General features: G+C 31.8%; 4 protein-coding genes and 1 long non-coding RNA gene across 7 annotated transcripts; 3 read left to right on the top strand and 2 right to left on the bottom strand.

Moving 5' to 3' along the window:
* Positions 1-12,285: 12,285 nt before the first annotated feature.
* LOC122595212 (probable LRR receptor-like serine/threonine-protein kinase At1g07650) lies at positions 12,286-28,859 on the top strand. 2 transcript variants are annotated; one of them, XM_043767549.1, is made up of 26 exons: positions 12,286-12,507; positions 12,767-12,871; positions 14,755-14,805; positions 14,936-15,080; positions 15,298-15,369; positions 15,488-15,556; positions 15,651-15,722; positions 15,833-15,904; positions 16,033-16,104; positions 16,504-16,572; positions 16,717-16,788; positions 16,880-16,951; positions 17,044-17,115; positions 17,275-17,343; positions 18,627-18,695; positions 18,833-18,901; positions 18,980-19,012; positions 19,107-19,141; positions 19,536-19,909; positions 21,475-21,667; positions 26,058-26,204; positions 26,338-26,456; positions 27,443-27,653; positions 27,750-27,990; positions 28,069-28,219; positions 28,318-28,859. In XM_043767549.1, the coding sequence occupies exons 1-26, from the start codon at positions 12,390-12,392 to the stop codon at positions 28,681-28,683; spliced, it is 3,138 nt and encodes a 1,045-aa protein (XP_043623484.1). In that variant the 5' UTR covers positions 12,286-12,389; the 3' UTR covers positions 28,684-28,859. The 2 variants fall into 2 exon arrangements, with proteins under 2 accessions (XP_043623484.1, XP_043623483.1); XM_043767548.1 differs by having other exon boundaries at positions 12,767-12,922.
* A 6,571-nt stretch (positions 28,860-35,430) lies between these two features.
* On the top strand, positions 35,431-36,040 carry LOC122594889. The gene is made up of 2 exons (XR_006323136.1): positions 35,431-35,673; positions 35,768-36,040. It is a non-coding gene; the product is annotated as an uncharacterized LOC122594889 (long non-coding RNA).
* Positions 36,041-38,076: 2,036 nt separating this feature from the next.
* Positions 38,077-41,858, top strand: LOC122594912 (seipin-2-like). The gene is made up of 2 exons (XM_043767199.1): positions 38,077-39,070; positions 41,165-41,858. Exons 1-2 carry the CDS (start codon positions 38,207-38,209, stop codon positions 41,648-41,650), a joined length of 1,350 nt encoding a protein of 449 aa, XP_043623134.1. The 5' UTR covers positions 38,077-38,206; the 3' UTR covers positions 41,651-41,858.
* Positions 41,859-45,709: 3,851 nt separating this feature from the next.
* On the bottom strand, positions 45,710-46,879 carry LOC122598381 (carboxy-terminal domain RNA polymerase II polypeptide A small phosphatase 1). Its single transcript, XM_043770974.1, has one exon. The coding sequence runs from the start codon at positions 46,834-46,836 to the stop codon at positions 45,904-45,906; it is 933 nt and encodes a 310-aa protein (XP_043626909.1). The 5' UTR covers positions 46,837-46,879; the 3' UTR covers positions 45,710-45,903.
* A 3,939-nt stretch (positions 46,880-50,818) lies between these two features.
* On the bottom strand, positions 50,819-53,637 carry LOC122595720 (BES1/BZR1 homolog protein 4-like). Of its 2 annotated transcripts, XM_043768148.1 has the most exons (3): positions 53,287-53,636; positions 51,076-51,821; positions 50,819-51,001 (listed from the first exon to the last, which is right to left on the bottom strand). In XM_043768148.1, exons 1-3 carry the CDS (start codon positions 53,500-53,502, stop codon positions 50,998-51,000), a joined length of 966 nt encoding a protein of 321 aa, XP_043624083.1. In that variant the 5' UTR covers positions 53,503-53,636; the 3' UTR covers positions 50,819-50,997. The 2 variants fall into 2 exon arrangements, with proteins under 2 accessions (XP_043624083.1, XP_043624084.1); XM_043768149.1 differs by having other exon boundaries at positions 50,908-51,821; positions 53,287-53,637.
* Between the last annotated feature and the right edge of the window lie 18,452 nt (positions 53,638-72,089).

Raw genomic sequence — 72,089 nt, 5'->3', positions numbered from 1 at the left:
TTTGAATGCTTTGGAAACTTAGGGTATGTGAACTATGTCTTGCTATTTGAACTATGTAATCGACTAATTTTGTTTAATCTATGCACCCATTTAGCTATTCCTATGTAACAACCATGTGCGCGTGTGCTTTATCTTGCATTTCCGAGTTTTCCGCCTTAGTCGGGGTGTGACAATGTACTTACGTACGAATATGATACAGATAAATATCACTTTAAAAGCGAATGAAATGAGCTAGCAACTTACCATAACCCATTCACTAAAAAATTTAGCTATTACTCTTATTAATTACTATCTTAGTTAGTTTTATTTCCGCCAGTTCAACACCTTTTGAAAATATATTCACCATGACGAAACGGAATAGAAGCGAAGACAGATTGGCGAGGTGGGGAGACGGAAGTTTTTGAAGAATCAGGGAGATATCGGATTATAATTTATGAAATTATATGTAACAGAATATCAATAAAATATACTATAGCTTGAAATATAAGGACTTAAAATGTAATTATAAGAAAGATCTTATAACAATAAGGGTTATTGGGTTATTACTAAAACTTAAGGGGTAAATATGATCATTCTAAAATGTATATAATGAATAAAAAGAAAACCCTAAACTTTTTTTTTTTCACTTTCCTTTTCTTCTTTCCTTGCATTTGAAAAACAAAAAAGTGTTCATCACAACCGCCGACCACCGCAAATCACTGCCGCTAACCACGACTATTCCTCCACTGCAGCCATCTCTGGCCAAAAGATCCGAATTTTAGACATGTTTTGAGCCGATCAGGTCAATTTTGACCGTTGACCTCCGACGCCTGATTTCTACTTCGATCCGGCAGTTTCGTCTCCTCACGCAACCGATCCCTATATAGATCTCGAGATATCGGTCGATCCCGCCGAGATTTACAACCATGCAAGGGAGTAGTGGTGGATTCCACAATAGGCATAATGTAATGAACTTTCTATTATCTGGCCATAGATTATAGTATGATCCCCTTCAATGAGTCAATAAAACCGCATCCTGGCTCCGCCACTCAAACATCATAAAGTTCTATGAAGAACTAGCTTGTTTCAAGCGTTGGTCATATATTAGTTAGCAATCATGAAGACGATTATAATAATAGAAACTAGGGATAATGGAATCGGAGTCGAACAAAATATGACCAAAAGGTTATGTAATGTAACTAACTACTCGACTTGCTATGTAGTGTAACACCTTTGTTTTTTGGGTTATGTAATGTAAGAAACCGGATGGGAAACAAGCTGCCGGTTACCACTTTCATTTTTATTCCTTTTTTATTTAAAAAAAGCCATATTTCACACACACACACACATATATATATACCCGTCGTATTATGTTGGTTACCTCTTCTCTCTATCTCATTCTTCTTTCTCTTTCACCTCCGGCCACAACCACCACCCTTTAGCCACCATTACCACCGTCACCTATAACCTAATCACCTATATATATATATATGTAGGTAATATATATATATATATTACCTATATATATATATATAGGTAAAATAAAACAACTATTATAGTAAAACAAATAAAACAATAGGTTTTTCTTCACTGACAATCACCGTGCATCAAGAAAATCATAGTGTATCAATTGTTTCGTGAATCTACGTGCCAATTTAACCATGATCTAAGGGTCAAGATCTTGTCCTATTTGTTTTACTTTAATACTTGTTTTACAATGTGGTATGTATATATAGATACCATACAAACTCCATCTCTTTTCTGACTCTCTATCTCCCTCCTTCTTTCTCGTTATTTCTCTCTCTCAAATGTTGCAATAGTTCTGAACATTATTGGGATTCGTGAAGGGGTTTTGAGGGTTGAAAGATCTGGATGGTGGCAGCGGTTTTGATTTTGAAGATTGCGGCAAAAAGAGACCTCTCTTTTCAATCAGTTTGAGTTTGAAGATTTCTGGGTTTTATTAAGAAATCAAATTTGTATGTAGATGGCTAGATTAATAGATGGTGAATGGAAACAGTGAAGAACAACAACAGATTTCGTCAATAGTGGAGAACAACATCAGATTCCGGCAACATAGCTAGTCCGTGTTGCATACGATGAGTATATAGTGATAGATAGAAGAAGATATATTGATTGATGATGATATGATGAATCGGGTGGGTTAATATATTTGGGTTTAGATTCTCATTTTGGGTTGTGTTGCATAGTCCATGCGATGAAATGAAGAAGATAAAAGAAGCAAAAGAAATGAATAATTTTATAACTTTATTTTTGTTAGTGGAATTACAAAGGTAGTTACACTACATAGCTAGTCGAGTAGTTCACTACAATACATAACCTTTTGGTCATAGTTGCTTACACTCCAGTGTCATTATCCCTAACTTTATTTTTGGCTAACCGGATGGAAACTTGAAGTAGCCGGTTGCTTACATTGCATAACCCGAAAAACAAAGGTGGTTACACTATATAGCTAGTCGAGTAGTTGGTTACATTATATAACCTTTTGGTCATAGTTGGTTACACTCCGATTCCATTATCATTAGAAGCTAATATAAGCACAAAACTTTCATTAAAACACAAAAAATGCTAAAAGAAGGTCAAAGGCCTCTAAGGCTCTAATTAAACTCAATCAGAAATGTCTCAACGAGCAAGTTCCTACTTAGATCAGGTTGTAGTTGGTGGTGACTATCAAACTGAATAATTACTTTTTTGTAAGCCCAAGGTCTGAGACCATACGAAACTTTGTGATATTCATATTGATCATGGAAATAATTACTATTTTGTAAGCCCAAGGCTTGAGACCATACTATTTGTAGTTTTGTTATTATTTAGTTTTGAAAGAAACCACAATCTTCACAAAATTAATCTAATCAAAGATTAGATTCAGAACAAAAGCAATAGCCAAAAGATTATTATTATTATAAGAGTTCAAGGTTTATTATTACAAGATCAAATAGTCATCCAAAGATGATTATGTCAACATAACTATATATATATATATATATATACATATTTTGATATATGGGAGAATATAGAAAAAGAGTGAGCAGCAGCAACAATAATCGATCGAATGGATTCTGCCCCTAAAACTGGAGAATAAGGTGTATATATATACACCCCATAATTTGCATCTTTTGTCCTCCAATCTTCACTTCTTCTTAACAGCATCTTCTAACTTTCTTTCTTTATACTTTATATCCTTAAGCCTTTTACTTCAACACCTTTAGTCCTTTCCTACACTTAAAACATAAACACAATAAGAAACAATGATTATAAACAAGATGATCTTGTACAAATAACATCCCCCCTCAAGATCATCTTTTAAACAGATTCAACATCCCAAGTTTATCACATAAGAACTCATGTTGGCCAATACTTAAGCTTTTTGTAAACAAATCTGCAATGTTCAGCTCAGATTTAATCTTAACAGTTTTCAGAATTCCTGTAGAAATTTTCTCTCTAATAAAATGCAAATCAATCTCAAAGTGCTTAGTTCGTTCATGAAATACAGGATTTGCAGCAATTTGAATGGCTGCATTGCTATCACAATGCAATTCTACAGGAATCTTAACATCGACCTTTAAGTCATGCAAAAGATTAATTAGCCATATAATTTCACAAGTTACAGCTGCCATTGCCCTATCTTCTGCCTCGGCAGAGGACTTGGCAACTGTAGATAGTTTTTTACTCTTCCATGAAACCAAAGAATCACCTAAATAAACTGTATATCCAGTAACAGATTTTCTGGATACAACACATCTTCCCCAGTCAGAATCAACAAAGCCCTTGAGAATAAGATCCTTACCTTTCTTGATATGGAGACCATTACCTGGTGCTTTCTTAAGGTACCTTAACACTCTCAAGCCAAGATCAAGATGCTCTTGAGTAGGAGCATGCATAAACTGTGAAAGACTTTAAACAATATAGCTTATATCTGGCCTTGTCAAGGTCAAATATATCAACTTTCCAATGAGTTTTTGGTAAACAGAAATATTCTCAAGAGGTTTGTATTTATCAGAAACAGGTTTCAAAGTCTTATTCATCTCCATAGGAGTTAAAGCAGGTTTGCAGCCTAACATGCCAAAGTCATTAAGAAGTTCTAAGCAATATTTTCTTTGAGACAAATATAAACTATCTTTAGTTTCTAATACTTCAATGCCAAGAAAATATTTTAGTTTACCCAAGTCTTTGATTCTGAATTTAGAACTCAACAAATTCTTAACTTTATTAATCTCTTCAATGCAATTACCAGTCATCACAATATCATCAACATAAACAAGTAAAGCAACAAATTTATCTTCTATCTCTCTAGTAAACAAGGATAATCAGACTTACTTTGTACAAAACCACATTCATTTAAGGCAGTGGTTAACTTAAAGTTCCACTGCCTAGGTGCTTGCTTTAAGTCATACAAAGACTTATTTAATTTGCACACCAAATAAGAATCAATTTTATTATATCCATCAGGGATATGCATATAAACATCCTCATCTAAGTCACCATAAAGAAATGCATTGTTTACATCTAATTGGAACAAAGTCCAATTATAATGAACAACCACAGAAATCAAACACCTAACAGTGATCATCTTAACAAATGGAGAAAAAGTTTAATCAAAGTCAATTCTAGCCGTTTGATTAAAGCCTTTAGCTACTAGCCTAGCTTTATACCATTCTATCCCACCATTTGCTTTGTACTTGATCTTATAAATCCATTTACAACCAATGGGTTGTCTATTTTCAGGTAAAGAAACAATTTCCCAAGTATTATTTCTACTTAAGGCTTCCATTTCATCATTCATTGCATTAACCCAATTAATGAAACAATTTCTCAAAATATGATCTTGGTTCAACACTTTTATTAAGATTAGTAGTAAAGCAGTACAACTCAGAGCTCAAAATTGCATAATTGACCACTTTATTAAGACCATATTTCACTTTACTATCTAATTCATAATCAGTGAGATATTTGGGCAAATTTGAGTGTCTATCAGATTTTCTTAAGTTAATTCTATCATCATCATGAAGAATGCCCTCAGAACTAGTATTTTCATTCACATTTGATGTTGCTGTAGTATTATCATGAGCAGTAGTCACATTTGAACTGCCAAGAGATGGTTCAACATCTCTGGTAATCATTGTTGGATTGCCAGCAGTTGACATACTACTATCATCATCAAAAAAATGTCTCCTTAAACCTTCTCCTTCATCATAGGGACTTGCATTAATGGCATTATCCTCATTATTTAAAATATCAAAGAAGTTTAACTGATTAATATTTAAAAAGGTTTCTTCATTTGTTTTGTTCATAATGAAAGGAAAAATATTTTCATAAAATCTCACATCTCTTGAATTTGTAAAAGTTTTACTTTCAAGACTAAAGAGTTTCTAACCTTTTTGAGCATTCAAATAACCAATTAAGACACATTTTTCAGCTCTAGAGCTAAACTTATCAGAATTATTTAGCACAGTAGCAAAACACAAACATCCAAAAACTTTTAAGTGTTTCATATTTACACTCATATATCATTTCATAAGGAGTTTTGCCATTAAGAATAGAAGAAGGAGTTCTATTAATTAGATAAGTAGCAGTCAAGACACATTCACTCCACAAGTATAAAGGAATTCCCCCCTGAAACATAAGAGACCTAGCAACATTTAATAGGTGTCTATGTTTCCTTTCAGCAATACCATTTTGTTGAGGGGCATAAGGAATAGAAGTCTGATGAATAATTCCCTCATGAGTGAACAAAGTGTGCAGTTTGTTATTGACAAATTCAGATCCATTATCAGTTCTTATAATTTTTATATTAGTATCAAACTGATTTTTAACAAGTTTAATGAAACTATATATATGATCAAACACTTCTATTTAAGAAATCATCATGAAAGTCCAAACTGCCCTTGTGTAATCATCCACAAGAGTAAAAAAAAAATACTTAAATCCTTGTTTACTTGAAACCTTATAAGGTCCCCACACATCAATATGAACTAAGTCACCCAATTTCTTAGACTTATGTTCACTCAAAGGGAATGGAGCTCTGGTCTGTTTGGCCTTGTGATATATGTCACAGGGACCAACAGAACCACCAATAATGTTATACTGTTTAAGAAAAACATCCAAAGCTTGGTCTGCAGGATGACCAAGCCTTAAGTGCCAAAGTAACTTAGATTCACAAGGAGTACTAGCAGAATTACATACCACATTAGAACACATAGGCATATCATCATAATGATACAAACCACCCTGTTCACTACCAGTCCCTAACAGATTCTTTTGAGCTAAATCCTGTATATAACACTTAGAATCATCAAACCCTATGTAAAGTTTGTTATCTCTAGCCAATTTATGCACAGACATTAGATTAACATTGTATTCTGGAACAACCAGTACATCAAACATAATAACACCATTTGGTAAATGCAAGTTACCTAATTTTTTTACAGTAGCAAAAGTACCATTAGGGTGTCCAATTTTCAAATTCAAATCACTTATATCAGCTACATTAGTTAAATTTTTTTCAGAACAAGTCATATGTTGATTAGCTCCTGAATCTATAATCCATTTCAAAATTTTCTTAACCATGACAGTATTGAAATTCCACCAATTATTATTCCATAAACTAGTACCTACCATATTGGCATGCAATCCAGAGGAAGAACCAGAACCAGACTGAGAATCTATCAAACTAAGCAGCTTAGAAATTTGATCAGAAGTTAAAGTTGCAGCAGGTTTAGTATAATCAGAAGAAGCATGCAGACTAGCAGATTTAGAGTAGGAAGCATTTTTATCAACATTAACATGATTATTAGACATCTTGTTATACTGATTAAAAGGTCTCTTATTAGCAAGTTGAAAGCACCTCTCTATAGTATGACCCACTTTGTTACAATGAGTGCAATGTAAATTAGGATTAGGTGGTCTGAAAACCCTTTGAGAAGGTTCAAAATTTCTTCTTGATTCAAAATTATTATCAAAGGTTTTCTTGGAATCAAAAGGATTTGAGTTTCTATTGAAATTGGATTTAGCAACAAAGGCAAAGACATTAGAGTGTTTATCACCCATCCCCCCTCTATGAGATTCCTCTCTGGATACAATATTAAAAGCAGTCTTAACAGAAGGAAGAGGGTCTTTCATAAGAATATTAGATCTTACAGTCATATACACATCATCTAATCCCATAAGAAACTGCATTAGTTTCATTAAATCAGTATGTACTTGAATTTCCTTAGCAGCTTTACAAGTACAAGCAGGTAGTTTCACAATAGCATCCAATTGTTTCCATAAAGAAGTCAACTTATGATAATATTCAGCAAGACTAGAGCCATTTTGAGTTAGAGAATTTATTTTTTGATGCAGATTAAAAATCACAGAACCATCTACTTTATCATAAGTATCTTTTAACTCTTGCCAAACAATAGTAGCATTCTTAGAGTAAATTTGTCCTAGCTATAACTTTTGAGATACACAACCAAGTATCCAGTTTAATACAACCGCATTACACCTATCCCACTGTTTAGCAAGAATTGGATCATCTTCAGATTTCAAACAAGAATCATCAATAAAGCCAATTTTATTTTTTGTTTCCAGATCCAATTCAATAGCACAAGACCACACTTTATAGTTTTCAGTTCCAACTTGTAACACCCCGAGCTAGGCTCAAAATATTACCGAAAAGATATAGCATATGCATGGGATTATCGTAGAACATGAACTATATGAGATAAAAGGATTCAGTGAACCCACACTAAATGTTTAAGGTATAAAGAACATACAAAACATGAAACCATCAAGTTGTTACATAACCGTACAACAAAAAGATAATGGTTCTAAACATAAACCATAAAGGAGGGCAATGAATCACGGATCCATGTAAGTCCAGGCTAGGCTCTAGCAAAAGCAACAAATTAGCCATCACATCTCTGATTTCACCCGAATACCTGAAAAGTGTACTAAACAAGGTCACCACTAGGTTGGTGAGTTCGTAGGAGCGAATGACTAGGATCTAACGTCGAAGCCATTCACAATATGAACAAGGATAATGAGCAAAGAACACACTTACAGTAAGTCCTTAAAGGCACAAATATTCAATTTCACATCATGCACCACATTGTACCCAAGTATATATAGTACTCATTATATTGCACTTGCACCAATTGTACTAAATTGCACATCTTGCACCTCTTTGTACCCAATTGCACATCATGCACCACATTGTACCCAAGTACGTATAGTACCCGTTTATTGCACTTGCACCCATTGTACTAAATTGCACATCTTGCACCTCATTGTACCCAATTGAACATCATGCACCACATTGTACCCAAATAACTATTAACACCATGTGTATATACTTCGTACGATACTACTTTTGAAAGGCCTTTGATGCTTATATATAGGGTCACCCGCAACCTTCCCACCACATCTCCAACCTTTCAAAGGCATTACCGTCCTCCATATATACACAACTAACCTATAACAACCCAACATACATATAAAATAACCATACAATAAATCACATACTTGCACATTCACCAAAACCGTCACACAACATGTAATTCCATAATTCAATCAGTACTTCCATAACAACCATGTCCATCAGAGACCCGTACACGTGTATTCACATATTGAACGACATCAAGGTATATAGAATACGCATAGTAAGCAAGAACAAGTAATAATGATATCAATCAAGAGGATCAAGCGTATGCACAATTGAATTATGTCTAAAATCAAAGCAACATATAAAGGCACACTCAAACAAGTCAAGACACAAAGTTGTACACTTTTCAGCCCGAAACTCAATTGAGTAGGGAGCTACGAAACTCACCTTGATTTGGCAAAAGAAGTTTAGATACGTTAACATGAGATTATAAGTGATCAATGTGCTCCACGCGTCCACAACCTAATAATTTACACAACATGTTTACAATCTAAAGACTTATATGTGGTTTTTAACTAGTTCATCTTGGTTATGAATAATAAGTAACGAGCGTTAAAAAAATACTAACGGATCTTAGTTCTAAACTGTTGTCATGACCAGTCCTAAAAATTAACGATCGTTAAAATCTGCGTAATTTTTTACCCAAAATGCACCCAAGCTTCATATTGACCTCAAAATCAATTAGGAGACACTTCCAAACTCATTTCCAAGCATAAATGAACATAACCCACAACACAAACTTGGTCTATAACATCAAATAAACACCAATTCATACCCCAAAATCACTCAAAACCCTAACTTTCTCTAATTAATTCGGTTTGTGATGGTTCTAATCCAATTGTTCATAGGGCTATTCATAATTAGACATAATTAAACATAACCCTTTCCCCAATTTCGTTTTGTAAGGCCAATTTGCCCAATTCATCTTTGACCTGTTTTGACTTTTGACAAAAACCCTAATTGACTCAAAAATCAGATTTTGGAGTTTGGATTTGTTTTGGGAAGCTTGTATGGATATATTTAGACACAACCTACTTCAAAACTCAACTCATGACAATAATTTCATGCTTAATTTCCGATTTGACCTAATTTACCCATTTTGTAACCCTAATTTTGACCCATTTCAGTTTTGACCTACAAATTGGACTCAAGAACACTTGGGTTTGACTAGAAACATGATAATAAACATAAAATGATGAAATTGAGTAAAAAATAACTTACCAAAACCCCTTCCAAGTTGTTGACCCAAAATTTATGCTAGATGGGAAGAAATCTTGCACTTTGACTTTCAAAATTTTGATATGATATAGAAATGATGAGGCTAGCAATGATTCCTATACAATCTTACTTGAAACAACCATTTAGTAGAAGAATTTTAGAGAGAGAGAGAGAGTGAGATTGTGTGTGTTTCTTGCAAAGTTAGATAGATATATAAGATGGAGAATGGATGGATGAATGAAGGGATAAGGTGGATAGGGTTGGGTAGATGAGGCATGGGTAAAAATGGTAAATGCTACACTATTACCTTAAGTACATAATCTCTTTTTGTCTTCACTAGTCTATTTTTGATTTCCAGCACTTTTAGACTAATACTCCACGAATTAGTCTTATTCTGTCTATTTTTCATTTTCGCCACTTTTAGACTAATACTCCACGAATTAGTCTTATTCTGTCTATTTCCCATTTTCACCACTTTTACACTATTACCCAGGGAAGTAGTCTTATTATGTCTATTTTAAGTGTCATAAAAATTGTAAGAACCGACTAGTACTAACTAATGACCTCGACTAGCACATAAGTCCCAAATTGAACGATGAATTGATCTATATGAACACATTGCACTTAATTGAGCTCCAAATTGTTCTCAATATATAATTAACTAAATAGTTAGTCAAAATGTACATGAAGTCCAAGAGTCAAGAATCACGATGGTTACACAACTAATTTAAAACCAATCAAAGGTGCGCTTAAAGTATCACTAGAATACAAGTAAAGTGGATCTCCAAAATCAAGTTTACTTATTCTGGTTACATCATCAAATTCAGTTTCATTAGAATTAGTCCTAGTCTGTCTAGGTGTAGCAAGTGGAGTATTACCAGTATGAACAGAGCCAGGTGGAGTATTAACCATGTTTTTCTTTTTTATTTTTTTTTAACAATTTTGATCACAAAGACAAATAGACAATAATCAATTAATCAATATAAGATACAGAAGCAGAATAAACACACAAAAAGAAACAGAATATCAGATAAAAAATCAATTAATAAGAAAGAACAGAATAACACGAGGAACAAGTAATCAGCAAATATTTCCCTCTCAAACAAAAAAAAAAATGTGAAGTAAAAATAGATCTTAATCTCACAAAAGTGTCAGTGACAGGATTCCCAACCTCTCGGGTGAAGGCGGGTCAAGTATTAACACAATTGTTTTTATGAGATTGAAGATGAAAAAAAATGATATATATATATATATATAGAAACTTTTAATTTCAGAAGAAAATATAAGTAGATATTAAACAGATAGTAAGAGAAAAAAAGGAGAATCGAATACAATACAATGCTTTTTTGCAGAAGGTAGAGGAACCATAATTATCTTTCGATTCACTTAGTCAAGAGAATAATCAGGATCTGAATCAACCTTCTCTTGATTCACTTAGTCAAGAGAAGAAACTAGAGATAAGAACCCTAAAAATTAGGGCAAATATGAACAGAAGCAGCGGAAGATCTTTAATTAGGATTAAGAAGAAGAACCCCCAAATCAATCGGACAAAAAAACCAGAAAATAGAATCTAGGGTTCCAAGTGGAATAAGCCCTAAATCTGAACCGTATGATAAAATCACCCACAAGATACGAATAACCGACGATGCTCTGATACCATGAAAGAAATCACAATCTTCACAAAATTAATCTAATCAAAGATTAGATTCAGAACAAAAGCAATAGCCAAAAGATTATTATTATTATAAGAGTTCAAGGTTTATTATTACAAGATCAAATAGTCATCCAAAGATGATTATGTCAACAGAACTATATATATATATATATATATATATATATATATTGATATATGGGAGAATATAGAAAAAGAGTGAGCAACAACAATAATCGATCGAATGGGTTCTGCCCCTAAAACTGGAGAATAAGGTGTATATATATACACCCCATGATTTTCATCTTTAGTCCTCCAATCTTCACTTCTTCTGAACAACATCTTCTAACTTTCTTTCTTTATACTTTATATCCTTAAGCCTTTTACTTCAACACCTTTAGTGCTTTCCTACACTTAAAAGTTAAAACATAAACACAATAAGAAACAATGATTATAAACAAGATGATCTTGTACAAATAACAAGTTTCACAATTACATCTTTATAAATATGATCGTTAAGAAAATCTTTCAAAAGTTTAAAGTTAACAACATTGATCGGTATCCAGTATTAATTAGTTTGGCATGTACCACCAATATAGAATACATCATGTTTCAAAAGAAATTACACTACATCGATTGAACGGATTGTAGCTCGGGCTACCCTTAATCATAATGTAGTGTCGGCCCCTAATGATATAATCTATGATACATGGAAGTCTGTGTTGAGCTGAGTCTCCAAACAACCCCACCCCACCACTCTAAGCCAAAAATATACCTGCCATACTCCACCAATCAGACACTTTTTGCTCCAAGGGCATTATATAATAATTCCCTAGCAATAATGCACTTATATATGTAGACATAGAGTACTAAATGCATGGGTAATACATACCACATGTTTATTTTTGATGTATCAAAATTTGTGCATTCTTTGTTTGTACGGTCTATATAACTCGTACACTATGATACATTAAAATTGATGATAGGAATATCAATTCCCTTGACGTGATGTCATTCACACAAGTCAACAAGTGTAGTATTTGAAGTCATAACAAGAATTCATCTTATCAAGATATCCTAATTAAGTTAAGAAGTGTAATGATGTGTTATCCAGTTTTGAGACTTCTTTTCGTTCTCACGCTCATCATTTCTATATTTGTTTTCTTTCAAGTAAATGGTATTCAAGAACAAGTCGGAACTCTTCTTCAGGACCAAGGAAAGTTTTAATTTTTTTTTGTCTGATCTTTCTTTTTCAAAATATATTTATACTTGTTTGATGGCCAATGAAAAACCTGTCATCACTTTATTTGTTACATATTATATCACAACAAAACACCTGAACATGCAACGCATAACTGTGGTATACATATCTATGATTTATCAAGTTTGTTGTAGATTTATAACCTCTATATATGTGACAGCTAGTTCGATTATATTATTTGTTTACTCAACAAGTGGACGTCGTTATTTTGCAGTGAGTGGTGTCAGTGAAAACGCCAATGAACTAAAAAATGAGGACTTGAGTTTTAGCACGAAAACGGGTCACACACCTTCAGCAGGCAAACCTCGTCGGATTAACAGTAGTGTCATTCGTAATTACTCCTCTAATGAGTGGGTGTTTGGTTACAAACGTAAGTAGTGAATAACTAGTACTTCAATTCTCTTTTATTAATTTTAAGTGTTGTTATTTCTAATTTAAAATACTTGTTACTTTTGTTAGAATATGAGCACATAAACATATATAACAATTCACGATTACGCAGCGGAAAGAAACGTATATGTAATACTATTAATTAACAAAGAGAGAATCGAAATGTGTACATTTGCGCAAAGCTTACAATAATATAAATAATAAGATTATTATTATTATTTAGGGTTTAAAGTAAAACCCCTCTACGTTCGCACACTAGACACCCCTATACCGTATACTAATACCCCGATCACTAACCAAACAACCATTGTTTAACCCCTTTATTTGAAAACCCATGGAACAAAACTATTGATGTCGACTAATGAAAGTGAACACCATGTTGGGGAAATTCGAGATAACAAACAGGTAACCGGATACAAATCAATCTTTGAAGGCACGTGATCGCTTTCAGATTGAATCAATTTGGCGGTTCACCCAAACTATTCAATCGGATACAATCAAAGATTAAGAATTTTCTGTGTGGATGTGTTTGAGAGAGAAGAACCAGAGAAAAAGAAAATAATGATCAGAACCTTTTACATACGGGACATATATTGATATATATATCTGTTGGCCCATAAAACTGCATAAACGGCAGTTAACAATATGGGTTTTTCGAGTTGCCACATTTGCTCGACCCCAGCCAGGGGCTCTGCCCCTAGGACCCCGCCAGGGGCTGCCGCCCCTTGGACCCCGCTCCCAGGGGCGCTGCCCCCGGACCCCCGTACCTTAGGGGCTTCGCCCCTAAGGTCATAACAAATTCAAATAGGCGTGCACTCCACACCACCAATCCTATATGATGTATTATTATGACGTTATTGATCAAACAAGTTAACCCAATTACACTAAAATATCCAACACACCATAATTAATGCCTAGCATTAATATGTATATATGTAACATATGGTTTTTTCGAAGTCTCAAAACCAAAACCCTTTAAAAAGGTTCGGCCGAAACAAAGAAGGAGAGGAGGATTTTGCTTATGTGATTGAATGTCATAACCCTTTGAATTAAGCCTTCTGTCTTGGTGTTAATCAAGACCCTAAAAGCCTTGCAAGCCCCCCCCCCCCCCCCCCTCATTTAGGAATTAGGGTCCAACTCTAATTTTCTAATTTCACATTTAATCCTCCTCTTTAATTAATTAAATATAATTAAACCTTTAAATTTGTTTAATTAATCATTTCGTGATCAAATTAATTATTATATTACATTAATATAATAACTAATAATATAGAGTTACCGTGTCATTTTGTGTGACCTCGTAGGCTTAAATTATTTTCGGACATACGTTTATATTTAACATGATCACGCTCCAACAACTTTTGGTTGGAATAATTTTTTTAAGAAAAAAGAATTGCAAAACTAGTTGAGTCAACACTAGCAAGTAGGATTGTAAATGGGTTCGGCTTCGTGTTGACGGGTTTGAGTTGGAGGGTTGACGGGTCAAAAATCTCTAACCTGAACAATCAAAAGTTTCACGTCAGAAATATCAACCTAATTGCAAGGACACTTTCACATTTTACCCATGCATGTACATACTGTCATTCCTTTTCAATTTAGTCCGGTCGACTATGGGTTAGCATTAGCGCCCAGTGGTTGCATAGCGTTGCCAACAGTCATAGGCTAATTAAGGATGGCAGTTAATTGGTAGTCATAGTGTAACACAGGGCCGGGGAGGAAGAGAGTCATATGTCACTTTTAGTCTTCTATATCTGGTGTGCACAATAGGGAGATAACGTGCTTACTGACTATCGTATTTACATTTGTGATAAGTTAAAGTACATGACATCCAAACACAAGTTGGACAAATTCCTCCGAATGAAGGCAAGTTGTTTTGTTTGATATTCTTAATATTTCCGCATTTTATGCATCTACGCCATTGTTTAACAAGTATATAAAATCAAGAGCAATGAGAAGTGAAGAATGTCAACAAGTTTCTGTTGTTATCTTGTAGTGAGCGCTCTTAAAGAAATAGCTAAGCAATTGGGGAAAGTGGATTGGGAATTTAACCTGAACCCATGTGATGACCGATCTCCTCAGTTTAAAAACAGTGTTGTTTGTGATTGCTCTGCTGATGGTGTTTGTCACGTCATTAAAATGTACGTTGTATTATTTTATTTTCGTATCAACACCGCCATTTTGTTTACTTTCCACTAATTATGATTACCATATTGTTCTATGTCGTGGCATTATGATCTTGTCCCAAAAAGGAACAGTTGTAGTGTTTATGCCATTTTGGTATTGCCATCATTTGGATATGAAAGTTAGATCTTTTTGGACTAAAAGTAATACTCTAACTGATTGCCTTATGACCAGATCTCTCAAGGGACAGGATCTCAAAGGTGTTCTTCCAATTTCTCTGGCAAACTTACCTTCACTTAAGCATATGTAAGACAAATTCATTCTTTGTTTGTACCACAATCGGCGCGTGGTTGGAATGTTCTTCATATACCATTACTCTTTAAACTGATAATTATGATGACATTGGTTGCTTCCTGTACTGTAGTGATCTATCTTACAATTATCTAAATGGTACCCTACCCACAGAATGGGCATCGACTAGGCTGGAATTTTTGTGAGCAACCACTGAATCTCTTATGTTTCTCTATAGTCAGGTTACTTATAATTAAGTCTCAGATTCTTAGTTATTTATAGTACCTCTACTCTAGATCTGTTACTGGAAATCGGTTGTCAGGAAGCATTCCTTCATCTTTTGGCAAAATAACCACTCTTCGCTATCTGTAAGCTACCCCCCACCCCCACCAAAAAAAAAAAAAAATGATAAGTTATTACTTGTACAGTTTTTTTTTTTTTACACCGGGTTGTTTTCTTTTGGATAAATGAATCACAGTCAATTGGAAAACAACATGTTCTCTGGAAAAGTTCCTGCTGAGCTTGGAAATCTTACAAATGTAACTAATCTGTAAGGTTTCTTAAACTTTTACTATTACGAATACCACAAGTTTTCTGATTTTAGACACTAGCCATATATGGTGAGTGATACTGATACATGTTTTTATCACAATGAGCTTATTCTCAAATCAAATGTAGGGTCTTGAGTGCTAATAATCTCAGTGGTGAATTGCCGATGGAGCTTAACAGTCTAACCAATTTGATCGAACTGTATGTATGATCTATCATTCATTTTAAAGAATTTCATGTGTCACACGAGCTAGTAAGAGATTACAGAAAGTCATCAAAGAGGTCGACTACTCTTAAAAAAATTTAATTAGATCGAGTCACTTTACAGTATCTCTGTTTAATAAAATCACTTAATTTTGTTTGTCTAAGTCCTAAGCTATATATTAAACACAAATTTGATACAAAACAAGATAAAACACAGCTCAGCAAAACAGTAAAATAAATGGTATTTACAAATGAACTATAGACAGCTTAGTAAACAAATTAGTGTTAAGTGAGGTGACTTTTTTTTTTAAGATTTCCCTATGCTATATAGCATTGATGTCGTTTTGTGGGTCATTTTTTATATTAGTTGTCACTGCTGTTCATTTTTTTGTGCAGCCGGCTAAGTAGCAACAACTTTAGCGGGAAAATTCCAAACCTCGGAGACTGCACAAAAATCAGGATACTGTAAGTCCCTATAAAAACTCTGTACCCCAACAAACATATCTCTAACCCCTTCTCGATTGATTATCGGGTTTGTTTATGGGTCAAAAAAGTGGTGAGCTTAAACGGGTCAGTCGACCCAGTCTAACATTGTGCTTTTTTTAACAGAGAGATCCAAGGTAGTGGGGTGGAAGGACCAATACCAGCAAGTCTATCCCTCTTGAGAGACTTGTATGAACTGTAAGCTACACATTTATCATCTCAGAGTCTGCATAACTTTCTATTTATAAAGTAGGTACTAATGACATGTTTTCATATAACTCGTGTGCAGAAGAATCTCTGATTTAAGTGGAGAAGGTTCACAATTTCCAGATTTAAGTAGCATGAAAAACATTACAAAGTTGTAAGTCATTTTAGGATTTCGAAATTTCATCAACTAGTTTATAGTACCAATAATAATTGTTATATCTTCAAAAACTATTTTTGATTCTCCAGGATGTTGAGAAGCTGTAATATAAGTGGGTCGATTCCTGGTTATATATCACAAATGTCCAACTTGGAGCTCCTGTATAGTAGCTATTCCCTTTCATTTCTTTTTGAACTAAAACTAGATTAGACGACATTAAACTAGTTGAAGTATCTCTATAATTGTATTTATATGTTAAAACCTTTTTGATGACTAATTTTTTTTCAACCGTGCTGATGTCTATCCTTATACATGCACAGGGATCTCAGTTTCAACAATTTGGGTGGAGAGATACCAGATCTAAGTGGAGTAAATAATCTAAGGCTAATGTTAGAACGATAAGATTCATTTTTCTTCACACTATGATTTGTTTTGATAGACTAACCATGATGTAAATATATTTCATCATATTGCTTTTTTTTAATGAACCGAATGGTCGTATTGAGAAAAAAAACTAATAAAAGATAAATAAGATAGATAATCGATATTTGAGAGATCAATCGATATTTGAGAGATCAATCAACTCCCCTACAGTCGAGGTAAACCAACTCTCTTAATTGATAACCAAATCACCAATAATATTAAATAATAAATACAATTCTGAAGCCTTCTTTATATAAAAAACTTCCTAGAAACCCTGACTTTGCCAAGTAATAAACCTAATTAATACTCCTAGGAAACTAAATATATTAAGTATAAAAAAACACTTACGCCTCTAATTTTCTGATTCATTACCTTAGACCCCCAAAACACCTTGTCCTCAAGGTGTTGCTTTGAGCCGTTTTTTAAAATCTTGGATACATCCCATGTTTTGATTTAGTGCTGCCTCGTGTGGATCATAGCGATGCACCATGACCGTCCAAAGATAGCATTGCCTCTTGTGTCAAAGTTTAACCCATACATGGCTTCATTCTTTTGATGTGAAACAAGAGGCTCATCTACCAACTTCTTACTTGTACAAACAAGAGGCCCATTAGAATTATTATTGCCCAACCCATGTTGGACTTTTGGTAACAACTTTCTCAACTATCCAATCTCTAAAGCAGCCTCATCACCTCCTATGATTGGGACAACTAACATTCATTCTCATTCACGCTCAATCCATTGGTCCGACATCTCTCTGTTTTGCTTCCATCTCTACTTGAACTGGTTTAAAAACCTTTTCTAATGATTAGACACTTGATTTGAATTGAGAAAGTATTTCAAAATCTAAATCATTATAACGAGTTCTAGGTTGTGGTGCCTTCGATTGTTCCAGTGTATTTGACTTAACTTTAAGTGGCAAGGATAATTTTGTAGTTAAAGCAACCGGGTTACTCAATATAGCACTAAGAAGTTTCATTACCTCTGAATGTCTCTGATTCACTTCCAAACACAAAGCTCCAACCTCTGTCTCCAAATCTGTGAGTCGATCATCCCCAGTTTATGAAACCCATTAAAATCTGCTCCCAAATCTGCCACCATAATCGTTGCAAATCCACGAACCAAAATGCAACTATTTTGCGCCTGTGAACAATACCAAAGAAACGTTGCTGTGCTACCAATTGATACGAACCGAATGCTTATATCATTTTTACATACAAATTGTAACAATATTTGGTGAAATAAATAGGTTTTTGTCTGGTAACTCCCTCAATGGCAGTGTTCCTGGTTGGATCAAAGATAATGGAGATAAAAAACGGTTTGAAATCCTTAAAGCTTTATTTCAATAATATTTTTGAATCTCAACATAATTTGCATATACTTCATGTAAATTTGACGTGCAAATCTTTTGTTAGTTAGATATATCTTAGAAGATTGTGCTAATAATTTATGCAGTTATGTAGATCTTTCCTACAACAAATTAAATGAAGAAAGTATTCCTACACTTTGTGATCATGAATCGTTGTAAGTTATCTGTTTCCGGATGTTAATTTCTTACACAACTACAACTTGAAGTTAATTCTTATGGCTCTTCATTTATAGAAACTTATTCCGAAGCTACAATGGGATCAACTCGTAAGTCTCTCTATGGCCTAGTACTTCTGTTCTTTTAAATGAATGAAACTGTTATATTGCGAAATATCCACAAAGTTTTCCATGTTCAATGCAGAGACCTTGCAAAGTGCCTTAAAAGCTGCTCCAAGGGTGAGCATCATGCTTAATTAATTTCTTGACGTATTTCCTCCTTAAAATAGCAGAGCTAGTTATACACAGACCCACCAATTCGGCATAAATTTCCATTATATGCGAGTACGCTCTTATACGCGAAGTATACTCGCTTTGACAAAAAAAAGTCAAAGTACTATGCGGGAAGTAGCAATGTATATTTCCCGAACACCCACTATACGGTAAGTATAAATGTATGCTCCCCGTATGATGGTTGTTAAGCACCCATCATACGTAGAGTATACACCCATCATATGGGGAGTATATATACATTAATACTTACGTACTGTATGGTGGGTGTTTGGGTGTTTATGCCGAATTGGGGTCTTCCGATAGAAGGACCCCATATATATGTTAGCTTTTATTTTTCCAGAATATTATTCAGTTAATATCAATTGCGGAGGGAAGAGAGCTTTGATCGGGAAAAAGTATTATGAAGAAGATTTAGATTTAGCTGGACCTGCACATTTTGAACCTTTAATTCGTGAGCATTGGGGATTCAGCAACACAGGAAGTATTAAATGGGACAGCGATGATACAGAGAAATTTACTGTAACCACTACATCATCAATGAACGACTCTCAACTTTACGCCACAGCTCGCCACTCTCCACTATCACTCACTTACTATGGTCGTTGCTTAGCAAACGGAAACTATACGTTGACTCTGCATTTTGCAGAGATAGTTTTTACAGATAACCAATCTTACAAGGGTCTCGGAAGACGTATTTTCGACGTTTATGTCCAGGTTAGTAATACGCGCGATCTATGTAGTTTTATTACTGGATTTTTGACCCGTGTTTATACAACACAAAGTATCTTAATCTTATCTTATCTTAATCTTAATATATGTGAAATATTCATTTGAAAACTAAATTTTCAGTGAAAACTAGAAAACTGATCAAAACACATTGTGATCTGAATTTAACATTATGTGTTTTAACTGTGTTTTTTAAAAACACAATGTGATTGTGTTTTTATTGTATAATCCAAAAACACATTGTGTTAAGTTTTAAATCACAGTGTGCTTTTTATAACGAGTGAAAGTCAGAAAATTGTTCAAACACACTGTGATATGAACTTAACACAATGTGTTTTCTAAAAAAAATTAAAAACACATTGTGTTAAATTCAGATCACAGTGTATTTTGATCAGTTTTCTAGTTTTCACAAAAAATTTAGTTTTCAAATGATCAAAACCCCTTAATATATATATTAGAAGACATACGCGCGATTTATATAGTTTTATTACTGGATTTTTGACCCTTGTTTATACAACACAAAGTATCTTAATCTTATCTTAATCTTAATATATATTAGAAGACAGTTGAACTAATGACTTATTAACTAATCAAAATTGATTATCGCTTGTGTCATCATTTGGATTAACTATAAATTAAAAATCCTAATAATCATTATCTAAATATATTATTATATTAATATTTATATTAATTTATAGAAAAAGTATCATTAATTTACATTTTTTTTGTTTTCCATCAATAATTTACATTTTTTAACTCTAAACACTTAATTTATATTTATTTTTAGTCATCAACTTGAGATGATTTTTTTAAATTTTTTTTAAAAAAATTACAAAAAGTAGTTATATTTAATTTTTCAAAATACAATTATCACTCAAATCAAGAGTCATAATTTTTATAAGAGATATGAAAACAATCTTAACTGTTATCTATATAAGAGTCATAAATTAACATATAGTTATAATACTTTATTAAAAAAGATTATTGAAAATATGTTAGAAATTTTTTTAATTAATTAAAGATTGATATTCTCTAGTAAAGTTGTTTACTAATAAAATTGAAAATTTTGATCCTTGGATTAAATCAATAATCAAGATCAAAAAATCATCTTTGAATTTTAACTATTGATTTTAATTTAAAGTACAAGATCTTTCAAATTTTACTAGTAAGATTATTTTCAACTTTAAAAGATCCATATCTATTAATAAATTGGTGGGAAATTTAGATCCATATCTATTAACAAATTGGTGGGAAATTTACTTTCTTTTTCTCAAGTTGTAGACATGGTTTTATCAAAAATATAAAAGTTCCTCCGGCTTTGATACGCATAAGGATCTAATCCTTGACCTGTGTTTTTAAAAGCAAAGGCTTCAACCAGTTAGTTGCCTCTCAGCCTTGTCTTCTAATATTTTCCTTCGTCTTATTGCTTGATTGGCTGAATTTACTGTTGCTACATACTCGGCTTTCGCTCATCATTGTGCCACTTTATGTTGCTTCTAAATGCCAGTGAGAATAAATCAAACTTGATTGAAATTTACTTTTTATTATTGTAGGGTGAGCTTAAAGTGAAGAATTTTGATATCAAGTATGATGCAGGTGGATCCAATAAGAAAGTAACAAAAACACTAAATGTGACGGTAACTAATAAAACATTAGAGATTCGGCTCCAGTATGCTGGGAAAGGTACAACCGCGGTCCCAGTGAGAGGATTGTATGGCCCTTTAATATCTGCCATTTCTATGGATGGTACGCTTATCTCATTTCACTCTCTATTTAAAAAAAACACTTTATTTTTCAATTAATTAAATTGAAACAAATTAGCCCTTCCATCTCATATATATCTATATCTATCTATACAATCTAATAAAACAAACCATCTTTTTTTTTCCCTTATACTTTCTGCATTTAAAAAACCAAAAATACACTTCTCTTTTAATCACTATTTTATACATTTTCATCTAATATACATATAATACCTTTACTGAAATAATTTACAGTATAGATCCTTCAACATTTAAAATAACTACAATACCACTTTTAACATCAACTACTTTTACATTAACTAACATCGTCATCCTCATCACCTTCCCACTACCGTCCCCACCACCACCCGCACCACCGCCGCATTGTACGAACATAAATCTAGTCATATTATTATACTAATTGCATAAAAATCTTTAAAATTTGTAACTTATATCCCTTACCTTTTTAATATTTTAATACAATAACAAATAAAACTACATTCAAATTTTTTTTCTACATTTTAATAACTTCATTAATCCCATGATCAAAAGATAATAACTATACAAAAAGATAATAATGGAAAATTATGAAGATCTTTCATATAACATGAAAAAATCTCATTGATGTATCTTTATATATTTTGAAAATGCAATTTCTTTTTATTGAACATTTTTTTTGTTTTTTAAATGTGTTAAATATGTATCAACGAAGTTGAGACCTTAAATTTGTTTATGTTTTTTAATTTTATATTTGATACATAATAATGTTGATACATAAGAATATATATACTAATATATCGTCATTTTCAACGTTTATATCAAAATAAATAATTATTTAGCTACCGGGTAATACTAATTACTATTATTATCTACGAACCATTTATATCAAAACTAGATTATTGTCCCGCGTAATACGTAAGATAACATATTTAATTAGTGACAAGTTATCGTTTCACAATATCATACATTGACAACCATATATAAAAGATGTTGAAAATAGATTAATTAATATCATGGTACCAAAGTTGTAAATTAATTAGTATCTTGTTGTTAATGTATATCTTTATATAGAAAAAAAAAACATAAAACTTCATGATTTTATGTTTCTATAAACAATTAGTAACAATTCAAATTATTGTGTCAAGTGATAGTTTGAAATTCAATATAAACAGATTTTTTAGCGGAATATAAATAAGAGCTCTATATGGATTTGACTTCTCTTTAATTAGTGTAACTATATTAGTCATTTTTTATAATGTTCACGTAGTTTAATGTTTATATAAATATACATATAAAGAAAATTTAACAAAACAAAAGTAGTTAGCATTTGAACCACGCATGTCTGAGATGAAACTAAGTATTATTGAAAGCCCTCTTAATTATCCACTCATACAAACTTCGAAAGTGTGATTTATACCTTGATGGATTTCCTTAAGGTTTAAGACCTTGCCAGTAGCTCCCCTTTTGAAAGTTTACCTTTTGTGTTTATAGTTAACCTTTTGAAATTTTTAAAATTAATTTCACATCAATTTATTGAGGTTTCGGATTATGTACTTATAGTTAAATTTTTAGAAATTTTCAAATAATTTTTTTTTAAAATCATGGTTGAATTGTATTATTAATATTAATAATATTTGAAGAAAATATTGGATTTATGTAACAAATTTAAAAACTAAAATATTTAGGAAATTAAAATCTTAAACTTTTAATATTTACTTTAATTAACATAACTTATGTAAAAGCAAATTATAATACAATAATTAAGATTTGAAAGTTCATAATATAATCTTATAAGAGACCCTAAATTTCAACTTCTAGATTTATTAGGAAAAACTTATAATGAATAACTTATTAAAAAATGTCAAATAATAAGTTTTTCAATTTGATAGGATCAACAACATAAGCAAATGTTAATTAAATGAAATAAAATATTTCAATTGGTTAATAATTATTTAAGAAAATCGTATTTTTGTATATATAAAAGTAAAATTATATTTTCTGTATATTACGCGAGACAATATAAATACGCGAAATAAACACAATAAGTTTTAAGAATAACATAATTATTAATTATAGATAAAACATGTTAAAATATAGTTGTATTGTTATTTAAAGTTTTATTTGCATCAACAATGGCTAGTAAGATATATAGATTTGGTATAATGACAATGTAATGTTAATACATCTAATACTGGTGAATATAATAATATTCAAAATTGCTCTTTAGTGTAGCTATTTTCTATAATATGGTTGTTATATATTTGTATAATGATGATATAAAAGTAAATATAAACAAAACATTTTATCTACTATAATTAAATTTCAAACCAACTCATTTAGGTGGGTTGGCCACCATGACATCATTGAGAGTCTGTTGTCTTGAGGGACGCATGTTCACTTCTTGTTGTGGATAAGACTGATAATGATAGCTAATCATCGATGCAAAAAAACTCAACATTGAGATTTCGTAGGTACCAATTCAGTACACGGGATCAAAGAGTTCCCTTCGATCTACCCTGTGATTTAAATGAAATTTCAAAAAACATATTATCTTCTTATTTATATAAAATCAAAAAGGTTTGGTAGGTACTAATTCGGTACACGGGATCAAAGGGTTCCCTTCGATCTACCCTGTGATTTAAATGAAATTTCAAAAAACATATTATCTTTTTATTTATATAAAATCAAATACTCGATTATAAATCTTAAACTACATTATGTATCTATTTAATAAAATAACATATTTATTTTATGTGTTTTGTTCGAATAATCTAACTTCCAATAATAAATTAGACAATCTAACTTCCATATTTTTGTGTTTTGTTCTAGTATTTTTCCGTATTTTATAACTCTTTTTTTAATTTTTTTTCTTGTAATATTTTGTCAAAATATAAAAGGTAATTGTTCTTGCATTGAAATTTAAATATGCGTACGAAATGAAACTAAGTTAATAAAAAAATTTAAGGCTTGTAATGAAAAATTCAAACTTATTATGTTTTTATAATTATATATCAAGTATTCAATCTCTCTATGTAACTAAGAGATGATAGTTTCATAGGTGACATTTTTAGTTTTTTTTGTCACATTAGATTTTTAATGAGCTGTCATATTTTTCATTTTAATTTTTATATCTATGTTGCCATGTACAATCTTTATCATCAATTTTGATCATAATCATTAATCATAATCTTAATCATTAATATTTAATTTTCCATTTTATATATAAGTACAAAGATTATATACATTATACTACTTTTTTTTTAATTAATTCAATGATAGTTATCTTTTATCAAATAAGATTGTTTATTATATTATGTTTATTTTTTGAAAAGTATTTATTATATTATATTTAATAATTATATATCATGAGAAAGACTTTTATGATTTAAACATTTATGTTTCATTAGTCTTGCTTTTATACTTGGCGTATATAATATATTCATAAACTATAAAAAAAATTTATCGATCGTAATCTGATAGTACTTTATATTACCATAACTATGAATAATAATGTAACTATCAATTATTGTTTTTATATTTATGTTCTCAATTATCTCGCACAACATACGATTTTAATCTATTAAATATACAAAATTTAATTATTTCAAATACAAGGACTAATATTGTGTTTTCTTAATATTAGTGATTAAATATTAATGGTGAAAACTATAAATTAGTGATGGAAAACAAAAAAGTGTAAATTATCCAAAGTAGATGGACTAATGTTGTGTTTACTTAATATTAAATTTGGTAATGGTACTATTATTTAGATCTAAGAGTTGTAATCAAAAGTTTGAATTCATCTAACGGTCCTTGTTTCTGCATAAAAGAATTTAACACCTTGTTATATATATATATATATATATATTGGTAGATTTGATAATTATTAACTTTTTCAAAGACATAGTAAGTATCGTGTCGTTATAAATTTATCCATGTGTATTTATTTATTTTATTTAACTATTTGTCAAGTATAATAAAATCACAACATAATTTTACATTGTGGAGTCGTGTGATAACACGAGACTAAATCTAGTAGTTCATATGTTTTAACTACTTTTTTCACCACATACAGTCCCTATATGTATATAATATATATATATATTGAAGAGGCTCTGGAATCGTTCAGATTCCTACTATTTTAATAATTATATAGATATGTGTGTGTGTGTGTGTGCACGCGTGCATAGGCTTAGTGTTAAAAAGAATAGTGGTAAGTTCTGTAGATGAATTTTTCCTTTCAAGCTAATGATCCTACAATGCTGCTTCGGTAAGACCCCATAAATATTGGCTGGTTGAATATATTCAAACCTGAGTGGTGTTATCCAATTTAGTATCCAGTTGATCTATTGATAATCTCTTTAAATGTGTTACTAATACATTGATTTCTCTAGATTTCAATCCCCCGTCTCATGGTCATCACAAAACAATTACATTCATAGCTATCGGAGGAGTGGCTGTAGCATTGTGTCTCACTCTAACAATAATCGGTATTGCATGGAAATGGGGTTATATATGGAATCAGACATCAAAGGAAAGAGGTGTTTGCTTACTTCTGAAATTCGTTTTTCACATAGACATGGACAATTTCTTAGACAAGTACTTAAAAGTTGATTATTTTTTTGTACTTGTCAAATAAGTTTTCATTGTTAACATACAGTTTCCCTTTTGTAGATCTAAAAGGAATGGATTTACATATTGGTATATTTACATATAGTCAAATCAAAGCGGCAACCAATAACTTTGCTGATTCTAATAAACTTGGAGAGGGTGGTTTTGGATCCGTTTATCGGGTAATACATTAATTAAGTTTATGGATTTTTGCACTAAAGATCACAACGCAAAACTTAGGCCATCTCCAATATTAAGGACGACCTTAGGCGTCCTTGAGCTGCCACACACTACAAGGAAAAAGCCGATTAGTGACGACTTTGTTTAGTGACAACTAAAATTTGGTCACTAATAACCTTATTTAGTTACCATTAAGAAAATATGGTCACTAAACAAAATTAGTGGCCAAAAATTAACATTTTTTGGTCTCTAAACAAAATTAGTGACGGACCTTTAGTGACGAAACGTGACAAAAAGTGACCACTTCAACTTTGGTCACTAATTTATCATAATGACCAAATTTTCGTCACTAATTTTGTTTAGTGACCAAATTTTGGTCATTATGATAAATTAGTGACCAAATTTTAAATCGTCACTTTTCGCCACTAAAGATTCGTCACTAATTTTGTTTAGAGACCAAAAAGTATTATTTTTTGGCCACTAATTTTATTTAGTGGCCAAATTTAGTGACCACTTTTTCTTAATGGTAACTAAATAAGGTTATTAGTGACCAAATTGTAGTCGTCACTAAGCAAAATGGTCACTAATCAACGATTTTCTTGTAGTGACATCATATCCTTACAAACCCTTACACATCCTTATAAATCCTTAAAATATAATTTTATCTCCAACCATACAAACATCCTTACATATCCTTACATATCCTTTAACTCCACTGAAAACAAAAAAAATATAAGTAAGGGCACCTAAAGGCATGTATCAAAAAATCTTTAGTTTTGAACAAGCTTCAACCGCAAAGGATATCCAAGGGCACCTAAAGGCGTCCAAAAACATCCCCATTGGAGATAGTCTTAGTAACTTATTTACTTTAGGTGTAGATCATGAAATATATATAATAGAGGAAATAAAGGAATAAACAAGTTAGTTAAGGAATTGAATACTTGATACTATCCATAAAAAATCTTTAGATTCTTAGTGTTAATTTCAGGGTGCACTACTAGATGGAACTCTAATTGCTGTAAAGCAACTCTCATCTAAGTCAGCTCAAGGAAATCGTGAATTCGTAAATGAAATAGGGATGATAGCCGGTATTCAACACCCTAATATTGTAAGGCTACATGGGTGTTGCGTGGAAGGCAACCACCGACTACTTGTTTACGAGTACATGGAGAATAATTCTTTAGCGCAAGCTCTATTTGGTAATTCTCCTTAGCTTCAACTTCCTATGAACTTCTTATCTCTACATATTACGTGAATAATCTTCTTATGTTCTTGTTTATTTTATTAATTCTTAGAGCATGATAAGTCTAATAAGATGGAAATCAATTGGGCTTCAAGATATAGAATTTGTGTTGGTATTGCAAAAGGCTTGACATTCCTACACGAAGAGACGGCACTAAGAATGGTTCACAGGGATATCAAGGCCACAAACATACTTCTCGATACCTATCTTAATCCAAAGATCTCAGATTTTGGTTTGGCTAAGCTCAATGATGAAGAAAACAGTCACATTAGTACTAGAATTGCTGGAACAATGTGAGTTAGTGGTAATTAATTATATGCAGTTATTTATATGTAACATCCATTCATCTTTTTGTTTATATGATCCTTTAGGGGGTATATAGCACCGGAATATGCATTATGGGGATACTTAACCTACAAAGCAGATGTGTACAGTTTTGGGGTTCTTTTACTAGAAATCGTTGCTGGAAAACATAATATGAAATACCGCCCAAATGAAGAATTTTTTTGTCTTCTTGATTGGGTAAAACTAATATATATGCATTGTTTCATCCTTTCCATAAATCTAAAATCACTGAAAGATTTACTGAATTGAATCTCTATATTTGTTTCATGTCAAAGGCTATTGTTCTGCAAGAAAGGGGGAGTTTTATAGACTTTGTGGATCCAAGATTGGGCTCTCATTTCAACAAAAGAGAAGTGGACAGGATAATGAAAGTCGCTTTACAATGCACTAATCAGTCACCGACTTTAAGGCCTAATATGTCTGAAGTACTAAATATGATCGAGGGTCGTACCAAAATCAAAGGAACGGAAATGAACGTAGTTGCATCTGAAGATGAACTCAAGTTTCAAGCACTCAAAGGCAAAGTTGAAGAGATACAACTTTCAGTAGAAGATTCTTTTAATCATCAATCATCAACTAGCTCGCACGACCTCTACACCAACAGTAAAATTTCTGAAGAATCGTCCATGAGACCCGAATAAGTAGTATATATTGTTTGTATATCCTTTGATATTGGCATTTCTAAGTAAAAGTGAACTTAATGTCGAAGGGTAAGTAAATGAATTTTGTTGAGTCAATGTGTATCTTATGAACTTGGATGCAGATATCAAGTGGACCAATATTCCCCTCTTAAAATATTAGTGTCTTTTATTTTGAATTGATTGTAACCAATTTTTTTTTTTTTCCTTCCCTGCCCCATCAAACCAGATGACTGATATAAAAAAAAGAAACAAAAAAAAAAAATGAAAATGAACACGGAAAGATGTTAAACTTCCAAATTTGTGAAATGAAATTTTGATTATATTAAAAAAGAAGCTGAAATTTTGTAGGCAAAAGTGGAAAATGATAGCTAAAAGGGTAAGTTGAAAATATTTTGGCACTTGAACCGACCATAATTGCTTTTAATTTGAAAGAAAACAAAACAAGTAAATATGTTAATTTCAAAAATTAATAATCAAAATACGAAGCGTGTTAATTAACACTTAAATTTTATGAAATTTCCCTTTCCAAGATACACTTAAATCTTAAGGGTAGAAGGAGTGGTTAAACACTTGGTTAAGTTACCCAATTTTTTATCTAATCAAAACCTTCCAACTCACAACTAACCAATTCTATCCAATTTTTATCCAAATCCCTTGAAATACATACCTTATTAATTAAACTTACCCAAATTCATTTTCTTTTTTTATTATACCAATACTTCCATTAAAATATAAACATAAAACATAAACATAATTCCATTAAAATAAAAAAACCACAATACATAAATAATACTAAAAACACATAATAAAAACATTTCATAAACTACTAAAATAGATAACTAACACTCGGAATAGTCCGAGTCAACATTGTTGTCACCGTCGTTGCGGTGAATGTAGCGGTAGGGCTCAGGAGAGCTGACGGCGAATTGAGGAGAAACGTACTGACCACCACCCACACTGGCTTGCGAGAATACCCCCGGGTCAGAATAGTAAGGTACATCCTGTCCACCACCCACACTGGCTTGCGAGAATACCCCGTGATCTAGCGTCCGGGTCAACGTTGAAGAAGCGGCGCTTAGTTGGAAAATAACTTGATTCAGCCAGTCGATCTTCTGACGAAGATATACAAGATGCTCACTTTCGGCGTTGTTAGGAGCATAACCCGGGGCAGTAAGTCGGTCGATTACGGCTTGGTAAGCCGCTTTGTTCTCAGAAACGGATGCAATCACGTTATTCACATCAGAGAGGTGTTTGGAGCCGTAATTGAGGTGAGTTTGGATGGCCATTTTACAATCACGAAAGTCCATTTTAGTAAGTAAGTTGTGTGTGAAATGAAATTGGAAGAAGAAGATGGTAAATATTGAAGAAGATGGTAGTGTGTGAAAATAAAGGGTGGAATAATAATGAGTGTTTTATATAAATAAAGGGGTAAAAAATTTTTTTTAATTTTTAAATCACGTTGCAACGTTCGAAAGTGGGGGGACCCACACCCATTCCAATGTCTCTCTCGCTTACCCGTGCTTCGGCTTCAAAGCTCAAATTGATACCCGATTTTCACTAGCCGAGTGGTACCCGATTGCTGGAAATGGTGTTACCGATCGGGTAAAGGCTAACCGAACCCTTACCCGACACCCACTCCTTCCACCCTATGTGTATTCCCTTTCCAGGTAAAATAAAGTTGACACAATTTTTGTAACAACCGTACTTTTAATATTATATATGTGCTAGTTAGGTTGTCTACGTTCCCGCAAGCCATAGTTATACTTGAAGCTAGTAGGTAATGCCCCAAATTAGTAATCTAAAGCTATTGATTAATTCTAAATTCAATTTAATAAAATACGATTGAACAAAAACCTTAATGATCAAATCAAGTTATAATTAATAAAGCGAGTCTCACAAGTTGAGATAACAATTAGAAATCCTTATAAATATCCAACAAATTGTACCATCAATCCAACTAAATAATATTTGGTCATAAGAAATGTCATGAACAACTTAAAAATATTTATAACTCATAAAGCATATAAAAGTGTTTAAAAATCTCTAAGTGTATATATATGCTTAAAATAAATACAATAATGCAACTAATAAGCCATGTAACAAATTTAAAACACAAAAATGTATACATACATACACATATACATGACACACACATAGACATATGCTAGGATAAGACATGCATTTATATTACAACTAAACTTACATTACACTTATAAAACAAACACAAATTATATATACATACAACAAATATACTTACACAACTTTTATAAAAAAAAAAAAAAGGGGAAAAACCCCTTGAATACCCCATGTGGCCGTCCCCCCCTCATCACACACACATACATCACCCATTTTGAAATATACATGCACACTCTTTGTCTTGGAACTTCCACTTTTCACACACACTTCACATACATCATTTTCTCCCAAGAAAAAACTCTTCCATACTCTTCCTTTCTCTCTCAAAAACGGCAGCCATCAAGGGAGCAAGAACAAGCCAAAAATCCAACTTAAACTTATACTAATAATAAGGGTTTAGGCTAGATTAATAAAGGGTTGATTCAAGCATAGTTTAAGGGTTGTATTAGGGCTTGAATAGGGATTGTTGGAGGCCATATTAGTCACGAAAATCTGCCCTTTTTCCATCTCCAAAAAGTGTTCTTCAAGGGCTTGCTTGAGGAAAGACACCACTAGCCAGAGATCTCGCTTTTGATCAGCCCTCTTTCACTCTCAATTCAAGTGAGTCATAGCCCCCTTTCAAACTATTTTATGTGTTTTAACTATCGGGGTGAAAAGCATGATATATAAGCTAAATTGCTTTTATTATTACATATATATATGAAATGATTCTTGATATTATGATTATGAAATGAAATTGTTTCGCATGTTCATTATGATAAATGATTTATATGATGAGCTTGAGTTCTGTCAAACCGCTTTCTTCGGTTCACTACTATTTACTCCGATTATGGAGGCCTGTAGTTAGTTAGTTGCGCAACTAGGTTTCGTCCACCCACCCAATTGTGTAACGGTGGAAGGTTGGTTGCCTTTGTGACAACCTCCGCTTCCAGTCCGACCACGGGTGTTCTAGCTACCTTACTTAGGTCGTCTCCATGGCACGACCCCTTTCATATTATTATTATTACGGCACTTGATTGACAGCTCGTGCAAGATTTATTTATTTATTATTGGACTTTGAAAAAAAGATAGTAGTAGTGGCTCAAGCATTTACTCATCAAGGTTGATTGAATTATACCCTTGTGGTTATATGATAGTAATTTTACTACGTTGATTATAGTAAGTGGAACATACGCTTTTCAAATGTTACATTGGAGGTATACATGGAAATTTTGGTGACTCTCAAATTTTTGGTTATGATGGATATATATATATATATACACTTTATGTTGTTAGTTAAAAACCTATGAACTCACTCAACTCTCGTAGTTGACACTTCTTCTTCTTCATGTTTTTCAGGTTAAAGATTTAGGTGCGTAGCTTGGACCACCCTTTTGGACTCTAATATGCTTGTATGGTTGAACAAGTATTGCAAACATTTAATCATTTTAATTATGAATTTGGTTGTGTAATGGATTTGGACGTCATCTTTAATTTGTAATCTTTTGGATTTTGAATGTCATTTGAAAACTTGAGTTGATGTTTTATATTTAAATCTTTTGTACCATGTCGTTCTGTGGCATCTCATGTTTCCGCCTTAGTCGGGGTGTTACAATTTTAACACATTTTTCTTCACAAATATAAGTATAACTCCTCAGAATGAGCAGTTAAGACGAATATAATATTTTGTCAATGAGTTTTTATGATTGCGTCATCATTTCTTGAATTTTAGAAAGTTAATTCAAAGTTTCAGCTGTCCAAATTTTTATAAATCTGTAATTTATTTAAATTTTAATAAAAGAAAAAATAAAAATATATTCAAATTTTTAATCATTAAAAACACATAAAAACATGTATTAAAAAATAAACTGAATATTTTATGATTTAAAATAGATATAGTATACATTACTATCACCTCCGAATATAATACATATTAATATTAAATTAATACCAATACTATTCATAGTTAAACAATATTTTCACTTCCAAAGTTGCGTATAACAAATGTACGTGGTTGTTGGTTACTCAAATTTAGATATAAAGCATCTCACATATTAACTTTCAAATATATATTGTATAATGACCAAATGATTGGGTTTCATATTTTTATTGAATTAAAATACTAAAATTAATGTATGAGGTTCCATACCCAAACTTAAATATTCAACTGTCATATATTTTCATTCCTCATAACAAATTGTGTAACATTTAACACTATTAAACCATTATAAAAAGTTATCGAAAGTTATTCATGAAAAAACTTACCCCGTTGTATTTGACGACATTGTGCTGATAAGTGGTAAAACATAGAAAGTCGTTCAAAATAATAATAATAATATTAATAATAATAATAATAATACGGATACTATCTATCTATTTTAATAAAACTATCACATACATATATTATCATAACGCTAAGTTGAATTAATAAAAAAAACTATAAAAGGTGTTTTGTAGGATGTAATGAAATGCATGGAAATGGAATGAGAATTATTTTCTTAGTTTAGTAACATTTAAAATGGAAACAAAAAGGTAGAAAATGAAAACATTTCCTTTCTCACCATTCTTTACAAAAAAGGAAGGAAAGGGTGGAAAGAAATAACACATAGCTCTTTCAACATTCACCAACCCTACTTTCAACACTTCATATGCTTAATCCTTCTAATTCAAAAACAAAAATTAGAAGATCCACACAAATCCTTGTAGTAGATCACTGCCAAATTGTTCGTACATCACATCTCACATCTTAATAGTGTGTTTACTTCTCTTTTTTTTCCCTTCATTTTTCACTTATTTTAATTAAAATATTATTGATTTTAATTTACAATTTTGACGTCAAATAAAATATGTTATTAGCATGTTAAATCACAAAATCTTGATCGGTAGCTTATCTAAAACGAAAATTGAAATAAAAAAATAATTGTGATTTATTTATTTATTATTGATCTTAATAGTGGTGGTTTCTCATTCTTTGATTATACCAAACGATTCAATAAAAAATCATTATTTGATTTCATTCTCATTCACATCATTTCCATCATTTGTTACCATTCTATTCTTTACAATGCACTTATACCAAACGCCCCTAATACCAATAAGCATCCTCGTAAAATATAAAACAAGTATATTAACCTATAGCGTGTAAATTTAGTATAGAATCAATTGCATTTTTGGTCCCTGTCTTATCACCTAATTTGCGAGCACATTCCAAAATCACTTATCGTTGTCCTATTGATTTGTATATATATACATGTTTGTTGTATTGTAAACTTTTCAAAGATCATTATCAACCTAATTTCACTCTCAGATAATAATAATAATATAGATACTTCCTTGGTTTCTCTCTCTCTCTCTCCACTCTCTCATCTTCCAACGGCTCTTTCTCCTTGACATTAGATCGGAGATTGAGCATATGATTTTGAGATCCAGATCGAGTTTTAAGATTGAGAGCTTGAGATCGAGATTATATTCCACTCCGGTGGATCCAACCTTATTTTTATCATCTTTGGGCCGGAGGTCCCTTCCACCTCGGTAGATCTGGAAACAGCCTAGCTCTCTACTTTGAGTAGGGGTAAGGCCTATCTACATTTTACCTCCCCATACCCTGGTTATGCCAGGATTTGGTACCATTGTAGTTTTCGTTGTCATAATAATAATATAGATACTTACATACAATTCACCACCACCAGTCCACTTTCATTTTCTCAAATAGAACACCACCACGAGTACCACTTTCACTTCCATGAGAAACATATTGCTTTAATTAGACATCCATTAAATCCAATAATTTTATGTATTGTGACAACACTCTAAACATATTGATTTAACTAAAAGCACTTCTTGCGGGTTGTAACACAAACTTAAACTATCATTTTTTGGGCGACACCTCTCACTAAATCACTGAAGATGACCATATTATCAACGAAGTTTACTTTACAAACCCTTCCTTGCAGATATCGAGGATGACTTCATTCGCCATATCTTCTTTGTGACTATTGGAGAAAACCAATGGGTTTTTTGTTGATTGTCAACCACCATTTTAATCACCGAGTCTGATTTGATTTCGGTTTTTACATGTTTATGTTTTAGATTTTTATGGGTTTATTGGGGGTTGATTTCAAATAAAAGGAATTCTAACTATATGTTATTTTAGTTTGTTTAGATTAAAGAAACTGAAATAGAAATTAGCCAAAAATATGAATTGAAGATCAAGTATTTATGAATCGTGTGTTAGGGTTTTATTTAAAAAATGGGGATTTTAGTTTTATTAGGATTTTCTTTTGATTTGATAAATTTATGGAAAAGAAAGGGATTTGTTGGTTTCATTGTTATTATATATAAATATTGCCACCAATGAGTGAGAATTCTACTCAATCTTGATCATTCAATGGGATTATCATTTGATCCAAGCCGTTTAAATTAGTCCATTAAAAACGGAACTTTAGTTGAATAGATAATAGAAACGTGGGTTGAGCACTACACTGGGAATAACTAACTCCCGTTATATTCAACGGAGGATTACTAGCTTTTAAAATGGATGGATGACTTTTGGCCTTGGGTTATAACATCACGTTCCATATTTTCCCACACATACACAATCTCATATATATATATATATATATATATATATATATATATATATATATATATTTGTTATATATAGTCTTTATATCTTTTCATTTACACATGGGAATCTAAGAATCCAAACAGGAACCATAAGAATATATAGGAGTACCCATTACGACCTCTCCATTCGTTTCGTCTCATATTCACCTCAGGGGGAGCCATTGGCACTGTTTCGTCTTCATGGCTCGTCATGCAGTTTCCTCTCCAGGAGGAATTGAAGAAGTTGAGCGAGTAAGTGGGGAGGGCCAGGTGTGTTTTATATAATTTCTTTCATATTGTTTTGGCTTTTTTTTCGTATGTTGATATACTCATATATCTATATTGTCTGTGTATATATCTCCAGTTATAAACGACGAAGAAGAAGAGGAGGCTATAGACGTGGCCCTAGACAACTGTATATTTTCTTAAAACCTTGCTGCCATAAAGTGAAGTTCTTGCGAAGCAATTTTTTTTTGTCTATTTTTCTTTCTTTGACCATAAAGTCAACATTGTAGGAGTTTATTTTTCTTTCTTTGACTGCCATAAAGTCAACGTTGTAGGAATCAATTTTTGTTTACCTCATATAGTTTTTGTAGTATTATTAAAAAGTCTTATTCATTGAATGTGTGTTTTTGTATTATTTTGTGTTTAATTGATTGAAGATGGAATGTGTACTACCCTTCTTCGAGCACAAACTTGCTTTCTCTCTTTTGGGCTCGTCATTATAGATTGTACTAGAATAATAGGTCAATCGGTTTAATTTCCCCCGATTATCTCACGTAGTAGTTAATTACTTGACTAGGACTAAATCACTTGCTGTTCCTATTTAATTTGCAATACTTGTCTCTTTGATATCTAACATAATTTGGCTCTGATATTATTAATTAGTTTACTAATGCACTACAAATAATCAGTTTTCTAATGCACTAGCTACGAGGGGGTGAGTGTGGAAGCGGGTTTAGCCATTGCTACGCCGAGTCCCGGACACCGCCACCATCCCTTACGGGTTCGTCCAACACCAAAAGCCACGGGCAGAGAAGACACGCATGAACATATATATATGTATCTCCACTTTGCTATATGCCTATATATGTTTGTTAGTCAAGTAGTGTGTCTGTTTCGTGTATTTCCGATTCAACAAATATTAATTTTGGAGTCGAATTTCATCTCTCTGTATTTGTGACAATAGTTTATTGATTATTTCTTCACTTTGAAAGGATTTTCTTTTGAGATTTTCTTTTTTATTATTATTATTATCATGTTTCAAGCTTTAATTTGATCATTTCTTTGGTATTGTACAATTTTATTTTTTTTTTTGTAATATTTTATAGTATGGATGGAACCATTTACCACTAAGTTATTATAATGAAATCATGACATGTATAATGATTTTAGCTTGTGATGTATATTAGGGTGATGTGTTTCAATTACTAGCTTAGTTATTTAGGCCTTTGTTTCAATTACTAGCTTAGTTATTTAGGCCGTTAAGTTTGAACATTTTATTGGCCTAAAATGATTTCAAAGTAAAAATCTACAAAAACAACCCTTATTATAAGGGAAGTGATAATTGTACCACAAGTTTTGATGCATTTACCATACTGTACATGTTTTATAGCATACTGTACAAGTATGTAATGTATAACAGTGATAAATTTATCAAATTATGTGGTATGAATATCACTTCCCTTATTATAAAAATACACACTTCTACTGAAATATAAGGCTATATTTGTTAGACTTAGAGTGTCATACATCGCATTTCTAATAATTCAATAGAATCTACTTTAATTCATAGCAATCATAATGGATATGAAGAAGATGACGATACAAATATAACTTTGAGATGCACATAAACGCACACAATACTTTCATTTAACCCTTTTAAATATTTGGACGTTATTTATTTCAACTTTTTTGAGGATATTTTATTGTTTTTGTTTGAACGGCAAAATAATATTATGTATTCAAATGAATAATATTCAAACGATCAACTTGTAAGATACTAGAGATTATAAACAAACATTCTAGAATTACAATCAAATAATCAAAACTAAACTCATCTAAAAACTATCACTTTTAAGATTGCAAAATGGGTTTCAGTCCCAAACAAGCTTTAAAGGGGGAGGGGGCATAACTTAATAATTAAGTCAATTTGATGTTTTCTTTTTGACTTAATAAATTTTAAATAATTGTTAATTACCTATCTTTTACTTGATACATACAAATATTATTTATACATTCAGAAACTTAATACAAGTAACTAAAAAAAGAAACTAACCCTCGTGTTCAATTGAAATGTAAGTTATAAAATATCTTTATTAAGTATAACCCAAGCTACGTACGGGTATTCTTCTAGTTGGAAATGTGATGAATCGGTGTTAATTTAATTTGGATTGCAAACGGCAAGGTTAAAGGGATTTATAGGGGTAGTTGGGAGGTTAAATTACACATATACCCATCATGTGTGTAGCACACATTTCCATTAACGGCTTAAAACGAATGACTGTTACTTTCTGGACTAAGATCGCAATCAAAAGCTTAAAATAGGACCACCGTTGCAATATTTTGGACTCGCTTAAAATAGGACCACCGTTGCAATATTTTGGACTGCGCTTGTGAATTGGGTGATAACACAAGGACCAAAAAAGCAGTTTACTCTTTAGTATAATTAATTTCCTTAATCACACTAAACACGTGATCATTCCTTGATCCCTTCTACTCTTTTCCAGTTTCTCTTCACCAAATGTAAATCATCTCCCAACCCTAACCTTAATTCAATTTCTCACTTGTTAATCTCCAACAAATGGAACACTACCACCACTCCAATTCCGACAAAAACATCATTAAACACACGGATCACGAATCCGACAAACAATCCTTCACAGATGCACCAGACTCTTTTGATCCCGAATGTTCCAACAACACTTTGTTCCCTTCTGATTCCACCATTTCTAATTCAGAAAATATTACATTAGATCACACTACAAGTTCTGACAATCTTTCTAAAAATGGAAATGACAATACTTCTGAAATCACTAATGTTAATAATGATACCCATTTACCTGTTTATGGTTCCAATTATTTATTTTCATTAGGGATTAAAATGATAGAGTTTCAATTAAATTTGTTAGTTAATTCAATCATGTTTCCATTACGGTTACCTTATTATTCGTATGTGTTTATGATCGACCCGTTTAGTACCCTAAACGTTGTAAAAGAATATATATTAACGAATATATCGAGATTTTCTAGTTTAGGATTTGATGGTGTTGATAGGGTTATGGATATGTTGACTAGGAATAACGAGTCTTTGTCGAAGTTGTGTGTTCAAATCGCGTGGGGGTTGTTATGGTCGGTTTATGTAGGTTTCGTTTTGGTTAGTTTGTTGATTTTTGCGTTTGTTGTTAGTGGTGTCGTTTTGAAGCGTGTTTTGGAAGAGCCGGTAATGATTATGCAGGAGTTGAGTTTTGATTACACGAAAGATAGTCCTACGGCTTTTGTACCGTTGATGTCATGCCCAGAGTCGTCGTTTTTGGAATGCAGTGATTTGATTGGGCCCGGAGAGGGCGACGATTATCGAGTTATATCTCCTGGTCGTAAAGTGTATGTTACGGTATTGTTAACATTGCCAGAGTCGTATTACAACAGAAACCTTGGGATTTTCCAGGTATGCTTTCGCCTTTCAGATTATGCTGATAGTAGAGAAACATATTTGTATTTATTGTAGTTGGTTGTTTGGATATGTGTTTTGAAAGTGATTGTGTGAAATATATGTAATAATCTAAGTTTGGATAATTAGCTATTACAGAAAGGGCTGTAGGCAATAGTGTTTGATATGCTTCTGCTATTTGAAGTTGTATTAGTCAGATCACAATGTTAAATATTTGGCCTACCTTATTTCGAAGCTTATTTTATTTTTTGTGGCTAACTTTATGACTTATAAGCTTTTACATTATAAACCTGTGAACCAAAATAAGCCACAAAACTTGACTTGTTAAAGATAAGCCAAAACCAAATAAGACAATAGCTCCCATAAAAACTAATTAAGCCAAACACCCTCGAATTAGGTTAGGAGGAGTAAACGTTTGACTTTTGCAGGTGGTATGAATTACTATGAAAAGCCCCTATGTTATTAATTATTAAGCAGCAAAATATGTTTATCCAAACATATCTGAGAATCAGTACTAAAATGCGACAGTAGTAATGTAGTAGCAGTTCCATCCCCTTGTACATTTTTTTCTACATTAGAAGGTTATAGAATAATGAGAATAAATTGGTTAATGAGATTTTGAAATGGAACAGAAGTGAAATGAATAAGATTTAGAGAATATGAGCATGATCTGTCTGCTGAAAATATGCTCTTTAAAAGCATGAAAAGTTTTTTTTTTTTGGAAAATGCAGACATATATTACTACATGACCCATTTACAAGATGTAAAATGGGCTGAGGTTACAAAACAACCATTTAGATATGCAAAATAATAAATGGAAACTATTGACCAAGAATGCTTTATCAGGCCTTTTGACAACAACAGAGACTCAACTTACAATCCCATATTTGACCATGAGAACTTCATAAAATTGTAGCAGCTCCCTTACTCAGAAGATACCAATTGCAGGCCTTTTCCAACTTTCCCATGACACATCTGAATTCTTCTTCTTTGCAGAATACCACCCAAAAGAGCCCATTTAAATTCCTCTAAACAAATTAGGTCCCACCTGCTTTCTTGTCTTGAACACTTTGTTATTCCTTTTTATCCAAATCATATATAGGGATGACTACACAATAGTCTTCCATGCAATTTTCTTTTGATCCGTAAATGACCCCAAGCCCTCATTTTTGACTAATTCTCCATTAGAAATTGTATTATTTAACATCACCCCCCCCCCCCCCCCGGGGGTCCCCACCACTCGAAAATCTTTTTTCCATAGTTCTAAAACAAATTTACACTAAAACAGTGATCAATGGTTTCCACTTCATCCTCACATGGACAAAGAGTACTGTGAACGCCAATTCCCATCATTTCAAGATTGACTCGAACTGGGATATGATCATTCCTAAGTCTCCACTCAAAAATGCATACCTTTTTTGGAACTACTCTACAGTCTATACCACATCCTCTCCTCTCTTCTCCGACTATCCGTACTTTCTCATCCACCATTCTCCTCAAATCTCTTCTCGAAAACTTTCCGTCACGTCATCACCACCCAACACCCATATCCATTTATCATCATCCTCTAGTCCTACCTCCCTACCCCTCACCATCCTATTTAAATCCTCCAATTCTCCCAACACCCTTCCCTGCAGCTCCCTAACCTAATCCCAACTCCACGCCCACTTCCCGTCGATCCACCCCCTTGTTTCTCCCACTTTCACATCTTTATTTTCTCTAAATGAAATAATTTTTCACATTTTTACTTTTAGTACCCCTTGCCCCCCACCCAAATATCTTTCCAAAATAATGTGTCCTTCCCATCATTGTCCATCTTTTCAAAAGAATTAGTAAAGTCGATCCTTACCTCATCGAGAACCTCTCCTATCTTTAATATGTTACCCCAAACTCTACCCGACCTTTCCGACCTTCTACTACTACTAAAAAGTTAATGTCTTACTAATTACGTAAATCTTTTGATTTGTTGAGTAGTATACTGCAGTTTTGCTTATATTCATTTTATATCTAATTTGGGTATAATATGTCAATGTTACTATCTGATAAAAGTTTATGTATAACCAGCATTTGTTTATGTTCTTTTCGTTTAAGGTCAGAGTAGACTTTCTTTCTGTTGACGGCAAACGTCTTGCAAGCACTAGACAACCGTGTATGCTCCACTACAGAAGTCAACCCATCCGCCTTATATTGACCTTTTTAAAGCTAGCACCCTTAATCTCTGGCTACTCATCGGAATCCCAAACACTAAACATAAAATTCAGAGGATATACAGAAAGAGATGACCCTTTGTCCTGCTTGAGGGTAACATTGGAACAACGAGCAGAATATACAAAAGGTGCAGGTGTTCCTGAAATATATGAAGCATTTTTGAAGATAGAGTCGCAACCACCCTTCTTAAAAAGGATTTTGTGGTCTTGGAAAGGGACAGTGTACATATGGGTTAGTCTTATGATCTTTCTGATCGAAATGTTGTTCACTCTTGTATGTTGTACTCCTATGATTGTTCCAAGGCTACAGCCGAGGAGTGTTTCTGTAAATGCTAACGCATCTCGAAACACCCGTCCAGTTCCAAAGTAGATTGCTGGGTAAATGTACAGAAATGGCTAAACTGAACCTGCCGTTGAGTCATATAGAGTATACTGTGTCTGTTTTGTTACAACCTAACTCATAAGGTTCGGGTAATTTTATTTTTTTCTGCTGAACAGAAAGTGCAGATGTTGTCATAATTGTATGCAAGATTCATGTATTCTTTTGTATATACTAATGTTCTCTTGATGATTCAAAATGACATTTTGCAAACAAGTACCAAGTTAATGTATAGTGAAATAATCTTTTTGAGGTAGGAAGTAGGAACTTCCTTTAATTACTGTTTGTGCCTGCAAATCGGCATACACATCTGATGTTGAGTTGGATGAAATGTGTTCAAATGAAAACCTCTATATGTACAAGGTTGCATAACTTGTGTATATTGGCCTTTTTGGTGGGTTTTATAATTGCGAAGAAAAAGCCGTTTTTGATGCATAATGGTGTAAAAGAAAAGTGTATCAAGATGTAAAAAAAATCATAAAACATCTATCGCTTTCAAAAATCTTTTTTACACATTTCCATTTATGCATGTCCAAAACTAAAACTAGTGAAGTTATTCGAGGAATTTATGTCATGTGACACCAAGCAAGTGTTTAGAAAGCCTTTCAAAAAACTTAAAAGTGGATAATGGTAGTGAATAACTGAATATGTAATAAAAATGGGGCGACGAATTTTGGATGTGAAGGGAAAAATTTGGAGGCCAAATTGCCTGGGGCGATAAATGGGGTTCATTATGAGGCTAAGGTGGTGTTTGTTTTGTGACTTAATAAAAAAAAGTCGTGACTTAATCAAAAATACTTAATCCATTAATTCATCAAAAATGTTTTTTTTTTTACTTAATAAACAAATAATAATCTTATTGACTTAATCCATACAGACATTATTTATCTATTCAGTTACTTTTATCAATTCAGTCTTAAAAACAAACATGTCCTTAAGTCGTCTCACTCCTCTTAATCTAATGTTATGGATTTTAAAAGTTCATATCATCGTCAAGGTGCTTCGCTTAAGCTTTTCGTAAACCTTTCTTTTTCTATGAACTTGAATTTCCGATCCTATAAACCTTGACTAAATACTAAGCTTATTATCAAGTTTAACATATATACTTATTTTGTAAGGAAAGTGATATATTTACAACTACTTTTGGTCATCCACAACAATACAAGCATTGTACAATTGTTGTAGATGGCTAAAAAATGATGCAACTTTTCTTGACACAACAGCGTAAATGACCCCTATTTTTTTGCTCTCGCGCCCAAACTTCTTCTTGGTGAGCAATTGGAGTACATATATCACTCCCTATTTTGTAATCAATAGTCATGTTATCCTTCAATAAAAGTTTATTATTTGTCTTGGATAATAATTAAACTTTCCACTAAAACTTTCAATTTGAGCCTTGATGTTTTTGTATTTACTTTCTCGGTCCTTCAACTCCACACATATATAACAAAAAACCCCACAATTAATCTAGTTCCACGAACCCTAAAAACGAAAATGGATCCAAATCGTTTGAAACCATCATCACATATGATCCCGATCACCATTTTCATAATTTTGCTTCTACTTTCAACATCACCCACTTATGGATCTATTGTTAAGAAGAAGACCCAACAACAAGAGTGTGGAGATTTTGTATCAAAAACAGAGTGTTTAAATAACAACAAGGAATGCAGATGGTGCGTGAGTGAAGTTGTTGATGATACTTGTTTTTCTAAACTTGAATCCTTTCTTCTGCCTTCTCATATTTTTATTTGTTAGTTACTATTATTAATCATATTTTTAGCTACTTGGTGATCCCATATATTTTTTGGCTGTTTTCTGTTTTTTTTTTTTTTTTAAATTTTGCTGGAGATAATAAGAGACAGGACTGTTTAGATTTTACCTTCCTGTATTTCGTTTTTGACGGGATTGGGTATTGTTGTTGTAGTTTGTATTGTTTTATTTGGACCCAGATTAATGATAAGAATATGAATTTCATAATTGATGTGCATATTTGTTACTCTTTTATGTTATTGGGACCTGTTTCTATTAAGGTGAGTACAATTAATTTTTGTTTGATTTTCTGTACATAATAAATTAATAATGCTTTAAACTTCAGATATTATCTGCCAAGAGAATGTAGTGTAATGTTTTTTTTTTCCTACTATTTTTACTTTAACCTAGTAATAAAGAAAATGATAAATTTTTCTAAAAATCCTCCTAATATATCAACTTGTTAACACATATAATCCACTAATTCTTTTTCCTAATCTTACCCCTTGATTTTTCACATGTCACGATTCTATTAATTAGGATGATTTTTAGGCTAAACAATTAGGAGGATTGATCATTACCCGTGATCATAGATGGCAAAACCTTGGGAAGTATTCTAAAAACTCGATTTTACAATCTATGAATGGAATTTCAGTACAACGTTTTAGCCTTCTAATAAAACTGCACCTTGTATGTGCTTTCTGGGATATCGGCTGTAGTTGAGATATCTTTCGTGTGCAATTTTTGTATAAGTAATTTGATATGGCTGATTTTTGAAGATGATAATGGTTCATGTACTTAACTGCCATCAGGAAACACTACTATAAGCTCTTTGCTAGAGTCTGTTTATCAATTGTTCAAACGATTACGAGAAGAACCTCGAATTTCATAACACTGTCTACTTTGGGGGTAAGACTTGAAGAAATTGGTTAAGTTGTTCATTATTGAAAAAAAAGATCATGAGATGGAATAATGGAAACAATACCATTGAGAAAGAGAGTTGCATTTTACAGACTTATTCTTTAACCCTGTAATGAGTACTGTATGTAATTTACTTACGAAAACACAACTAATAGCCAAACAATACCAAAGGGCATATATTGCCTAGCTGTATTGAGGTTTCAGCCGTCAGGTGTCCTATTGATCGAAAAGTTGTGGGTTCAAATCTCATTGGAGACAATTGAAATACATATTAGGTGGTTTAAGACGAAATTTGTATGTTCAAAATAAGTAGCCAAACAATTCAAACTGGGTTTTGGGACTTCATCTCTTGAAGCCTCCATGACATTGTAATCATCTGTCTCCAAATTGTGAGTAAAAGTTGGATGTAGTCGACATGTTATAAAGCATAGTCAATTCATAACACATTTATGACATTCATTATAATCAAAACCATTCTTACATGTATGATTAAATGACTACATTATAACGCATAGTCAGGAATCAATGTATGATTAAATGGGTTTGTCCAAGTACTTTCCGATGTAACTTGAATGGTTATATACCAGACTACCACTGCTATAAGCGATTATGATCATATACACAGCGGCTTATTTTACTTCCAGTAAGTCTTCAGATTTTACACACCCGCTTGTTTTGCAGAAGCTCGTCACTTATTTATTCATCTGTTTTTCGCAATTTCCTTTACATGACTTGGTACAAGTAAACATAATGATATGGCTGATTTTTGATGATGATGATGATGATGATTCATGTACACTTAAGTGTAATTCGTAAACGCTATCATATAAGCTCTTTGCCAAACAACACATACGAGTATGAGAAGGGCCTCGAATTTCAAAAAGCTTCTACTTGGGGTTAAGACTTGAAGAAATTGGTTAAGTCATGCATTATTGAAGAGAAGATCATGAGGTCAAGTTATGGAAACAATCCCACTGAGAGAGACATAGATTTGCATACAACAGACTTATTATGCAACCCTGTTAATGAACTTTACTTATTTTATACAAGAAGCAGTCAGATGGCTTAACAATACGTCTGTTTTTTTTCTGTTAATATAAAGCGAAAACACACTAATAGCTGTGTTTTCGCTATTAGAAGGGCTTATGCAAAGTCTGCAACAAGCGATTTTGAACACATATACACCTGCTTATTACACTTCCAACCTGTGTGCAGACTTTGCATAAGCTCTTCGCTTATTTATTCATCTCCTTTTCCCGACTTCCTTATGTTTACACGATCTGTTGCGTGTAAACTTGATGAAATTGGCATTTCTTGGTATGACAGAACTTATTTCAAACCCAAGATGCAGACCAAAAAATTCATACTATTTCTACATATGCAAAATTATCATCATTTTTATTACATATGTAATCGCCAATTACACTTCTACTTTTTCATTCCTCTCAGATATAACTATCGAACATCATTCAAGTAAACTCTTAAAAACGACACTTTAACACTATAAAAACCTCGAAACGAAAAAAAAAAAAAACAAAAAAAACAAGTAAACCGAAACACGAAACTATAATTCAAACTTCAACAAGAGCTTGAAAGTTCAAATTCTCAGAATTTCCACAATCCTCAATCAATTCCTCACATTTCAAATTCCCAAAATTATCATACTTTTTCAAAGCGTCTCTTAAATCTTCAAACTCATTACATTTATCAAAAAACCCATCCATCAATTTCTTCAACTCGATATCCTCAAGATTATCAACAAACGGCCTAATTTGGATAGCGTTTTCCGGCTGCAAACTAAACGAATTTGGGTTATCATCAACAATAACCGCATTCTTCAAATCCCTTCCTAAACCCGACAAATCTTTAACAAACTTTCCATCATATTCCTTACAAGAATCCCGATACAATCTATACGAAATCAAACCCTTTTTATCCAATTTATCTAATACCAACGACGCGTATTCTTGAATCCCCGCGGTAAAAACCACGATTTCATAACCATTTTGACTTAAAAATTCAAGAAAATCGTCAACAAAAGGACGTTTTAGTACATAAAAATCCACCCTTTCTCCATCTAACAACGGTTTCACTACGAAATCAAAGTTTCTTGGACGAATAAGGCTCGTGATAGGTACCGAATGAATCAACGTCTCATCAAGATCAAGAAAGACGGTTTTTTGATTCTGGGTTTTTATTGGAGGAAGCGGAATTAGTGGTTCTTGAAACAAAGATCGACGAACTTTTTCGTCGTTTAAATCAATTGGGTAACTTTTCAATACTTTGTAGCCTTTTCTGGCAGACGATTTTCTCTTTGGAGTTGCGATTTTAACGATTTTTGAAAAGATTTTAACGAGACGACGGTGACAAGTGTAGATCGATTTGTTAATCGACGAGACTACGACCGAGGCGGTTTTCGTGGCGGATTTGACGGGTGTTTTCTTGCGGCGGTGACGGGTGTGTTTCGCCGGAGATCTTTTTGGGTTCTTGATTTTGGACACCATTTTGTGTGTGTGAAAATTGGGGATTCTGGAAGTAGTTGTGAAATGAGAGGTTTTATTTGGGGTTTTAAAAAGTTAGGTTCGGAGTAACGGTCTGAAAGGAGGTCCCAGGTTCGGTACCAAACCAAGATGGGAAAGAGTAAAGTGATACAACTGGAAATTGATTTTAAAAATTGATTGTTTTAGGCGGGATAGTTGTTTTGTGTCAATATATTTTTTTGTATTTTTGATAACTTTTATATGTCTCGCTTTGATGAGTATTAAATAAATAAATGATAATCAATGTATTCTTTCATTTAATTTGAGATATTCTCTTACTTTATTTTAGGGGAAAAACTTATATAAACAAAATAAGGTTGGCATTTTATAATTTATACAAGCTTTTCAAAACTTTTTTAAAATAAACAATATACCCTATGATACAGGTAGAAAACACACGGATTGTTTTCAGAACTCGGTATGTGGGTCACTCTCCATCTTCTCTTTCTAAATACCCCATCTTCTTTTATCTTCTCTTTACAAATTTTTAAATAAATGAAGATGATAATATCACAATTCAAACAACTCTTCCTTAAATCAATTAAACAACAACAAAATCATCTTTTATTATCAAGTGGATTTTGTTTGCAAGCAATAGATCATTTTTGGTTTCCAACCTCTGGATTATATATGCATTGCTGGCATCTCCTTGATCATGCTCATGTGTCTTTATTTTTGAAACTGTATATGTCATTATGTTTATAGTTGGTCATGGATGTGATGATTATTGTTTGGTTGATGGATTTTCCACATTGGAACAATAATAGAGGATGACGATAGATACGGAGAGTGTTTTTGACAACCCTTACCATCATGGACTACATGATATTAATCGAGCCTGCATCTTTCTTCTTATTATTTCAGGATGATATTATAATTAATGCTTTTTAGTTAAGTCTTGTTTATATCATGTCATCAGATGATAACCAATGTCATAGGTTTTTCACATTCAATAGTTGAGAGCAAAATTAAGAAAGTGAAGGATATAAAAGATTAACACAAAAAACTTATAAATGTTGTTTAATTCAATGAAGGAGGTGATGTTTTTGGAGTAAGAAGATAAAAAAAGGTGTTTCTTTTCTGCAAATAGTTTGTGTTTTAGGTGAAGAGAAAAAGAAAATGTGTTGTTGGGGGAGAGTAGGTGTATGTAAGACTAGTGGCCACGTGTTAAATCCTGATTGGCTTAAACAATCCGTGTGTCTTTTACATGAATCACACGGGTATTTTGTCTATTTCAGAGAGATTTAAAAAGTTGGTTTAAATTGTAAAATGAGGCCCCTTTTTTGTTTATATGGGACTATGGGTAATTATCCCTTATTTTAGACTCTCTTATTTGTATCGATGTTTTTGACAGGTTTATATTTTGTTTTTTTTTCTTTAGCGTAAGCTTCAATTTTGAAGAATATGAACCTTGACTTAAATTTTACAATAGCAAAAAAGAAATGGGTTAAGTTGTGACATTCTTATCATTATCTTTGAACTTTACAAATAGATTTCCTATTATTACTTTTTTTTTTTTTTTGTTAACTTACGTTTTTGACTTGATTTGCAAGCCGATTAATCGAAGGTAATCAATAGCTTTTCTTCAAGTTATCCAAATTGGTAGCTGGTGAACCCTCACGACCACAAAGGGAAATTTTTTGATCTTATGATTTGAATTTTGAAATCTTTAAACATTTTCACCTTTAGAAACTAAGATTTGGTGACTAAATTATTGTGCTTCACCCTACAAATTGCTCTTCAGTTTGGGCGGGGGATAGGTGGATACAAGTATATTTGAACAATAACATGCATATACAATTCGACCGCAACATAAAACATCCCTTAAATCTCGACAACAAAAAATTACAACATCATTGTAAGAACGATTGATTTATCATGCCTACAGTCTTGTAGGTTTTTGATAGAATATGTTTTTTTATTTTACCATTTGATCTCTGAAACTTAATTACACAAGCTAAAATCGCTTTGAAATTTATCAAAATGTGCAGATTACATCAATATAAATAGGGGGAAGATTAGATAAAACATGCAGTACCTATCTTAGGTAAAGTATGGAGGATTCTGTAACATTCAGGGGGATGTTATGTAAAAATCAGGGAACTATGTAAAATAGCAGTACTTAAGCTTAAGTAAAGTCTGCAATACAGATCATTTTTCCATATAAATTTTCATACATTTACCATTTGTTAATTGCAGTTTGCTACGTTTTCAATTTTCACCGAAAACGACCAGACGGGCCTAGGCCCAAGTATTCGCACAACATTTTTTAAACTAGTTTACACTTAGAAACCCAAAATGCATAACGCATTCGTTAACAACGCGTCAAGGCAGTTGCCACCAAATGCCATTTTTATCTAAAACATACAAACTACTAAACTAGTTAAAAGTTAAAACAACTTGGAAGCCCAGTTCATTAACATTATTTTCATTAAATTTTAACCAAAAGATTGCCAACCTGATTTCAAGACAAAAAGACACATTTGACACCATTTTTGTGCGAGATTGATCAAGATTCAAGAGCTTGGCTTGGGAATATTTAACATCAAAATATCATTGCTACCTTTTTTAGCTTTAAGTTCCCTGCCACAGGCACAATTCAACTACAATTCAAAACCAAACTAATTCAACTAGTTTTTGCCTTGTCTTTTGAACTAGTTGCACCCAAAGAAAATTGTAAAGAACTGAATAATAAGCAAAAATTATTGAGTTACAAGATCACACAATAACACATAATCACATAATTCAATTCCAACAAGCAGTTTAAGTCCATCAAGCAATCTGAATTGATCAATCAATTGAATCAATAAATCAATAGCATAAATCAAGCAATTTAATCGCTCAACTATCAAATATGCAAGTCAAACTAACGCTATTTGGTCCACATCGTGTAATCCCGTCACTAGCATGCACATTTATGTGCAAACCAGGTACCCTTATGTCTATGCAAACCGGCTAACGACCTGCATTTCACCTCCCAAGTCATCAGACCCGACAAGCAACGATTATCAATCCATATATACGTTTATAAGTCACGAGCCTCAATCCACAATCCAGTTGACTAGCAACACAAATAAGTGTCCAAGTAACTAATCCCAACAAACAAGTCAAATGACTAACAACTCATCATGGTCGCTAGTCCCAAATAACAATCAACTGACTAACATTCCATATATCATAAACAGAATTCGGTATATGTAAGTGTCAAGCTACTATAAAGGTCTTTTGACATTAAAAACAATGCAATGTAACATAAACTAAGTATATAAATTTAACCATATACGCTTCAATTTTCATACCGGTGAATTGATATTTTTCTTTCTTTTCAACGACAACTTTGGGCTCAACGGTATTTAGACTACTTCATTTCATACTTATACACAGATGTACATATACTAACGAAACAATAGTGACAACTGGATCGATTTGGATGCAAGATGAGAGGAGGGGACAATAAGACCCGACTATAGAGACTTGGCCACGTGAAAAGCTCCATTTACACACACAACTCTGTCCATTCCCATTTTCGGTCCCCCACTTGTCTTCTCCGATCCAAAACACCATGTCCCTCTCTCCCTTCGTGGATCATACATACATATTTCCCACTTTTCCAATTGTTTATATTCTTCTTTCTTTACAACAAATAGATATATTCATATTCATAGTTTTATCATTTATCTTTGTATTTCTGTTATTAATTTTAGTTGGAGACAATATATATATAAACAAATCACTAACTAATGTTCATTTAGTTCTTATATTTGACAATTATTTATATAAAAAAAACAAATCACTAACTAATGTTCATTTAGTTCTTATATTGGACAATTATTTTAATACGTTTTACAATAAAACGCCTCTTTCAAAATAGAATTTGTAACCAATGTAGTATTATAAAAAAAAAAGACAAAATTAATATTTAATAAAGAAATAAAATAATATAAAATGGAAAAACTCCTGCTGGCAGGAACTACTTATAAAATTTACCATTATATTTCTCTCCTTTCATCATGAATATCAAATAAGAATATGAAAGACAAGAAATCAACACGTACAAACTTCTGTATTATATCTAAATCTAATCTTGTTTCACAACAATATCTTCACATTCATTATATTCAACCATTATCTGCAAAAAAAATAATACTTCTAATTAACTTCATTACTTGTAAGTAATCATATTTATAAAACGATTCGACTTACCTAGTACTCGGATTCCCTAGAGTAAGTTCAAGATCATCCGAAACACATTCCTCATGGATTCTTTCTCCTTCCCATGGTTTCACTATGCCTTTCATGTTACTACCAAAAGCAAACTCAGATGAAATCACATCCGACATTGGAATATCGGCTGTTTGCTCAATACTACCTGTGATCGCAGGAGAACACGTCCCGCTTGGCCCTGGGGTCCACATTCGACCCGATAATGGGTCCTTGAACCCAAATGGATGATTTGAGGCTACAAGACTAAATGTGGGAGATGATGGACCTTCTTGAGGTGTTTGGACACCTGACAGCCAACCTGAATCGGTCGGTGTTTGGATCCCTGGACTATGTGGAGTTGAAGATGCTAGGAAAGGAAAATGTTGGCCCGGCCCGGCCCAAACAGGGGATTTGGTTTGATCATCAAAGTCGGTCATTCTTGGAGTTTGACAAGTGGGTGAACTTAAGGGAGGGGTGACTGGGGCGCTAATGGAACCGGTGGGTATGTAAACATGGTGAGGGAACTTAGAGGAAGGATTAGATGAGAGGTTCTTTAGCCATGGGATAAGAGAATTCGGGTCAGGGTTATTAGATGCGTAAAGGGTTGAAACCGGGCTAGGAATAGATGATGATGTCGGGCTAAAATTATAGGAAGATGCGTTTGGACTTGGTTGGTACGATGAACATGGACTAGCTGACGCCGATCCACCCATGGTTTCCGCACGTTCTACTGCAGGTTTACAACCCTGCAGAGATGAAAAGATGAAATTAGAATTGTGACAATGAAACAACCATGAAAATTAACAATAAGCAGATAATGTTAATACAGAATCAAAATGTATGCAGAGTAACCAGAATTATTTTACTAGTTTGACTATTAATAAGTTGTATAATTAATTAGTATAAAGACCAAAGATTTGAGATCTTACCTTTTCCCAAAATCAAAACATAAAGATAGTAATCAAAGTTAAGATACAAAAGATAAGAAATCATGAAAGTGGAGAAAAATCATGGCAACACTGCAACAGTTGAAATCCTAGAAGTAAAAAGTGTAGGTCCAAGTCCAACTTCATTAGATATAACTATATAAGTCATATAACCAACCAAAAGAATATCACATACACATACATTATTCACCATAAAAAGAAAGCAAAGAACAATTTTGAAGTGTTATTTTTTCACAAGACAATTTATTTGAAGACAGGCTTGTTTGTTTTTTTAACCATTAAGTAACTAAATTGATAAGTAACTGAATAGATAAATAACGTCTGTATGGATTAAGTCAATACATTTGTTTTTTTGTTTATTAAGTCAAAAAACAAATACTTTTGATGACTTAATGGATTAAGTATCTTTGATTAAGTCATGACTGAGTTTATTAAGTCCCAAGCAAACATCACCTTATACTTTTAATCCAATCATTCATTTCACACTATTGATAATTTAAACCCGGTAAATAAAACAAGTCGTTAAATGAAATAGTCCATACTATCATTTGTTGTTAATCACAAATTGCTCTATATATACCGCTTTACATGGGTCTATCACAAAGTGTTATACATCAATCAATATACGTATCATCATATATAGTACAAATGTTAGGATGTGAGAAATCAATAATTTCCCTCATTTATAACGGAAAGTTTATATATTAGTCACGGATGAAAATGTCAAATTGTACTAGACCTTCAATAACTATAAAAGTGAAAAGTCATAGTGTAATTACACTTGGCTACGCCTTTCTACAATGTATATCTAAAAACTTATCATCAAGATCCTGCTTTATATAAAAAAAAATCCCATAAAAATGAGTCAAACTTTTTAGCTTAATAACATAAACAAAAATATATCAACATAGGAAGGCCGGCCACATATATAAATAAAAAAATATATATCAAAAATGTTAGGATCCATGTTCAGACTATCCGAGTAAAGTCGGGTTTTTAACTCAGATGTACACGGTCTAACAGTATTTGCATAGTTGTTTTCAGACACAATTTTTACCTATCAATGTTTTCAACCCGGGTTTCCTATGAGATCTTTAAACCCGGGTCAGACGTCTTACCACTAAACCACCTTAAAAATGTTCCATAAGTCAACTAACTATAGTCAAATCATTCACACACAAAAAAAAAACTAACTTCATATTGTTTGATCATACTTATTAGAAATATAGATATATAGATATAGATGATATGTATATGTATATACCTTACGATAAGTAGTACCATCATCTTCAACAATCCAACCAGCTTCATTACAAAGGGCTTTCAAAACTTCATTATTATCACAATGTTTTGGCAACTTATAATTACCATAAACTCTAAGTCCCGAAAATATCTTTGCCGCAATAGCTCTTCTTCTTCTTTCTCTCCTTTTGTTATTCTCTCTTTCTTTCCACGTCGGCAATCTCGCCCCTGACGTCATCTCCGGCAACCCAAATGATCGGAATATATGCCGGATAATACTAATAATAATAATAATAATCCAATATATGTAGTCAAGTATTATGAAACAAAAAAATGTAACAAAGTGTTTTTTTGTGTGTGTTATGTTTTGGTTAATTTGTGAATGTGAATATGTATATGTATGATGGACATATGATATGTTTGTTGTATTAAAGAGTGATGGGAAAGTGGGCATGGAATTGGGGGTTAATTACGAAAAAGCCATTGAATGGTTCAAAAGGGAATCCTGGAAATTGGGGTCTGCGCACGTGGAACGTGTTTAGTCTTTTCAAAGAAACAAAGTCGTTTGGAAAATAAGTGGTCCGATCCGACGTCGTTTTAAGGATAGTTTCGTGTGTATTCCGTTCCCTCCCCAAAAGGGCGGTACCACGTTTGATTTTTTATGTTCTAGTAACTTTCTTCCTATTACATCATATATTATCATTTTCAAACTTAATTTATTAAATTATTAGATTTTAAACTCGTGTACAATACTGGACACAGGGTTTACGATATTATTAATATTAGATTTTCATACATTTAAGTCATAAAAGCTTATAATTTTGAAAATATACGGCTTTAAGTGTTTTATTTTGCAAGTTGTAGTACAATAATTATAGGTTCGTCAATGTCATTATTAGCCGAGACATATTGATGGAATTGTTTACCGTAGTCATTCGACAAGGCACATGTTATAATAATTACTTCATTATAGAATATTTTGAAACCAATTGTACTCATAATGTGGTATTATTATGAAAGATAATTAAGATTTAAAAAATAGACATACTTGTGATCCTGTAGTTGATATTCAAATATATATATATTTGATCATGACACGGCCCATAACACGCATATGTTTATTTTCAATCACTTGTCCTATAATAATTAGATAACAATTGGAATTATTTTTATATTATTTGATAACAATTAGAACTCTTGATTTGAGTGACAACTGTAACTTTAAACATTAATACACAATCTAGATTTAGTATTCAAGTAACCCTTTGTTGTAACTCGTGTTTTCTTAAGTGATCGTCCCATAGTGTGTGATTCATATTGTGTTTAGGATAATGATGTTGTATATAGAGTTCAAATGTTTGGGATATGTATCTAGAGTTCAAATGTGTTTATATTAAATATAAAACTAAATATTAATATTTATAATTTATAAAAATCTAATCTAATTTTTGTTAATAAGTCATTAGGTTTTAAAATATTTTTTTCGTATGATATGTCGAAATTTTTTTAATTAATTAAATGATTGTAAATTCTAAAAAAATATCTTAAGTTGATGGCTAAAAATAAATATAAATTAAGTATTCAGGGCTAAAAAGTGTAAATTATTGATGGAAAAAAAGAAAAATGTAAATTAATGAGACTTTTTTTACAAATTAATATAAATACTAATATAATAATATATTTGGATAATGATTATTAGGATTTTTTATAATCTAAATGATGACATAAGCGAGAATCAATTTAATGATATTGAGCGATTTGATTGGTTAATAAGTTATTAGTTCAACTGTCTTAAAATATATATTAAGATAAGATTAAGATTAGGGATTGTATATTTTTTTTTGTCTCAAAAACACACATAATTACTCCAAATTAATATATAAATTTTTATAAAACTAGAATAGGTATCGACTTTTTAAAAGTGTCATAAAAAAATGTTCAGTACATTGATTGTATTTTATGTGTTCTTTAAAATATATGACACTTTTAGTGGCTAGTACAACTGGTCAAAAGCATTTTCGGTTTTACCCAAGGTCTTAAGTTCGATCCTTAAGAATGGCAAAACCTTGGAGTTTTTCCCTCTAAATACTTGTAATGGCTCATGGTCAATATCTCGTTGTCTAAGGTACATGCAAGGCTTCACTATTATACGGTGAGGTTTCCCCAATGTTGTATGCCGACTGAATGTTAAAAAAAAAATAAGTATATAAAAGTTGGCTATTGTAAAAACAATTATTAAAGTAAAACAAATGAGACAAGATCTTAACCCTTAAATCATGATTTAACTGATGCACGAACATTCACGAAGCAATTGATGCATGATAATTTTCATGATGCACGGTGATCTTCAGTGAAAGAAAACCTATTATTTTATTTGTTCTACTTTAATACTTGTTTTATTTTACCTAAAACCTAGGTATATATATATATATATATATTATGGGAAAAGTGAATATGAGGCTGTTATGCACTCAACTTTGGTGAAAAACCTTTCACATACTAATTTTTAAATATTTTGAACAAATGTATGGGCCCCCGTGATTTTTATGGTTCAAAAAAAGATATGTGAGGAATTTTTCATCTAACTTAGGTGCCTAACAGCCTCATATTCTCATCCCCCATCTATTATTGATTTAATGTATCTTAGATTAATTGAAACTTAAAATTCAACAAAATTAAGTTTTGCTTTAATGTGGTTTGGATGAATTGAAGTTTAAAACTCAACAAAATTGAGTTTTACTTTATAATATAGCTATTGATGATGGATAAGAATTCTCTAAAGTAAAGTTGAGAATTTTGATTCTTGAATTAAAATTAAAGGTCAAAATTTAAAAATTATTTTTGAATCTTAACCTTTAAATTTAATTCAAAGGTCAAGATCATTCTAACTTTACTAGTAAAATTATTTTTTTAACTTTAAAGGATCTTAATCCATAGACGATAGGTACGTTTTCCTTAGTGGAAGAACGGAGTTTATTTCATGTCATTGCTGAATTTATTAATATTGAGTATTTAATTAGAAACGAAAGAAAAGTACTCACACGTTGTGGCGGTAAATGAAGTGACAGCAAGGTGGTGATGTAATGACGGCGGCGGCAGCGGCGGAGATAGGTGGTGGTGGCGATGGCGCCAGTGAGTAGTGGAAGTTATTGATTTAATGTGGCTATAATGTATGGTACATCATGAATTAAAATGTGTACCACTGGGTTAAACCCAGTGGCCAGGGGTGTTTCACTAAAACAGCTATGCGGGGCCCCGGGGGAGTTCACTCCAAGGTCTCGAGTTCGAGCCTTGGTAGGTTCTTCTCAACGGTATTTTCCAATTAAGGAGGTGGTATGGTGAGAAAGACTATTTAAGATCCGCTTAGTGCGGGACCATTTCGTTGTGCGATTAATACACATCATACGCGTCTGAGGTAAAATTCACTTGTCAAAAAAAACTTAAAATCAATATTAAAATTTTAAGTTAAATATTGAAAATCAAAAATAATTTGCTTTATAGTATACTATAGATAGGAACATTTGCTGTTAAAATAAAAAATTTGAAAAGGAAAATGCCTAAGGTTCATATGTTCAATTTATCGAGGCAAATTTCAATGTTCATTGATGATAGTTTTGACAAGTGAATGTGAATTCTAAATGAATATCCCTGTAGATTTGTTTCTATATGTATGTGTATTTTTTCTGCTATGTATATCAGTACGTCGGTCCGTAAGACTATGAGGAGTTCAATATTAGTGAATGCTCCTCATATCAAAACATGTCATGTGACATCCAATCAATAAAAAGGACGGCATTCTCCTATTCCTTTAAAGTGGAGCATTCTACAATAGGACATTCCCATTTTTATATAATTATTATTATATATAAATGTTCAATTTATCGAGGCAAATTTCAATGTTCATTGATGATAGTTTTGATAAACGAATGTGAATTCTAAATGAATATCCCTGTAGATTTGTTTCTAACTATGTATGTGTATTTTTTCTGCTATGTATATCAGTACGTCGGTCCGTAAGACTATGAGGAGTTCAATATTAGTGAATACTCCTCATATCAAAACATGTCATGTGATATCCAATCAATAAAAAGGACGGCATTCTCCTATTCCTTTAAAGTGGAGCATTCTACAATAGGACATTCCCATTTTTATATAATAATTATTATATATAAATAAACTAAATAAAACATAACACTTTTTATTTATTTAAATACACATCACACTAAAGAAAATGAATATAATATGTAAAAACACCATTCACCTTCGTCAGTGCTAACATATTGTCCGAGATCTATGTGGGGATCTACTGGAGGCTCTAAGTCATGTGGTGTAGTCGACCACAGATGGTCAACCAAATCCGTCGTCAGCATGTTGTGAGTTTAACGATTTTTTACGGCAGTTTGATTTTGGACTTGAACTTCCATTGGAGTTTGTTGCGTCCAATAATTCGAGTCTAGACTCGGTTCTTGGTTGTTGTAATCTTGGCATATGGCCTTGTCTTCGACTCTTCATCCTCCAAGACCATGTTATGTAAAACAATACAAGCATAACAAGCGTCATGAATAGCTTTTTTGTCCCAATATATTGTCGGATGTTTAAGAACTTTCTATCGTTTTTTAAGCATACCAAAAGCCCGTTCTATAGCCTTACGTGCTACCTCTAGTTTTTTTCTTAAAATGTTTTCTTTTTTCATCAACCGGGTCGGTAAAAATTTTCACAAATGTTGCATATTCCGGTTAGATGTCCTTGCCCAAATAGTATCCCTTATCGTAATATTTTCCGTTTGCCCAAAAGGGTGCTGCAAGTAACCAATATAAGTTAACATCCAAATAAGCAGTCCAAGTAAAACAGTTTAATATAATTAAACATTTATCTGTATGTGCCAAACCATTTATAATTTCTTCAAGAATTGGTGATGATTCGAACACATTGATGTCGTTGTGTGACCTGCAATGTACAAAGTACGTAGGCAAAATCCATATATTGTAGGAGGCAACAACTTGGAGTATCAACAACGGTCTACCTATGTGCCCGCTTGTGTGAGTATCTCGTCATGCCGCCGGACATATCTCTCACGGGAAATGCATGCAATCTATACTACCAATCATACCGGGAAAACCATGAACTTGTTCATGGACATCGTATATACGTTGCAGATCTGTCGGAGGTTGTATCCGTAAGTATGTTGCTCCGTAAATTTCCTGTATACCTATTTATAATAAATGAAAATAAAATTGTAACTATATATACGTATTTTAGATATGTAAATATATATATAAGTATTTTAAAAACAATTACCAATACAAAATTGTAGACATGATTCCATTGATGTTCTCTCAAACATCTACAAGTACTCGTCAAGAAAGTCACTATTCACGTCGTATGCCAGTTGACGAATTGCAGATGTACACTTTTGTATCCTGGCGAAACCTCTTCCCCTACACTGTCATATCTGGTCTGGAAATATGTATACCTTGCCTCCAAGTCACCGACTATCCGCTGAAATAAATACTTACTCATACGAAAACGTCTGTAAAATCTCTCGCGTTGTATCTCGGTTCATTGCAAAGTAGTCACGAATCAAACGATGGTGTGCTTCAATATGATCACGATCAACTGGTACCTTCGATGAATAGTTGGGGTGGGTCGCGCCGCAACACGCCGTCTGACTAGTTAAACGACTCTCATAACCACACGATCGACCACGTCTTCGCAATCGGCCGACCCATTAAAAGACTGATATGATTCATCGGAATCCATCTGGTGAAAACTATAAATATTTGATGTACAAGAAAGAAGAGAGGAAGATGTATATATATATATATACATACGTAGATATATGGTGTTGGATATATATGTATAGACTAGATAGACAAATATATATAGTAGATTTAAGGAAAAAAAACATATATATTCAAAGCCCAATACAACCAACGGTAAGATGCAGGCTACAAGACAAAAAGGGCGCTCGCGTTAGAAATGAAACGGGCACGCTTTTTTCCAACGGGAACGTCCCCCGGGCCCGATATGGGGCGTTCCGGCAGAAAAAATGGTGATGGAACAGCTACTCTGCATAGTCTAAATTAATTGTTTTTCAAGTTGAAACTGAACATGAATATCTTTTATAGATTGTGATAGATTTTTAAAAAAATTACCAATAATTAGGTATTTTGTTCCATCAAGTTTAAGCAACAACATCATTTTTACTTCCTTTCTGGCTTTCATTTTAGTTTTAATTTACAACCACATTCGAATTCTCTTAGTTACATGACTTACAAATTACAATTGATATGAGTGTAACACCACTCCCAATGACAGGCCTAAGCTCGTCGGTTTTGTAACATCAATTTCACGTCAACACTTTAAATAATTGATTGTCAAACTGACACAGGTAACACTTCCTCATCCTTTATTTTTTATATAAAAAATAATTTTCTAGCTATTATTATAAATTTATAAAAAAATTAACGATTTGTAACATCAGTTCCACGTCAACAGTTTAAAATTGATTATCAAACTAACATTGTAGGCTAAACGATGACAAACGACAAGACGTTGCTTATGGCAACAGTTTTTCGATGAAAAGCAATGAGTAAACCCAATAAGTCCCTTGAAAACACACTAAATTGTGGGTATTACCGTATAGGCTCCTTTGTTAAATCAATTGAACGAACGATCAAAGTGGATCGGAGATGATGCATTACGTTCTTATTTATATCAAGTTTGTTAAATATAGGTCTACAAATAACAAATGAGGTATTTTTCGTTTTGAACATGAAATAATACAATCACTTTCAATTAAAAATATTACGAAGTTATTGTAATAACTTGCCGTTTGTAGTAGCCATGTTTGACAAACGGTTACCACAATCTAGCTCTTGTATTTGGAAGGCTTGAAAATATGAATTTTGTGAATCATCAAAATTTTGAAGATGTAACATAATATATGATTCTAGAATGACAATGACACTACAATAAATACGCAATTTTTAAAAATGCATAAAAGTACATACAAATGACAAATGTGTTGTAGTGTAATAAACGTTGTATAAAAAAATATAGTGTAAACTTGTAATATAACGGTAAATATTCTAAAATCTAACATAGAATAAACAACTAAAAATGTAGTCAAACTTATTAAATGAAAGTTACATAACTATATAAAAAAAAGGAAAAGTATCTGTGTATGTGTATGTAACTTGTGACCAACTACTATTGTATGAAAGAAACTTTAGTCGGGTTCATTGTATGTAAGTAACCTGCTAAAACTGAACGAATCGTGTAAGAAATCAACGTGACACCACCAGGACATCTGATACATGGTCCAATGAGAAACCTCCACATCAGCTTGTTTACACGATTCATTCAGTTTAAACAGGTTACTTACATACAATGAATCTGACTAAAAATTTTTTCATACAATAGTAGCTGGTCAGAAGTTACATAATACATATACACAAATTGGTTTTCCCAAAAAAGAACGTGTTTTCTAAGTACTAAGGGCACCGACACACGGATTATTTAAATTATTAAAAAAATATAGTCAAAAATATATATCCAAGCTATATTTTGATAAAACATATACTAAAGCAAAATTAAACAAAATGTTATTCTTATACTGACAAAACAACACCTTATACAATTTGGTTGTGATTATAGCACCATTAATACCTTGCATGACATATGTTGGACAATATTGGAGGTGGAAGTTATTTAACGATCTTTTATGTATAAAGGGTTTCGAAAATCTTTCTTCTGACATTTATAGAAAAGTTAAACATAAAAAAAATAAAATGACAATCATCTTTTGTTAATAGAACTCAACAAATCGCAATAAAACAAAAATCAAAAAAGAGATTTATAAAAGTACAAAAAGAGCTAGTCTTCTATTATTGCATTAACTAGCTTGGTAACCCGCGTATTACGCAGGCAGATAAAAAATTTTTTATTTTAATTTATCGAAAAATGTTTGTAAAAAAAATATATATATAGAACTTAAAAGAAAGCATGTAACCCATTCATATGTAGCAAATTAAAATATTTAAAAGTGAAAATATTTAATGAAGGAATAGAAAATCAAAATTTAATTAGATATGATGTCATAAATTAATTAAATAAAAACAAATAATTAGTAAGAAAATATCTTACAATGACAAGTAGGTTTTCCTTTAATAAAGATGACGTTATCATAATTTTCTTTTATTTATATAAAAGAAAGAGAAGAGATTTCTTTATCCTATCTTAGCATCAAACGCGACTTTTGCTCGATAGCAACCCTGATTAAATATATGATTGTAGATGTGCTATTTAATGCCCGTGAATTGCCTTGTTATAGCTTTTCTTTTCTTAATTTCTTTATTTTTTTAAAGATCAAACCATATTACGGAGTATTAGCTTAAAAAGACATATAAATCTATAAGGTCTTGATAAACAAACAAAAACACATGTTTCTTACTCTATCACCCACTTTGTGATAAATCAAATTAACATAATGTTTACAATGAAAGTATGCTGGCATTAATTGTGCAAATACGTTAAAGTCCAACTTTGATTTCTATATGTGATCTTATAATATAATTTCATGACATAATCATATAAAAATGAATAATAATTGGTTACAAAAGATATATACTATATTTTGGCATGTCAATATGATGAATCAAGTTGTAGATGAGTAACAAAGACAAACAAAAATGGTTAATAATCAGCATTTTGATATTTTAGCGTCTCAAATATGATACTTGATAATTTTTGCTATCGCTTTTGTTTGTATTTGGAGTGATGGTTTGTTTGAGTAAAATGCAATTGAACAAGTAATTAATTTGTGAAATTGGTCACGCTATGACCCGAACTTACTAAAGAACTTAGGCTAATTAGGACAGGATCGCCAAACTCCTTTTTAGCCCCCTATTAACTTTGCTTCTTCCTATACTTATACTCAAAATATGTATTTTGTTCTATTTATCAACTACATAAAAACGAGCAATAGACAGAATTAATTTGCCTCTTTTAGTATTTTTCTTTTGAAAACAAACAACGTTAACTTATAACATGTTTCAAATCTCCCAAATCTATCACCTGTCCCCAATTAACATGTTTTTACTTAAGATACAAAAATAAATAAATAAATAAACAAAAATAACAGAATGCGGCTAATACACTTTATATATAAATAAGTACACGAAAATATAAATATTCAAATAACCTTTACTAAATGCATGAACATTATCTGTTTATGTATAAAACAAACGAGTAATCAATCTATTTTATGACCCACTAAAATTGGAAGCATGTTAACTAAAAAATGAGAATCAAAACATTATATGAGAAAAGCATTTGCACGTGAATTGTATAGACAGGGTGGGAAAGCCATCATATTCCACGAAACAAAAACGTCGCACGTGCATAGGAGACCCACGCGTTGCTTCTACTTGGATCATGACTTCCATTATATATTACTAACACATTGCATACGCCCCAATTAAATATAGAGAAATATATCTTAATTAATGATTGATATAAAGCTAATTGCCGACCGATGATTTTCAGTTCAACTGGTTAAGGTGAGATTACTGAGTTTAATAATATAAAGCTTTTAACTTCAAATGATCACACATATGAAAAGAGTTTGTGATCAAGCGGAACACTATATTTTGGTGAAATTTAAGGGCTGCATCTCAGATCTTGGATCAAAAGTGATCAACGATCCATGTTAAAAAGAAAAATACACGTAGAGGGGTAATATTGTAATTTGACACATTATTTCATTCCCTTGATATTTCTTCCAAATCCAAACACACACACACAGATCTTTCTCTCTTTCTCTCTCTCTCTCTCACCTCCGGTAGCAGCACCAAGACCACCACCATCGTGTTCAGATCACCATCACGTTCTAATCAAAATGGTACAGCCATCGTTGCCTCCGTCGTCGTCATCATCTTTATCATTCATCAACAATTGATCTTGAAGATGTTAATAACAATAGAAGATCTATTGAATATGAATATATGGCTTTTTGTTATGTAAATTTGAAATATTCAAATGTAATTAGATTACATGTGATTAGATCTATTCTAACATTTGAATTTATTAAATTTTATTGGTTATTTAATTGACTTTGTTGTTTGGTATAATATTGCCTACAAAGTGTTTGATAAAATGTCTAAATCAAAGTTTGTTATATATGATTTAGTATCAAATCACATTTGATTGAATATTGCATACAAGGTGTTTGATAAAATGTCTAAACCAAAGTTTGATAATACCTTTAAAATTACTTTATGTACAGTATAAGTGTATATGTTTGTGTGATATCATGTATTGAATCAAATATGATTATGTAAGTTATTTGTTATTGTTTACTTTATGTTCAGAATCATATTTGATTATGTATTGACATTTTATTGATTTCTGTTTTTGTAACTGTATGTGTAAAATCATATTTGATTTTGTATATAGATACTATAGATTTGTGTTTTATAACTTTGTTTTTTACAATCAAATTTGATTTTGTATTGAGGTTTTAGTTACCTGTGTTCGTATGCCTAAAATCAAAAATGATTTTACGCATTCATTGGGGAAAATCTATACAAAATCATATATGGTTATGATTTTGTATAGCACATTGAGACAAAACCAAATGAGTTCCATACAAAGAAAACCATTCAAAATCAAAATTGATTTTAAATATAGAGTGTGAAAAAACTATACAATGATTTTGTTCAGGTTTGTACGTTTTAAGGTATAATTGTCTTTTTAAAACTATCTGTGTAAAATCAAAATTGATTTCACATGGATAATGTTAAAAATCTATGCAAAGTCATTTTTTATTTTATGCATACATTTTAGAAAAGTTGAATTTTAAAACCCTAAATGCTAAACCCTACAGTAGGGGACGGATGTATACGATACGCTTAGGGTTTAGGGTTTGAAGTTGTAGGGTTAGCCAGGCTAAACCCTAAACCCTAAGCTTTCAAACCCTAAACCCTAAGCTACCATGTGTTCTTTGTATGGAACTCATTTGGTTTTGTCTCAATGTGTTATAAAAAATCATATATGATTTTATATAGGTTTTCCTTAATGTATGCGTAAAATCATTTTTGATTTTGAATAGGTTTTTCACAATGTATGCGTAAAATCATTTTTTATTTTGAATAGTTCATTATATATAGGATTTTCACACTATAAGAGTAAAATCAAATATGATTGTAGGTATAAGAACACAAGTAACTAAAACCTCAATACAAAATCAAACTTGATTGTACAAAACAAAGTTACAAAACACAAATTTATAGAATCCATATACAAAATCAAATATGATTTTACACATACAATTTGAAAAACTGAAATCTCTATAATCTCTATACATAATCAAATATGATGATGAACATAAAAGTAAACAATAACAGATAACAAATCGAATTTGATGTTACTCATACATTACCACAAAACAAATGGAGTTTATATCCACAAACCTATACACCAAAAAATTTAATTTAGAATCATAAAGTTGATTAAATCATATTATCAAACATTGATTTAGACATTTCATCAAACACCTTATGAAATACTCAATCAAATGTGATTTGATATTAAATCATGTATGATTTTGAGTAGGCTTATAGATATCGAACTCATTTTTTTTTGTCTAGATGTAAGAATAAAATCATATATGATTTTGTATAGTTTTTTCACACTATATTCTTAAAATCATTTTTTGATTTTAAATGGTTTTCTTTTATTTGGTTTTGTCTCAATGTGCTATAAAAAATCATATATGATTTTGTATAGCTTTTCCCCAATATATGCGTAAAATCATTTTTGATTTTAAATAGTTGATTTTGAATAGGTTTTCATACTTTATGAGTAAAATCAAAAATGATTTTGAATAAAAATCTTTATATGGAAGTCATTTGGTTTGATTCAATGTGCTACACAAAATCATAAAAGATTTTTAAATATGATTTCATAAAAATCTTTATATGGAAGCCATTTGGTTTGACTCAATGTGCTACACAAAATCTATAAATGATTTTGTACATAATCAAATATGATTTTGTATAGGTTTTTGAAACCGTATGGGTAAAATCAAATTTGATTTTGTGTAGGTTTCTTGGTATGAAACTCATTTGTTTTGTCAAAATGTATGCATAAAATCAAATTTGATTTTGTATAGCTTTTTACACTGTATGCCTAAAATCATTATTGATTTTTACTCATTTGTTTTGTCTCAATGTGTGTACAAAATCAAATTTGATTTTGTATAAGTTTGACACCATATGCATAAAATCAAATTTGATTTTGAATAGTTTTTTGATATGGAACTCATTTGTTTTGTCTAAATTCTTTATACATAATCAACTTTGATTCTATACACAAAGTTGTAAAAAATGAAATCACTAAAAATATTAAACATAAATACATAATCAAATTTGATTGTAGGCATATAATCACAAACACACAGGTAACTATAAACTCAATACAAAATCAAATCTGATTGTACAAACAAAGTTACAAAATCAAAATCTCTAAAATCTTTATACATAATCAAATTTGATTCTAGACATTAAGTTTCAAAAATAGAAATCACTAAAATATCAACACATAATCAAATTTGATTATAGACATATAGTTACAAACACACAGGTAACTAAAAACTCAATACATAATCAAATTTGATTGCACAAACAAAGTTACAAAACACAAATTTAACAAATTCAAAATTTAGAATAATGTACAATCAAGTATGATTGGCTGTACAATCAGTAAATACGTATATAATCAAATTTGATTTAGTACATACATTCTAGTTTAGACATTTCATCATACACTTTGTGGGCAAAACTCATTATAAAAATTTTAAACAACAACAACCAAAGATACAACTTCTTATCATATAAAAAACAAAAATAAGAGAAAAAAACTACAAATCATGAATAAAAATGGTTTATTTATCCATTTTTTATATAAAAAACATAAACTATATAAAATATCACTCTAATAACATCTTAAACATCATCTTCCACTTGTATTTGAGATGATCAAATGGCTAGTATTTGAGATGAAGATCCAGATTGTGGTGGTGGTGGTGGTGGTGGTGGTGGCGGCGGTCAGATATGGTGGTGGTGGTGGTTACCGTCCAAGGAGGAGAAGAGAGGGAGAGAGTGTTAGTTTGTTTGTTTGTGTGTGTGTGTGTTTCTATCAGGAAAAGGAAAGGGGGGAAAAAAAATTTGTTAAGCAAACTTACATGTATGCCCCTCCGTGTTTTTTTTTTTAATTAAGGCATAAGTTTCAATCATAGCCATTGATTGAAATGATCAAATGGCTAGGATTTGGTCCTTAGGATTCATGAAAAATTAAGGATTCAAATGAACAATTACCTCTAAAACACAAAATGGGTTTTGTATTGAGACAAGAGGGATGAGTGGTCTTTGGATCATGCATTCGAGGAATGAAGATAATTGGGTGGGCTAATAGTCCGCCAGTGATATAAAAATCAAATGAAAAAAAGAAAAGAAAAAGAAACCTAATCTCCAACGATTATGAATAAAGATACCAAACCTCTTATTTATTTATTTGACTAACAATTACTTGAAAGCGATTATAGAAATGTTACAAACAATTTTAAATTTTGGTAGTCATGGAGAGATGTTGATGCCATTTGAAAATATGTACACACCATAAAACACAAGACAAGCCATGCGCAATGACTATATATCCTTAATATTAATATGAATAACGATGTTGACTTAATTTTTATTAAAAGATTTGCATGCTAATAACCATTTGTTTTCCATTTTCATAATGTCATTTTCTGGTTTGAAAAAGCATGACCTTCTTTTTCATAGTTATAACAGAAAATCGTATATTATAAAATAATTAATTTCATATCTAGTTTGTGATTGAAAAACTTTGAAAATCTATACGATCAATTTTACTTTCTTATGCTAACAAAGAAATTAGTTCCGTCCCTTGATATTCTCTAATCAATATTTCATTACAAATAATATCCTTTAAATTAAAATTTACATTACTTTTTTTAAGAGGTAAAAAAATCACCACAAGGATGCTTATTGCTTTCATCAACCGGTATGGATGTTAACATACCATTTGTTTTACTTTCTTATTATGGATGTTAACATCCTTCAAGTATATTGGGACGAAAACAATCACCACAAGGATGCTTATTGCTTTCATCAACCGGTATGGATAATTCGTAAATTCGTAATAAAATAATTTACTATACTTTATTATGTAAATTTAATCACTTTTTATTATGTAACATAATTGAAAATTAAGGTGGATACGCTCCAAAGAAAACTACTGTTATGCAAAGCCGCAAAGACCCAAATTGAACTACTAAATGGGCTAACATAAAAAAATGGGCTAAGATAAAGGGCCTAAACTAATAAAACTAGAGCTATTTGCATTTGAGGCCTTGTACTGTTTAATTAGCCTACACACAAATGCGGCCTGCTTAAGTTCCACCAAACCTATGTTGATATAAGCCAGGTGAAGATAATAACCTTTTCTATAACAAGGGTAATAAACCTTCATATTTACAAAAATATGATTTGTCTCCATGATCATTTTGAGACAAGTAGTAGTGGTATGTTTAAAAAGAAGACTGGAGATCCCTTTTTAGGTTCTAGTACTTATTGTGCATTATACTTTTGTTAACCCTTATTCAGTTATTCATCTTCAAGCTATATAAATCATATGTACCCATTTCATCTTCAATTATCTTCATGTGACATTTCTTAAATTGTTTGAAAATGCAAGGAAAATTTCGTTTTGATTAACATCTCAAGAGACGACATCGATTGTTAATTAAGGGAACCGCATGAAGGGATAATGCTGTATTGGAAATATGTTTACAAAAACAAACTAGACTTTTGAGTGTTGCAATTACTATGCTCATTCTTAGTTGTGTCTTGGTGTACAAAGTTGGGGTCCTTTAGAACAACTTGATAATGAAAAGTGTGAGCACGAATGGCATTATGAGGGCTCGGTGAATAGGACCACCAAACCAATAACTAGCACTATAGTTAGTTTTTTACATTCGCAATTAATTGCATATCGTGCAACTGTGATCAGGATATTGTATAAGAATATATCTTTTGCTAGTTAAATATATATAACTATATACAAAAATGTTACATTATATGGGGCCTGAAGTTTTTATTGATGCCGGATCATCATAGTGGTAAGATACTTTTTATTTTAAACGGTAAATCTATTGATCTATTTCTAAACACCATACTACTCCAAATTATTAATGTTCTCTGAGTATTTTTCTCAAGATAGGTAATATAGCCATTATTATTAAAATAAATTTACGATGCATATATTTTTACATCTTGTTTTCACCACTAAACTTAATTTTTTTGGCATCAATTTGTATGCATTTTGAAGGAAAATGATAAATCCTCTTAAGTAATCATCCTAAAAATCTTCCTAACAATGAGATAATGACAGCTGTTATAATCAAATGATAAAATTAGAAAAAATAATGAGTGAATTAACTTGTAATGTTTTAATGTTTCTAAGAGAACTATTAAACTATTTATTAAGATATTGTATCATTTCCTCTAAATTTTTAATCTAGATCATAATCTATAAATCCTTATAAAGAGAATAAAGTTTAAAACTTTAAGCACTTTTTACAATATCCCTAAATTACTCCTAACCCTAAAATAAGTAATACACGTTTGTTGATCAATTATTGTATAAACTAAATATATATTGAATTAGGGATGTGTACCTGATCATCCAGAAGCCGTAGAGGAAGAAGACATCATGACTCAGTTGAGAGACGGGTTCCCGTTTAGGATGTGCTCTAAGGATGGGTTATGGATAGAGAGGGAGATGGAGGTGTTGGTGTTATTGTCTAATGAATTAAGCCTCTCTATTGATCTCTATATATAGCACACCCAAGGGGAAACCCTAATTAATAAGTATGGTAATTACGTCCATCAAATAATTACTTGTTAATCATTTAGGGGTAATTAGGTCACTGATCATTATAATTAGATAAATGATTATAAGGGCCACATATATAAATATATAAAAAATATATATTTATTTTTACATTCTCCCACTTAGCCGATTAATCATTTATTATGAGTATTAGATTAGCCTGATCAGAAGTTAATACTCATTTTAGTTTTAAACCAGAACTGTAGCAAACAAATATAGTCGTTGAGTCAGTTATTCAACTCAGGACCCCCATTAATCATACTACAATCCCAAATTTAAAACTTAAGCAAATATTAGGATCAAATGACAAATAAGCCTTAACGTTGATTTGTATAATTTGTGTCTATACGTCATTAGACTAGCAAAACGTATTTAGAGACAAACAAATCTAAACGCGAGGAAAAATTCTTAGCTAATCATTCATAGTACGATATGCAGTTGCACATGGTCATGAGTAACACCCGTCTTTTATTATGAGATCTTAGAAAAGACTTATAGGTGATAGACCTTTAGTTATAGGTACCTTAAGCATATCATGAATGTATTCAAAATGAGTATTTAGTTTCCTCTACTTGTTCAAACTGTTAATGTTTGAAAACAATATTCTCATATTGAATCTAATGCAGCTTCTCTCAAACTGTTACTGTTTGAGAAATTTGGATAGCTGACTTTAATCACAATAAGTCTTCAACATGTTACTAATATGGAGTCACTTATGAGTCAACTGATAAATTTCCAACAACATTATATGGCCAAACATATGTCATAATAACTTAGGTTGATAATAGTTCCTTATGACTCTTCCATAAGATAATTATGTCTGCTAACATAAGGATGTGCCCTGAAATTAACATCATGTTTCCTCTGAATAAGATGAAAATAAGAGTTCAGAGTAGTCAATCAGATTTAATCTTCTCATTTCTTTTTATAGTTCAAATTATAGTCTTTCGTTTCTTATATATAGATATTGAAATACTTTCTAAGATGCTTTATCATAATCTAGACCAAAACTATACTTATATTAGTCTAGTGATCCAGCAATGTAATCAATATCTAAATGAGTTCAGACTTGAACATACATAAGGCTTCCAACTAATGAAGCATATATAAGGCTTCTAAGCATACAAAAATAATCTCATTTATCCTATTAGCCTCTAAAGAGAGCAATATTGCATGTTACACTTATAAGGATCTGCTAAGTACAAAATCTTATGGGAAGAAAATAATATCCCATCAGATATATCATGTCATATATGAGTTACCATTACTTTGACATTATGTAACATATACTTGTCAAAAGAATGTCATCTATATAAGGACAAGTTTAGATTATTTGCTCCCACTCATCTTTAGGTAGGTACATTAATCCACTTGAATATTCATGAAAAGAATTGCATTAGAATTCATCAAAAATCCACTTACATCAACTCATATATGGATTTTATTGACTTACAGGCTAAGTGTTCTTCATCTCAGTTAAGAACTATAAGGTTCATTTATGAACATGTAAGTTATGAAAGTTGTTTTAATATCCATCTAATATAGCTCTAAATCATAATAAGCTACTGAAACAACACTGATACTCAAAAAAACCTTGTAAGACAGGCAAGTAGGTTCTTTGATAACTTATATCCTCTTGAGTTAAGTCATTATGCAATCAATCATTCTTTTAAAATAATAACGTTTTCATTCGAATTTAGTTTAAGTTATGAATACCTTTAAGGCAGTTCAACCAAATTCCAAACGTAATACTAATTTATGAGGTTAGGATGCCAATAATAACTTTATGACATGTAGAAGATCGATTATTCCTAATGGCATAATTAGAAGAGGTATAGAATCAGTAAACTTTCCAACATCCATTTCAACTTTAATTAGGTAAGGTATATAACCATCAAGGTTAGTAGATTTTTTGGATCTAGATTGATGAACCTCGTGAGTTGATTATTGGGTTTATTAAAATTTCAGATTTATAGATTAGCTCTTGATTAATTATCAGGTATATTAGGAGCAACATTTATTTCTAAGTGTGTAAGAGTTGGTAAAGTCTGGTAGACAAGAGGTGTAATCGGAGTTAAATTCGGAGTTAAATTTAATGAATCTCCCCCCCCCCCCCCCCCCGCCTCTTGTACTTCTGGAAAGTTCATATCATAACTTTACTACTCCCACTAAGCTTAGAAATCTTTAGAAATTCAGCATGCTTAGGGTCAACATTATATTAAGACCAAAACAAATTCTAATAGAGAAAAAACTTAAATGATGTTTATATCAGTTTCTCTTTATTGAGGATTACATGAGGTTCCATGTAAAAAATCTAAGTTTGCCCATATTCAATTAGGTATCAATTAAACTTTGTTAGGAGTAATATTAGATACTAAGGAGACAAGTCGTTATAGAGCAGTATCATGCACAAGAGGTGTATTTTAAGGTAAGAACAAATTGTCACTTCCCCACCTCTTGAAACTTTTGCAAGTTATATTTAGGATACATAATGCTCCCACTAATCTCTAAGATCTCTAAGAACCCAGTATGAGAAGTTTCAAATGATACTGTGATGTGGGAAACTATACATATATGTTAGACTTTATTACCTTATTGTCATGATTTCATAAGAAATTATATAAGGACAAATTTAGAAGGAATCATAGTAAATATATATGAATAGATTTCTCTAAGGCTTTTGGTCACTGTAGATATATTAGATAAAAATTATGTCTGAATATTCCATTTAGCTTAGGGCATTTAACACATGCTAAAGTCACTAAGAATGAGATATAATAAGAATTTATCCTTCGTCATGATTGCTCATGATATTTTGGTCTTAATGGATGAAATTCATGTGTCTCA

The sequence above is a fragment of the Erigeron canadensis genome, chromosome 4 (assembly GCF_010389155.1).
Source record: "Erigeron canadensis isolate Cc75 chromosome 4, C_canadensis_v1, whole genome shotgun sequence".
In the NCBI taxonomy this organism is placed as follows: domain Eukaryota; kingdom Viridiplantae; phylum Streptophyta; class Magnoliopsida; order Asterales; family Asteraceae; genus Erigeron; species Erigeron canadensis.
This window is presented reverse-complemented; position numbering and strand designations above follow the sequence as displayed.

Coding starts and splice junctions, on each gene's coding strand:
- LOC122595212 (XM_043767548.1), top strand. CDS start 12,390: ATGATGTGTTATCCAGTTTTGAGACTTCTTTTCGTTCTCACGCTCATC. Junction 18,902..18,979: donor CTTTGTGATCATGAATCGTT/GTAAGTTATCTG, acceptor CTTCATTTATAG/AAACTTATTCCGAAGCTACA. Junction 19,142..19,535: donor CCTTAAAAGCTGCTCCAAGG/GTGAGCATCATG, acceptor TTATTTTTCCAG/AATATTATTCAGTTAATATC.
- LOC122594912 (XM_043767199.1), top strand. CDS start 38,207: ATGGAACACTACCACCACTCCAATTCCGACAAAAACATCATTAAACAC. Junction 39,071..41,164: donor GAAACCTTGGGATTTTCCAG/GTATGCTTTCGC, acceptor TTTTCGTTTAAG/GTCAGAGTAGACTTTCTTTC.
- LOC122598381 (XM_043770974.1), bottom strand. CDS start 46,836: ATGGTGTCCAAAATCAAGAACCCAAAAAGATCTCCGGCGAAACACACC.
- LOC122595720 (XM_043768149.1), bottom strand. CDS start 53,502: ATGACGTCAGGGGCGAGATTGCCGACGTGGAAAGAAAGAGAGAATAAC. Junction 51,822..53,286: donor ATGGTACTACTTATCGTAAG/GTATATACATAT, acceptor TCATCTCTGCAG/GGTTGTAAACCTGCAGTAGA.